A 62500-nucleotide genomic window follows, 5' to 3' on the forward strand; every position below is an offset into this window, starting at 1 on the left:
GCAGTATTCAAGACGGGAGGAGAAGAATGCAAGTATGAGGGTTTCAGCAGCAGGAAAGGAGAAGATGCCTATGTGGTTCAGTTTCATCACTGTTGAGCTTGAAGAGGTTTTGTTGCATCCGTGTTTTTATTTCAGAGAGGCAGGATTTAATGTGGATCAGAGGTGGGTTGAGGAATATAGCAGTGGAAGTCAAGGTTAAAGTGACAGAGGATCTGACCAAGAGGGAGGATGTAGATGATGAAGAGGAAGGGACCCAGCACAGAGCCCTGTGGGACACCCTGTATAACTGCAGCTGAGTCTGAGGTGTGGCCATTGAGGGAGATGTGGTGGGTTTGGTTTGCGAGGTGGAATTGTAGCCAGGAGAGTATGATACCCTCAACACCCAGACCCTGCATCCTGGTGAGGAGGATCTGGTGGCCACTGTGTCAATATCAGCACTCAGGTCAAGGTGAATCAGAATGTTCAGGGCACCAGCATCAGCAGAGGTGAAGAGGTCATTGATTACTTTGAAAAGTGCAATTTCAGTACTGTGGAGGGGGTGGAAACCAGACTGGAGGGGCTCAAACAGGTTGTTGATTAGCAGGTGGGTTTGTAATTGGGAGGCACCAGTACATTCCATAGTCTTGGCAAGGAAGGGGAGGGTGGAAATGGGGCAGAAGTTATTGAGGATGATGGTAGCTAGTCCTGGCTTTTATAAGATGTGGGTGACTGCAGCTGTTTTGTAGTTGGCGGGGAGTTTTCCGTGTGCGAGGTGGAGGTGTGTGATATATGGACAGAAAGCAGGCAGGCAGGCTTTGATGAGAACACTGGGGAGAGGATCCAGGGATGGACAGAGAGCAGGCTCTATACCAAATGAGCATACCCCTAGCATACCCCATACCCCTCTCTTCCTTGTTTCACACCTGGTAGTTTGGTGGATGGCACTACCAGCTCTCTGTAACCTAGAAGGCAACCAGTGAGTCCGTGTCTTTTATACCATGTTTCTTGTAGGATGACAATGTCTGTATTTCTAATTTCTTTGATGAAGTCTGGGTTCCTGTTCTTTAGGCCAAAGGCAGATGACCTCAGACCTAGGATATTCCAGGATGAGGTAGTAAAAGCTTTGTGTGGTTTAGGCCCGGACCATTACTGTCTGTCTGTCTGTCTGTCTGTCTGTCTGTCTGTCTGTCTGTCTGTCTGTCTGTCTGTCTGTCTGTCTGTCTGTCTGTCTGTCTGTCTGTCTGTCTGTCTCTCTCTCTCTCTCTCTCTCTCTCTCTCTCTCTCTGTCTGTATCGCTCTCTCTCTCTGTCTGTATCTCTCTCTGTCTCTCTGTATCGCTCTCTGTCTCTCTCTCTCTCTCTCTCTCTGTCTCTCTGTCTCTCTCTCTGTCTCTCTGTCTCTCTCTCTGTCTCTCTGTCTCTCTCTCTGTCTCTCTGTCTCTCTCTCTGTCTCTCTGTCTCTCTCTCTGTCTCTCTCTCTGTCTCTCTGTCTCTCTCTCTCTCTCTCTCTCTCTCTCTCTCTCTCTCGCTCTCTCTCGCTCTCTCTCTCTCTCGCTCTCTCTCTCGCTCGCTCTCTCTCTCTCACTCTCTCTCTCGCTCTCTCTCTCTCTCTGTCTATCAGTGAGTCTGTTAAATTCCACCTTTCCTGACCCCTGTGTCAGGGACAGAGAGTGTGCAGTTATGAATTCCTCACTGTGGAGTGGACTGTGTGTGTGTGTGTGTTTCTTACATCCTCACCACAGACTGTGTGTGGGGCCTGGCGATGAAGAGGAATAAATCCAATAGAGATTGCAGCGTTGCACGGAACGGCTATTCCCCCACTGGGCCTCACCAGACCTGCAGGTCGGGGCTGTTCCCCCACTGGGCCTCACCAGACCTGCAGGTCGGGGCTGTTCCCCCACTGGGCCTCACCAGACCTGCAGGTCGGGGCTGTTCCTCCACTGGGCCTCACCAGACCTGCAGGTCAGGATAAAATACCTAATGGTACTGCACACACACACACACACACACGCATGCACGCACGCACGCACGCACACACACACACACACACACACACACACACACACACACACACACACACACACACACACACACACACACACACACACACACACACACACACACACACACACACACACACACACACACACAGAGAGAGAGAGAGAGCCCAGACACACACACACAGAGAGCCCAGACACACACACAGAGAGAGCAGACACACACACAGAGCCCAGACACACACACAGAGAGCCCAGACACACACAGAGACCAGACACACACACACAGAGCCCAGACACACACACACACACACACAGAGCCCAGACACACACACACAGAGCCCAGACACACACACAGAGAGCCCAGACACACAGAGAGCCCAGACACACACACACACACAGAGCCCAGACACACACACACAGAGAGCCCAGACACACACACACACACAGAGAGCCCAGACACACACACACACACAGAGCCCAGACACACACACAGAGCCCAGACACACACACACAGAGAGCCCAGACACACACACACACACACAGAGCCCAGACACACACACACAGAGAGAGCCCAAACACACACACACACAGAGAGCCCAGACACACACACACACAGAGAGCCCAGACACACACACACACACACACACACACACACACACACACACACACACACACACACACACACACACACACACACACACACACAGAGAGAGAGCCCAGACACACACACACACACAGAGCCCAGACACACACACACAGAGCCCAGACACACACACAGAGCCCAGACACACACACACACACACACACACACACACAGAGAGCCCAGACACACACACACAGAGAGCCCAGACACACACACACACAGAGAGCCCAGACACAAACACACACACACAGAGCCCAGACACAAACACACACACACAGAGCCCAGACACACACACACAGAGAGCCCACACACACACACACACACAGAGAGCCCAGACACAAACACACACACACAGAGCCCAGACACAAACACACACACACACAGAGCCCAGACACACACACACAGAGAGCCCAGACACACACACACACAGAGCCCAGACACACACACAGAGCCCAGACACACACACACAGAGAGCCCAGACACACACACAGAGAGCCCAGACACACACACAGAGAGCCCAGACACACACACACAGAGAGCCCAGACACACACACAAACAGAGAGCCCAGACACACACACACACAGAGAGCCCAGACACACACACACAGAGAGAGCCCAGACACACACACACACAGAGAGCCCAGACACACACACACACAGAGAGCCCAGACACACACACACACAGAGAGCCCAGACAATGCCATTACGTGTCCCACCCACACCAGCCATTTAGTGGCGGCCCGAGGGGCTAATTCCATTTGAGATGAAGTGTCTGACGAGCCGCAGGGTAGCCACTGTGATCAGGATCCAAAGCGCAGGAGGATGGAGGACGGGCTCGTGGTAATGGCTGGAGTAGAATACGTGGAAAGATATCACCAACATCAAACAAATGCTTTCCATGTATTTGCTCCGTTCCAGCCATTATTATGAGCCTTCCTCCCATCAGCAGCCTCCGCTGATCCAAAGCCAGCGTCACTGAACGCCCCTCAAGAAGACATTGTGGCTCTACACCCTCCATTACCAGCTCACAGGGCTCACTGCGGTGGCCATTTTGTGCCAACTGTGATGTGTCTACTACCCTCTTTCTCTCTGGAGGACAAGATATTATAAGGTTACTGAAGTAAATAGAGACATGAGCCACATAAACGTTTTGAACCTTGTCTCTTTTATCCTAACGGCAGTTTAGAAGACATCCTAGAGCTACAGGCAGAGATTTGATTCATGCTGCTACAAGGCCTCGTACTGCCGGGCTCTAGATTCTCCTTACCATCTATTTCACTTATCTGGCTGACATGGTACCAACCTCGCCCACAAGGTTCCGCGAAATTCACCCAATTCAATCAGGTTCTGAGAGCCTTGAACCCATGCTATATAACTCTAACCTTTTTTGTTGTTGTCATTTAGCAGACACTCTTATCCAGAGCGACTTAAAGTAACAAGTTCATAACAGTACCGACTGGGAATCAAACAGACATCCCTGACGTTGAAAGTACTATGCTCTACCCACTGAGCCACACGGAAAACCCACAGCCTGCTATATAACCCTAATCCACAGCCTGCTATATAACCCTAATCCACGGCCAGCTATATAACCCTAACCCACAGCCAGCTATATAACCCTAACCCACAGCCTGCTATATAACCCTAATCCACAGCCAGCTATGTAACCCTAATCCACAGCCTGCTATATAACCCTAATCCACAGCCAGCTATATAACCCTAACCCACAGCCTGCTATATAACCCTAACCCACAGCCTGCTATATAACCCTAATCCACAGCCTGCTATATAACCCTAACCCACAGCCTGCTATATAACCCTAATCCACGGCCAGCTATATAACCCTAACCCACGGCCTGCTATATAACCCTAATCCACAGCCAGCTATATAACCCTAACCCACAGCCAGCTATATAACCCTAATACACAGCCAGCTATATAACCCTAACCCACAGCCAGCTATATAACCCTAATCCACAGCCAGCTATATAACCCTAACCCACGGCCTGCTATATAACCCTAACCCACGGCCTGCTATATAACCCTAACCCACGTCCAGCTATATAACCCTAATCCACAGCCTGCTATATAACCCTAATCCACAGCCAGCTATATAACCCTAATCCACAGCCTGCTATATAACCCTAACCCACGGCCTGCTATATAACCCTAACCCACAGCCTGCTATATAACCCTATTCCACAGCCAGCTATATAACCCTAATCCACAGCCTGCTATATAACCCTAACCCACGGCCAGCTATATAACCCTAATCCACAGCCTGCTATATAACCCTAACCCACAGCTTGCTATATAACCCTAACCCACAGCCAGCTATATAACCCTAATCCACAGCCAGCTATATAACCCTAACCCACGGCCTGCTATATAACCCTAATCCACAGCCTACTATATAACCCTAATCCACAGCCAGCTATATAACCCTAATCCACAGCCTGCTATATAACCCTAACCCAGGGCCTGCTATCTAACCCTAATCCACAGCCTGCTATATAACCCTAATCCACAGCCAGCTATATAACCCTAATCCACGGCCTGCTATATAACCCTAATCCACAGCCAGCTATATAACCCTAATCCACAGCCTGCTATATAACCCTAACCCACAGCCTGCTATATAACCCTAATCCACAGCCTGCTATATAACCCTAATCCACAGCCTGCTATATAACCCTAACCCACGGCCTGCTATATAACCCTAATCCACAGCCTGCTATATAACCCTAACCCACAGCCAGCTATATAACCCTAATCCACAGCCTGCTATATAACCCTAACCCACGGCCTGCTATATAACCCTAACCCACGGCCTGCTATATAACCCTAACCCACGGCCAGCTATATAACCCTAACCCACGGCCTGCTATATAACCCTAATCCACAGCCAGCTATATAACCCTAATCCACAGCCTGCTATATAACCCTAACCCACGGCCAGCTATATAACCCTAATCCACAGCCTGCTATATAACGCTAACCCACAGCCTGCTATATAACCCTAACCCACAGCCAGCTATATAACCCTAATCCACAGCCAGCTATATAACCCTAACCCACGGCCTGCTATATAACCCTAATCCACAGCCTGCTATATAACCCTAATCCACAGCCAGCTATATAACCCTAATCCACAGCCTGCTATATAACCCTAACCCACGGCCTGCTATATAACCCTAATCCACAGCCTGCTATATAACCCTAATCCACAGCCAGCTATATAACCCTAATCCACGGCCTGCTATATAACCCTAATCCACAGCCAGCTATATAACCCTAATCCACAGCCTGCTATATAACCCTAACCCACAGCCTGCTATATAACCCTAATCCACAGCCTGCTATATAACCCTAATCCACAGCCTGCTATATAACCCTAACCCACGGCCTGCTATATAACCCTAATCCACAGCCTGCTATATAACCCTAATCCACAGCCTGCTATATAACACTCACCCACGGCCTGCTATATAACCCTAACCCACGGCCTGCTATATAACCCTAACCCACGGCCAGCTATATAACCCTAACCCACAGCCAGCTATATAACCCTAACCCACAGCCAGCTATATAACCCTAACCCACGGCCTGCTATATAACCCTAACCCACGGCCTGCTATATAACCCTAACCCACGGCCTGCTATATAACCCTAACCCACGGCCAGCTATATAACCCTAACCCACGGCCAGCTATATAACCCTAATCCACAGCCAGCTATATAACCCTAACCCACGGCCTGCTATATAACACTAACCCACAGCCTGCTATATAACCCTAATCCACAGCCAGCGATATAACCCTAATCCACAGCCTGCTATATAACCCTAACCCACGGCCAACTATATAACCCTAATCCACAGCCTGCTATATAACCCTAACCCACAGCCTGCTATATAACCCTAACCCACAGCCAGCTATATAACCCTAATCCACAGCCAGCTATATAACCCTAACCCACGGCCTGCTATATAACCCTATCCACAGCCTGCTATATAACCCTAATCCACAGCCAGTTATATAACCCTAATCCACAGCCTGTTATATAACCCTAACCCACGGCCTGCTATATAACCCTAATCCACAGCCTGCTATATAACCCTAATCCACAGCCAGCTATATAACCCTAATCCACGGCCTGCTATATAACCCTAATCCACAGCCAGCTATATAACCCTAATCCACAGCCTGCTATACAACCCTAACCCAGAGCCTGCTATATAACCCTAATCCACAGCCTGCTATATAACCCTAATCCACAGCCTGCTATATAACCCTAACCCACGGCCTGCTATATAACCCTAATCCACAGCCAGCTATATAACCCTAACCCACAGCCAGCTATATAACCCTAATCCACAGCCAGCTATATAACCCTAATCCACGGCCTGCTATATAACCCTAATCCACAGCCTGCTATATAACCCTAACCCACGGCCTGCTATATAACCCTAACCCACGGACTGTTATATAACCCTAACCCACGGCCAGCTATATAACCCTAACCCACGGCCTGCTATATAACCCTAACCCACGGCCTGCTATATAACCCTAACCCACGGCCTGCTACATAACCCTAACCCACGGCCTGCTATATAACCCTAATCCACAGCCAGCTATATAACCCTAATCCACAGCCAGCTATATAACCCTAACCCACAGCCTGCTATTTAACCCTAACCCACGGCCAGCTATATAACCCTAACCCACAGCCTGCTATATAACCCTAACCCACAGCCTGCTATATAACCCTAATCCACAGCCTGCTATATAACCCTAACCCACGGCCTGCTATATAACCCTAACCCACGGCCTGCTATATAACCCTAACCCACAGCCTGCAATATAACCCTAACCCACAGCCTGCTATATAACCCTAACCCACAGCCAGCTATGTAACCCTAATCCACGGCCTGCTATATAACCCTAACCCACAGCCAGCTATATAACCCTAACCCACGGCCTGCTATATAACCCTAACCCACGGCCTGCTATATAACCCTAACCCACGGCCTGCTATATAACCCTAATCCACGGCCTGCTATATAACCCTAACCCACGGCCTGCTATATAACCCTAACCCACGGCCAGCTATATAACCCTAACCCACGGCCTGCTATATAACCCTAACCCACGGCCTGCTATATAACCCTAACCCACGGCCTGCTATATAACCCTAATCCACAGCCAGCTATATAACCCTAATCCACAGCCAGCTATATAACCCTAACCCACAGCCTGCTATATAACCTTAACCCACGGCCAGCTATATAACCCTAACCCACAGCCTGCTATATAACCCTAACCCACAGCCTGCTATATAACCCTAATCCACAGCCTGCTATATAACCCTAATCCACAGCCTGCTATATAACCCTAACCCACGGCCTGCTATATAACCCTAACCCACGGCCTGCTATATAACCCTAACCCACGGCCTGCTATATAACCCTAATCCACGGCCTGCTATATAACCCTAACCCACGGCCTGCTATATAACCCTAACCCACGGCCAGCTATATAACCCTAACCCACGGCCTGCTATATAACCCTAACCCACGGCCTGCTATATAACCCTAACCCACGGCCTGCTATATAACCCTAATCCACAGCCAGCTATATAACCCTAATCCACAGCCAGCTATATAACCCTAACCCACAGCCTGCTATATAACCTTAACCCACGGCCAGCTATATAACCCTAACCCACAGCCTGCTATATAACCCTAACCCACAGCCTGCTATATAACCCTAATCCACAGCCAGCTATATAACCCTAATCCACAGCCAGCTATATAACCCTAACCCACAGCCTGCTATATAACCTTAACCCACGGCCAGCTATATAACCCTAACCCACAGCCTGCTATATAACCCTAACCCACAGCCTGCTATATAACCCTAATCCACAGCCTGCTATATAACCCTAATCCACAGCCTGCTATATAACCCTAATCCACAGCCTGCTATATAACCCTAATCCACAGCCTGCTATATAACCCTAACCCACGGCCTGCTATATAACCCTAATCCACAGCCTGCTATATAACCCTAATCCACAGCCTGCTATATAACCCTAATCCACAGCCTGCTATATAACCCTAATCCACAGCCTGCTATATAACCCTAATCCACAGCCTGCTATATAACCCTAATCCACAGCCTGCTATATAACCCTAATCCACAGCCTGCTATATAACCCTAATCCACAGCCTGCTATATAACCCTAATCCACAGCCAGCTATATAACCCTAACCCACAGCCTGCTATATAACCCTAATCCACAGCCTGCTATATAACCCTAATCCACAGCCTGCTATATAACCCTAATCCACAGCCTGCTATATAACCCTAACCCACAGCCTGCTATATAACCCTAACCCACAGCCTGCTATATAACCCTAACCCACAGCCTGCTATATAACCCTAACCCACAGCCTGCTATATAACCCTAACCCACAGCCTGCTATATAACCCTAATCCACAGCCTGCTATATAACCCTAATCCACAGCCTGCTATATAACCCTAATCCACAGCCTGCTATATAACCCTAACCCACAGCCTGCTATATAACCCTAATCCACGGCCAGCTATATAACCCTAACCCACGGCCTGCTATATAACCCTAACCCACAGCCTGCTATATAACCCTAACCCACAGCCTGCTATATAACCCTAATCCACGGCCAGCTATATAACCCTAATCCACAGCCTGCTATATAACCCTAATCCACAGCCTGCTATATAACCCTAACCCACAGCCTGCTATATAACCCTAATCCACAGCCTGCTATATAACCCTAACCCACAGCCTGCTATATAACCCTAATCCACAGCCTGCTATATAACCCTAACCCACGGCCAGCTATATAACCCTAACCCACAGCCTGCTATATAACCCTAATCCACAGCCTGCTATATAACCCTAACCCACAGCCTGCTATATAACCCTAATCCACAGCCTGCTATATAACCCTAATCCACAGCCTGCTATATAACCCTAACCCACAGCCTGCTATATAACCCTAACCCACAGCCTGCTATATAACCCTAACCCACAGCCTGCTATATAACCCTAACCCACAGCCTGCTATATAACCCTAACCCACAGCCTGCTATATAACCCTAATCCACAGCCTGCTATATAACCCTAACCCACGGCCTGCTATATAACCCTAACCCACAGCCTGCTATATAACCCTAACCCACAGCCTGCTATATAACCCTAACCCACGGCCTGCTATATAACCCTAATCCACAGCCTGCTATATAACCCTAACCCACAGCCTGCTATATAACCCTAACCCACGGCCTGCTATATAACCCTAACCCACAGCCTGCTATATAACCCTAACCCACAGCCAGCTATATAACCCTAACCCACAGCCTGCTATATAACCCTAATCCACAGCCTGCTATATAACCCTAACCCACAGCCTGCTATATAACCCTAATCCACAGCCTGCTATATAACCCTAACCCACGGCCTGCTATATAACCCTAACCCACAGCCTGCTATATAACCCTAACCCACAGCCTGCTATATAACCCTAACCCACGGCCTGCTATATAACCCTAATCCACAGCCTGCTATATAACCCTAACCCACAGCCTGCTATATAACCCTAACCCACGGCCTGCTATATAACCCTAACCCACAGCCTGCTATATAACCCTAACCCACAGCCAGCTATATAACCCTAACCCACAGCCTGCTATATAACCCTAATCCACAGCCTGCTATATAACCCTAACCCACAGCCTGCTATATAACCCTAATCCACAGCCTGCTATATAACCCTAATCCACAGCCTGCTATATAACCCTAATCCACAGCCTGCTATATAACCCTAACCCACAGCCTGCTATATAACCCTAATCCACAGCCTGCTATATAACCCTAATCCACAGCCTGCTATATAACCCTAATCCACAGCCTGCTATATAACCCTAACCCACGGCCTGCTATATAACCCTAACCCACAGCCTGCTATATAACCCTAATCCACGGCCTGCTATATAACCCTAACCCACAGCCTGCTATATAACCCTAATCCACAGCCTGCTATATAACCCTAACCCACAGCCTGCTATATAACCCTAACCCACGGCCAGCTATATAACCCTAACCCACAGCCTGCTATATAACCCTAATCCACAGCCTGCTATATAACCCTAACCCACAGCCTGCTATATAACCCTAATCCACAGCCTGCTATATAACCCTAACCCACAGCCTGCTATATAACCCTAATCCACAGCCAGCTATATAACCCTAATCCACAGCCTGCTATATAACCCTAACCCACGGCCTACTATATAACCCTAACCCACGGCCTGCTATATAACCCTAATCCACAGCCAGCTATATAACCCTAATCCACAGCCAGCTATATAACCCTAACCCACAGCCTGCTATATAACCCTAACCCACGGCCAGCTATATAACCCTAACCCACAGCCTGCTATATAACCCTAACCCATGGCTGCGTGAGAACACAAAGCACCCAGGGCCCTTGTGCTACAAATCTGTTAGAGTACAGCCTAACCAGCCCTGAAGGTTTTGTTTGGCCCTGGCCTCAGCTATGGAAAGAGCACAAAAGTCTGAGGCTTTAGGTCAAGCACCAGGCTAACTCATTGTAGTGGAAATTATTTTACTAAGGTAGGCTACATTTCCAGCCACTTTGTTTTTGCAAGCCTACAGAAGTCTACAGGCCTACATACGCCTACATACGCCTACAGAAGCCTACATAATCCTACAGAAGTCTACAGAAGCCTACGTAAACCTACAGAAGCCTACATAATCCTACATAATCCTACAGAAGCCTGCAGTCCTACAGAAGGCTACAGAAGTCTACAGGCCTACAGAAGTCTACATAATACTACAGAATCCTACAAGCCTACAGAAGCCTGCAGTCCTACAGAAGCCTACAGGCCTACAGAATTCTACAGGTCTACAGAAGCCTACAGGTCTACAGAAGCCTACAGAAGCCTACAGGCCTACAGAAGCCTACAGGTCTACAGAAGCCTACAGGTCTACAGAAGGCTACAGAAGCCTACAGAAGCCTACAGGCCTACACAAGTCTACAGAAGCTGACAGGTTTACAGAAGCCTACAGAAGCCTACAGGCCACATAAGCCTACAGAAGCTTACAGGTTTACAGAAGCCTACAGAAGTCTACAGGCCTACAGAAGCCTACAGAAGCCTACAGGCCTACACAAGTCTACAGAAGCTGACAGGCTGACAGGACTACAAAAGCAGCTCACAGATCACTGCACCTGTACATAGCCCATTTGTAAATAGCCCACCCAACTACCTCATCCCCATACTGTATTTATTTATTTATCTTGCTCCTTTGCACACCAGTATCTCTACTTGCACGTTCATCTTCTGCACATCTACCATTCCAGTGTTTATTGCTATAGTGTAATTACTTCACCACCATTGGCCTATTTATTGCCTTACCTCCCTTATCTTACCTCATTTGCACACACTGTATATAGACTTATTCTACTGTATTATTGACTGTATGTTTGTTCATTCCATGTGTAACTCTGTGTGGTTGTATGTGTCAAACTGCTTTGCTTTATCTTGGCCAGGTCGCAATTGGCCAGGTCGCAAATGAGAACTTGTTCTCAACTATTCTACCTGGTTAAATAAAGGTGAAATAAAATAAATAAATAAATAAAATACAGAAGCCTACAGAAGTCTACAAGCCTACAGAACTCTACAGAAGCTACAGGTATACAGAAGTCTACAGAAGTCTACAGAAATCTACAGAAGACTACAGAAGTCTACAGAAGCTACAGGTATACAGAAGTCTACAGAAGTCTACAGAAATCTACAGAAGGCTACAGGCCTACAGAACCCTACAGAACCCTACAGAAGCCTACAGAAATCTACAGAAGTCTACAGAAGCTACAGGTATACAGAAGTCTACAGAAATCTACAGAAATCTACAGAAGGCTACAGGCCTACAGAACCCTACAGAAGCCTACAGAAGTCTACAGAAATCTACAGAAGGCTACAGGTATACAGAAGCCTACAGAAGTCTACAGAAATCTACAGAAGTCTACAGAAGCTACAGGTATACAGAAGTCTACAGAAGTCTACAGAAATCTACAGAAGGCTACAGGCCTACAGAACCCTACAGAACCCTACAGAAGCCTACAGAAATCTACAGAACCCTACAGAACCCTACAGAAGCCTACAGAAATCTACAGAAGCCTACAGAACTCTACAGAAGCTACAGGTATACAGAAGTCTACAGAAGCCTACAGAACCCTACAGAAGCCTACAGAAGGCTACAGAAATCTACAGAAGGCTACAGGCCTACTTTAATCCACACACTCTGCTCAACACAGATTCAAAAGAACCTCACATTTTCATCTTGTGGCATTTGCAGTGCAGACTCTGACAGACCGTTTAACTAGACTCCAAGCAGCTGAAAACCTTGGAAAAATCTCAATCTTCAAAATAGGCATATCGTACACTCTTAGAAGTAAAGATGTCTGGAAATATATTTTGGGTTTCCTTGAGGAATCCCTCTGTAAAGGGTCTTCTTTTTTTGATGAGAGGGGTTCAATTTTGACCCTTTTTAATAATATATTGCAGAGGTGGCAGCCTATCAGATTGGAGGAGTTGCTTATTGGAGTAGTTGCTTTCATATGACTTATTTTTGGTCACCTGTTAGCGTAAATGTAATTCCTGTTCATCATGTTAAGTTTGTACACAGCAAATTAATATTTATGCATATTACATTTTCTAATATAATATTAATAACATTGGTGATTACATATTTAACTAGGCAAGACAGTTCAGAACAAATTATTATTCACAATGACAGCCTACCCCTAACCCAGAAGACACTGGGCCAATTGTTCACCGCCCTATGGGACTCCCAATCACGGCCGGTTGTGATACAGCCTGGAATCAAACCAGGGTCTGTAGTGCCGCCTTTAGCACTGAGATGCAGTGCTTTAGACCGCTGCGCCACTCGGGAGCCCTGGTACATACAGTAGTAAAGTGCTAACTATTCCAACTTCTCATAGGCTCTTGAAGAACTCATACACCTCTGTTAGACTCATTGAAGCTACAAAACTGACAGTGTTCAACCTTAACTTGTGATGACAATACAACAGAACAGAAAAACAGGAACGGGTGTCCCAAAAAAATTAGCAATCTTAAAGCCACTAAGTCACGCCCCCAACTCCAGCAATCCTCCAGGAACCTATTGCTACATTGAACCGTTGAAGGTTCCTCTGAGAACCCTTCACCTAACTGAAGGTTGAAATATGAACCAATGACTAGAAATTATTTCTTGAGGGACTCCAGGGTTCCTGGAGTCTCCACTAATTCCAAGTATGTATGATTAGCCATTTTCTTATAAAAACATTATTTTTTTTATCAGATTATAATGCAATTTATCCTATCACACCAATTGTTTCTATAATTTACATAAAACTCAGACAAGGTCAGATAGCAGTGAGGTACTTAATTTGTCCTAATCAAATCAACCATAATTTGCATCACGCCATCCACATGAGTTGTTGCCGCTAACTGAATAAAAGGACTCCTTCAGACTGGAGAGGGCAGGTACGTTTTGATAAGCTTGTGAGGTAATTCATTTGCATACATTACTTTGATTATCTCATTAAGGGGAGAAGTGATTCTTCAGCTGAATTTTTTGGCACACTTGCTTGCGCGCAGTCAAATTAACCAACGCCCGCAAAGGCGCAATCAAGAAAAGGGCAAATGTGCCCAAACTTGTGAGTTCAGTCACCCCTGCGCCCCCCAATTCGAGCTTGCCTCGTAGTAGAGACACAACAATATCAGCAAACAATGTTTATGGACTGACACTGAATGTACAAAACATTAAGGACACCTGCTCTTTCTCATGACATAGACTGACACGGGAATCCAGATTAAAGCTATGATCCCTTATTGAGGTCACTTGTTAAATCCACTTCAATCAGTGTAGACGAAAGGGAGGAGACAGGTTAAAGAATGATTTTTAAGCCTTGAGACAATTGAGACATGGATTGTGTATTTGTGTCATTCAGAGGGGGAATGGGCAAGACAAAATATTTATGTGCCTTTGAACGGGGTCTGGTAGTAGGTGCCAGGCGCACCGGTTTGTCAAGAACTGCAATGTTGCTGGGTTTTTCACACTCAACAGTTTCCCATGTGTATCAGGAATGGTCGACCACCCAAAGAACACATAGCCAACTTGACACAACTGTGGGAAGCATTAGAGTCAACATGAGCCAGCATCCCTGTAGAAAGCTTTCTGCAGAGTCCATGGCCCAACGAATTGAGCTGTTCTGAGGGCAAAAAAAGGGGGGGGGGCAATTCAATATTAGGAAGATAACCTTAATATTTTGTACACTCAGTGTATTTTGGCAGGTGTCTCGAAACCTCTTGGCCTTGATTTATGCTATCAAAGCAGCAGTCAATGGAATGAAGACAATGGGGCCACAAGAGGAAGGCCCAAAAAATGTTCAAAGACTCCAGCCACCCCGGTCATAGACTGTTCTCTCTGCTACCACACGGCAAGTGGTACCGAAGCGCCAAGTCTAGGTCCAAAAGGCTTCTTATTAACAGCTTCTACCCCCAAGACATTGTCACGATTCCCACTGACGGTGGCGCCCCCTCCTGCTCGGGTGGCGCTCGGCGGTCGTCGTCACCGGCCTATTAGCTGCCACCGATTCCCTTTTGCTTTTCCCTTTTTTTATTTTGTGACACCTGTGGTCAATTAGCCATTAGAAGGGCTATTTAGTTTAGCTGGCCCGCTCCTGTTCGTGCGGGATTAATGATTGTTTATTTGATAGACGGCTTATGTTCGTGTCGACGTTGTTTTGACGCCGTATGTATTTTCTCCCCTGTGTGTGGGAACCTTTGTTTTTTGTGTGAGTGTATATATTAAAAACACCACTACCCTGTGTTCGCTGCTTCCTGCGCCTCATTCCTCCTCCACGATCACCAAGACGTTACAGAATCCCGCACCGTAAGAAAAGGCATGGAATCAGCGGGAGCAGCGGCCACTCCTCTGCCCTCGATGGAGGAACGCGTACTCCACCACACGACAGTCCTCCATCGCATCGGATCGGCAATGGACCAGATGATGGAGAGGATGGACCGATGGGAGAGAAGTGGTATCCTCTCTCCACCTCCACCTCCCCCGATACAGCCATCTTCGCTCCCCATGACGTCTGGCTCTGGCGCGCTTCGTTTGGCGCTCCCGAGGGAGTACGATGGGGCGGCGGCTGGGTGCCAGGGATTTTTGCTCCAGCTTGAGCTGTACCTGGCCACCGTCAGACCTGCTCCCACGGGGGAGGAGAGTGTGAGTGCCCTCGTTTCCTGCCTGACGGGCCGAGCTCTGGAGTGGGCTAATGCGGTCTGGAACGGTCCAGACTCGGCGAGGGACCACTACCCAGAGTTCACCCGCCGCTTTCGGGCCGTGTTCGACCACCCTCCGGAAGGAAGAGCGGCGGGTGAACGGCTGTTCCACCTCAGGCAGGAAACGAGGAGTGCCCAGGACTTCGCGCTGGAGTTCAGGACCTTGGCTGCTGGGGCGGGGTGGAACGACAGGGCCCTCATAGACCACTACCGCTGCAGTCTCCGGGCGGACGTCCGCAGGGAGCTGGCCTGTCGGGACACAGCTCTGTCCCTGGACGAGCTCATAGATATGTCCATACGACTGGACAATTTGCTGGCTGCCCGTGGGCGTTCGGAGAGGGTCCTGCCCGTTCCACCCCCGTGCACCCCCGCCCCTACCCCTATGGAGGTGGGGGGGGGCCGTGCAAAGGGGCACCGGAGGAAGTGGCTCCTCCTGCACCAGCTGTGGTCGGAGAGGACACACGGCCGACCGGTGCTGGAGGAGCCAGTCTGGGAGTCGAGAGGGCAGGCAGAACACTTCTCGGTCACCTCAGGTGAGTCAGCACCAAATTCACCCAGAACCCCCTGTTGGTCACGTGTTTTTACCTGTTTTGTTTACTAAATTTTTTCCCTCTTCCCAGCATAGGGCGCTAGTCGATTCAGGCGCAGCTGGGAATTTTATGGACCGTGGACTTGCCATTAAGCTGGGCATTCCGCGGGTGCCGATAGATTCCCCTTTCCCTGTGCACTCCCTAGATAGCCGGCCATTAGGGTCAGGGTTAGTCAGGGAGTCCACGGTGCCACTGGACATGGTAACGCAGGGGAATCATAAGGAACGCATTAGTTTTTTCCTTATTGATTCGCCTGCGTTTCCGGTGGTGCTGGGGGTCCCCTGGCTGGCTGGTCACAATCCCCGTATTTCGTGGAAACAGGGGGTTCTCCAGGGGTGGTCAGAGGAGTGTTCAGGTAGGTGTCTAGGAGTTTCCATAGGTGCCACGTCGGTGGAGAGTCCAGACCAGGTGTCCACCGTGCGCATTCCCCCTGAATACGCCGATTTGGCGATCGATTTTTTGTAAAAAGAGGGCGACTAAATGACCACCTCATCGACAGGGGGATTGTGCGATAGATCTCCAGGTTGACGCTGCGCTTCCCAGGAGTCACGTGTACCCCTTGTCACAGGAGGAGACTGCGGCTATGGAGACATATGTCACGGAATCCCTGGGACAGGGGTACATTCGGCCCTCCATCTCACCCGCTTCCTCGAGTTTCTTTTTTGTGAAGAAAAAGGAGGGAGGTCTGCGTCCGTGCATTGATTACCGAGGTCTAAACGCTATTACGGTGGGGTTTAGTTACCCACTACCTCTCATCGCTACGGCGGTGGAATCATTTCACGGAGCACAGTTCTTCACAAAACTGGATCTCAGGAGCGCGTATAATCTGGTGCGTATCAAGAAGGGAGACGAGTGGAAAACCGCCTTTAGTACCACATCAGGCCATTATGAGTACCTCGTCATGCCGTATGGGTTGAAAAATGCTCCAGCCGTCTTTCAATCCTTTGTTGACGAGATTCTCAGGGACCTGCATGGGCAGGGCGTGATAGTCTATATCGATGACATTCTGATATATTCCGCCACCCGCTCCGCGCATGTGTCCCTGGTGCGCAAGGTGCTTGGTAGACTGCTGGAGCATGACCTATACGTTAAGGCTGAGAAGTGTGAGTTTTCCAAACGAGCCGTCTCCTTTCTGGGTTATCGCATTTCCACCACGGGGGTGGTGATGGAGTGTGACCGCGTTAAGGCCGTGCGTGATTGGCCGACTCCAACCACGGTGAAGGAGGTGCAGCGGTTTTTAGGCTTTGCCAATTACTACCGGAGGTTTATCCGGGGTTTTGGCCAGGTAGCGTCTCCCATTACCTCACTGCTGAAGGGGGGGCCGGTGCGTTTGCGATGGTCGACGGAGGCGGACGGAGCCTTCAAGAAGTTGAAGACGCTGTTCACCGACGCACCCGTGTTGGCGCACCCGGACCCATCTTTAGCGTTCGTAGTGGAGGTGGACGCGTCCGAGGCTGGGGTGGGTGCCGTGCTATCACAGCGCTCGGGTGTGCCACTGACACTCCGCCCCTGCGCTTTCTTTTCGAAGAAGCTCAGTTCGGCGGAGCGTAACTACGATGTGGGGGACAGGGAGTTGCTAGCAGTGGTCAAAGCTTTGAGGGTGTGGCGGCACTGGCTTGAGGGGGCTAAACACCCCTTTCTCATCTGGACCGACCACCGAAACCTGGAGTACATCCGGGCAGCGAGGAGACTGAATCCGCGTCAGGCGAGGTGGGCCATGTTCTTCGCCCGGTTTAGGTTTACCATCTCCTATAGACCGGGTTCCCTGAATACTAGGGCCGACGCGCTGTCCCGTCTCTATGACACGGAGGACCGGCCCATCGATCCAACTCCCATCATTCCAGCGTCTAGGCTGGTGGCACCTGTGGTATGGGAGGTGGACGCGGACATCGAGCGGGCATTGGTGTTAGAACCTGCGCCTGCGCAGGTGCCCTTGAGGCGCATGTATGTGCCGCTCGGTGTTCGTGATCGTTTGATTCGGTGGGCGCACACGCTACCCACTGCGGGTCATCCTGGTGAGGCGAGGACAGTGCGGAGTCTAAGGGGGAAGTACTGGTGGCCCACCTTAGCTAAGGACGTGAGGTCCTATGTCTCTTCCTGTTCGGTGTGTGCCCAGAGTAAGGCTCCTAGGCATCTACCAAGAGGGAAGTTACAGCCCCTCCCCGTTCCACAACGACCATGGTCGCACCTGTCCATCGACTTCCTGACAGATCTTCCCCCCTCTCAGGGGAACACGGCGATTCTGGTGGTTGTGGATCGGTTCTCTAAGTCCTGCCGTCTCCTCCCATTGCCCGGTCTCCCTACGGCCCTGCAGACTGCGGAGGCCCTATTTACCCACGTCTTCCGGCACTACGGGGTGCCGGAGGACATTGTCTCTGATCGAGGTTCCCAGTTCACATCCAGGGTCTGGAAGGCGTTTATGGAGCGGCTGGGGGTCTCGGTCAGTTTGACCTCCGGTTATCACCCCGAGAGCAATGGGCAGGCGGAGAGGGTGAACCAGGAGGTGGGCAGGTTCCTGAGGTCGTATTGCCAGGACCGGCCAGGGGAGTGGGCGAGGTATATTCCCTGGGCTGAGTTAGCCCAGAACTCACTTCGCCACTCCTCTACTAACATATCACCCTTTCAGTGTGTGTTAGGTTACCAGCCGGTCCTGGCACCATGGCACCGGAGTCAGACCGAGGCTCCTGCGGTGGAGGACTGGGTCCAGCACTCCAAGGAGACCTGGAGAGCCGTCCAGGACTCACTAAAGGAGGCCAGTGCGCGGCAGAAGAGGAGTGCTGACCGCCACCGCAGTGAGGCGCTCGTGTTCACACCGGGAGACAGGGTCTGGCTCTCGACCCGGAACCTGCCCCTCCACGTGCCCTGCCGGAAGCTGGGGCCGCAGTGTGTGGGGCCCTTCAAAGTCCTGAGGAGGATAAACGAGGTGTGTTATCGGTTGCAACTCCCTTCCTATTACCGTATTAACCCCTCGTTTCATGTGTCTCTCCTCAGGCCGGTGGTAGCTGGTCCCCTTCACGAAGATGAGGTGCCGGAGGTCCCTCCGCCCCCTCTGGACATCGGGGGGTCCCCGGCGTACAGCATACGGGCCATACTGGACTCGAGACGCCGGGCGAGGGGCCTACAGTACCTCGTTGACTGGGAGGGGTACGGCCCGGAGGAGAGGTGCTGGGTGCCGGCGGCGGACGTCCTGGACCCATCTATGTTGAGGGAGTTCCACCACCTCCGTCCGGATCGCCCTGCGCCTCGCCCTCCGGGTCGACCTCGAGGCCGGTGTCGGCGCGCTGCGGGAGCCGCGCGTCAGGAGGGGGGTACTGTCACGATTCCCACCGACGGTGGCGCCCCCTCCTGCTCTGGTGGCGCTCGGCGGTCGTCGTCACCGGCCTATTAGCTGCCACCGATTCCCTTTTGCTTTTCCCTTTTTTTATTTTGTGACACCTGTGGTCAATTAGCCATTAGAAGGGCTATTTAGTTTAGCTGGCCCACTCCTGTTCGTGCGGGATTAATGATTGTTTATTTGATAGACGGCTTATGTTCGTGTCGACGTTGTTTTGACGCCGTATGTATTTTCTCCCCTGTGTGTGGGAACCTTTGTTTTTTGTGTGAGTGTATATATTAAAAACACCACTACCCTGTGTTCGCTGCTTCCTGCGCCTCATTCCTCCTCCACGATCACCAAGCCGTTACAGACATAAGACTCCTGAACAGCTAATCAAAGGGCCACCCAGACCCCTCTTTACTCTGCTACTTCTCTCTGTTTATTATCTATGCATAGTAACTTTAACTCTACCTACATGTACATATTACCTCAATTACCTCGACTAACCGGTGCCCCCGCACATTGACGCTGTACCGGTATCCTCTGTATATAGCCTTGCTTGTTGTTTTACTCCTGCTGTTTAATGACTTGCTGGTTTTAAGTATTAAACTTTCAAATGACTCTTTGTTGACTGTTGCTGGGTGTTATCGTCCTCCATCAGCACCGACCCTTACCCTACCTGCCCTAAGCACCGGCCTGTACCCTACCTGTACCCTACCTGCCCTAAGCACCGGCCTGTACCCTACCTGTACCCTACCTGTACCCTACCTGCCCTAAGCACCGGCCTGTACCCTATCTGGACCCTACCTGTACCCTACCTGCCCTAAGCTCTCTCCTGACACCTTACACTAAGTCTGAATTTGTCCTGCGTGGTGACCTAAACTGGGACATGCTAAACCACCTGACCAAGTCCATAAAGCAATGGGACTCCCTAAATCTTTCTCAGATTATCACCAATCCCACAAGGTATGACTCCAAACACTCAGAAAAGGCTACTCTCCTTGATGTTATCCTCACAAATAATCCTGATAGGTATCAGTCTGGTGTTGTCTGTAATGACCTTAGTGATCAGTATTTTACAACCTGTGTTTGTAATGGCTGCTCAGTGAAACGACCTGTCCTGATTTGTCATAGATGCTTGCTAAAAAACTTTAATGAGCCAGCCTTCCTTTATGACCTGGCCTCTGTAAAATGGTATGGAATCAGCTTGATCCCCTCTGTCGAAGACGCTTGGACCTTCTTGTTTGATATTTTCAGTGGTATTGTTAACAAACACGCCCCCATAAAGAAAATGGGAATTAAAAACAGGTTCAGCCCCTGGTTTGACCGTGATCTTGCAGAGTTACTCCACCTCAAGAATTGCATTTGGCGAAAGGCTCGGCACACGCATACTCAGGCTGACTGGCTCTCGTTCAGGCAAATGAGAAATAAGTGCACTCAGGCTATCCGGAAGGTCAAAGTTAGTTACTTTAAGGAGCAGTTCTCTCTCTGTGGGTCTAACCCCAAGAAGTTCTGGAAAACGGTTAAAGACCTGGAGAATAAACCCTTCTCCTCACAGCTGCCCATGTCCCTAAAAGTTGATGATGTGATTGTTACTGACAAGAAGCACAGGGGTGGCAGGTAGCCTAGTGGTTAGAGTGTTGGACTAGTAACCGAAAGGTTGCAAGATTGAATCCCTGAGCTGACAAGGTACAAATCTGTTGTTCTGCCCCTGAACAAGGCAGTTAACCCACTGCTCCTAGGCTGTCATTGAAAATAAGAATTTGTTCTTAACTGACTTGCCTAGTTAAATAAAAAATTCACCACTTCATCAAGTCAGGATTCCTATTTGACTCAGCCTTGCCTCCTTGCCCGTCCAACATTTCCTAATCTCCCACCCCTTCTAATGCGACTATCCCTGATGCTACTCCCTCTTTCCCCCTCCCACGTTACAAAGTTTCTCCCTGCAGGCAGTCACTGAGTCCGAGGTGCTAGAGGAGATCCTGAAACTTGACCCCAGAAAAACATCTGGGTCAGATGGTTTAGACCCTTTCTTCTTTAAGGTTGCTGCCCCTATCATCGCCAAGCCTATCTCCAACCGTTTTAACCTGTCTCTCCTTTCTGGGGAGGTTCCTATTGCTTGGAAGGCAGCCACAGTTCGTCCTTTATTTAAAGGGGGAGATCAAGCTGATCCTAACTGTTATAGGCCTATTTCTATTTTGCCCTGTTTATCAAAAGTGTTGGAAAAACTTGTTAATAATCAACTGACTGGCTTTCTTGATGTCTATAGTATTCTCTCTGGTATGCAATCTGGTTTCAGCTCAGGTTATGTATGTGTCACTGCAACCTTAAAGGTCCTCAATGATGTCACCATTGCCCTTGATTCTAAGCAATGTTGTGGTGCTATTTTTATTGACTTGGCCAAAGCTTTTGATACGGTAGACCATTCCATTCTTGTGGGCCGGCTAAGGAGTATTGATGTCTCTGCGGGGTCTTTGGTCTGGTTAGCTAACTACCTCTCTCAATGAGTGCAGTGTATAAAGTCAGAAAATCTGCTGTCTCAGCCACTGCCTGTCACCAAGGGAGTACCCCAAGGCTCAATCCTAGGCCCCACGCTCTTCTCAATTTACATCAACAACATAGCTCAGGCAGTAGGAAGCTCTCTCATCCATTTATATGCAGATGATACAGTCTTATACTAAGCTGCCGCCAGAGACATCATTACGGAGACATCATTACGGAGACATCCTTTATAGATCAGCAGGTCAGGGTGCTCTCGAGCAGCTAGATGTTCTTTACCATTCGGTCATCATATTTTCCCCCAATGCTCCTTATAGGACACATCACTGCACTCTATACTCCTCTGTAAACTGGTCATCTCTGTATACCCGTCGCAAGACCCACTGGTTGATGCTTATTTATAAAACCCTCTTAGGCCTCATTCCCCCTATCTGAGATATCTACTGCAGCCCTCATCCTCCACATACAACACATGTTCTGCCAGTCACATTCTGTTAAAGGTCCCCAAAGCACACATCCCTGGGTCGCTTGTCTTTTCAGTTCGCTGCAGCTAACGACTGGAACGAGCTGCAACAAACACTCAAACTGGACAGTTTTATCTCAGTCTCTTCATTCAAAGACTCAATCATGGACACTCTTACTGACAGTTGTGGCTGCTTTGCGTGATGTATTGTTGTCTCTACCTTCTTGCCCTTTGTGCTGTTGTCTGTGCCCAATAATTTGTGTACCATGTTTTGTGCTGCTACCATGTTGTTTTTCTACCATGTTGTTGTCATGTTGTGTTGCTACCATGCTGTGTTTTCATGTGTTGCTGCCTTGCTATATTGTTGTCTTAGGTCTGTCTTTATGTAGTGTTGTGCTGTCTCTTTTGTGTGTTTTGTCCTATATTGATAAGTTATATATATATATATATATATATAGAGATTTTTTTTTTTTAATTTTTTTTTAATCCCAGCCCCCCTCCCCGTAGTGAGGTATTTTGCCTTTTGGTAGGCTGTCATTGTAAATAAGAATTTGTTCTTAACTGACTTGCCTCGTTAAATAAAGGTTAAATAAAAAATATATATAATTATTTGTTAGTTTTATTTCTGTTTTCTACTTATCTATGTTTTACTTAACACTTTTTTTTCTTAACTTCTCAAAGCATTGTTGATTAAGTGCTTGTAAGTAAGCATTTCACTGTAACCTGTTGTATTCGGCGCATGTGACAAATAAAATGTGATTTGATTTGATTGCTGCTGCTCAAGTGCCCGACCTATTCATCAGCAGTGGATTTAAGAGCAGAACATTCCACGGCTGTAGACTTTCCTTTTCCATATTATTATTATTATTATTATTATTAAATAGCCTACATAAAATATGTAATGAGTCTTGTTAAACAACGCGGAATTGCAGGAAATGAACATCAACATTTTCCAAATTAAACAAAACCAAACTATTGGTGGTGTATTTAATATAGGCTATCTCAATAAACAATAATGTTTTTAATATAATGACATTTTTTAAATGTGAGCATGGGGGCCTGGCGAACAAAAGGTTTGGAAGCCCTGCCTTCGTGATGTTTCCTTTACAGAAGGAATTCACGGGCTATAGAAACATCACCTCTCATGCAGCAAGGTAAGGTACAAATGATTCCCAACTCATTCCCACGTCTGGATTTTGGTGTCCCCCTTTTTAATGCTCAATGGGTCTTGATATATAATAATAATAAAAGCAATATAATTGTTAAAATCAAGAAACCATGAATAATTGATTTTACACATGCAGGCCAATGTAGACTGTGATCTGAAGCCATTCTTGTGATTATTGTGATTTTGCTATTCATATGGTCGTATGCTTTTTATATGTTCTATCTATATATGTAAATTAACCAATGAAATCGAGCCACACCCGACCATGATTACAGACACCTGTGTGTCCTTTCAAACTATATAAACTAGTGACCCGCAGTGTGTATCATTATACTCTGATGAAGACAGCTTGTCTGTCCAAACGTTAGTTATTAAATTATTGCATCTGAGCTCCTAGAGTGTGCGCCTTTTCTTATTCAAGTGTTTTACTCCGCTAGCCAGCACCTCGCCTAAACAGCTGTACGTTTCTTTCACCTCCAGATACACATGCAGGCCAAAACAGATCTGCAACGAATATAGGCTACCATGTATGGGCACCTCTTTAGGAAATACAGCTAACAGGCTTTACTTTGATGGGCCCTGCGTGTATTTTTACTTAATCATTGAGGAGAATGAAGCCTAATCTTGCGTTTGAAATATTTAAGTCATCAATTATTGGGACAAATTATCCAGTCAGTTGAGTGAAATTAGATCCCTTTGTTGTTTTATCAGACCGCGTTATGGTTGGAAATGTGGCCTACTGATTTGATGATGGCTGCGTGCGCCGCCGCCTTAGCGGTTTCGATCATCGCCTGTAGTTCTGAACCAACAAAGTCATTAAATTGACTCCCTCGCGCTCTCAATACGCGGGGCTGTTAATAACCGCTAATTAACTTTGCTTAGAGCGCCTTTAAAAGCCTCCTCCGTTTCGCTCGCTCTCTTTCTCTACTCCTGCCAGCGTTCCCGTTCCCAAGCATCCAATTATACCAGCGAGAGGATGAAGATAAACCACCGGCAGCGGGGCCACGAGACTGGAACTTCCGTTAACGGCTCATATTCTGTCAGATTAAAACTCAACACAGGTCAATGTCAGGATTTAAACAATCAATTAGGCCTAAGCAGTCAGTGAACTGAGAGAGAGAGATATAAGACCAAACCAAATCATGAGAAAACAAAAAGATACTTGACATATTGGAAAGAATTCACAAAAAAACGGAGCAAACTAGAATGCTATTTGGCCCTAAACAGAGAGTATAGCCTTGCTGCTGTGACTGACCCAAACTTAAGGAAAGCTCTGACTATGTACAGACTCGGTGAGCATAGCCTTGCAATTGAGAAAGGCACCTGGCTCTCAAGAGAAGACAGGCTATGTGCACACTGCCCACAAAATGAGGTGGAAACTGAGCTGCACTTCTTAACCTCCTGCCAAATGTATGACCATAGAGACACATATTCTCCTCAGATTACACAGATCCACAAATAATTCGAAAATAAATCCAAGCTTGATAAACTCCCATATCTACTAGGTGAAATACCACAGTGTGCCATCACAGCAGCAAAATATGTGACCTGTTTCCACAAGAAAAGGTCAACCAGTGAAGAACAAACACATATTTATGTTTATTTTCCCTTCTTTACTTTTAACCATTTGTACATCGTTACAACACTGTATATATAAATAATATGACATTTGAAATGTCTTTATTATTTTGGAACTTCTGTGAGTGGAATGTTTACTGTTCATTTCACTTTTGTATATTATCTACCTCACTTGCTTTGGCAATGTTAACATATGTTTCCCATGTCAATAAAGCCTCTTGAACTGAGAGAGAGAGAGAGAGAGAGAGAGAGAGAGAGAGAGAGAGAGAGAGAGAGAGAGAGAGAGAGAGAGAGAGAGAGAGAGAGAGAGAGAGAGAGAGAGAGAGAGAGAAATGTTGGTTGGTTACAATGGTGCTGTGACCTGATAGAACAGAGACTGTGTTGGCTCCTTGGCTTTAGCCCTTGAAGTCGTCATGGCTGGAAGGAATCCAGCTTTCATCAACTGAAAGTCAGATTAGACTTTTCTCAGCAGGTTAGGATAATTTACTCAGCAGGTTAGGATAATTTACTCAGCAGGTTAGGATAATTTACTCAGCAGGTTAGGATAATTTACTCAGCAGGTTAGGATAATTTACTCAGCAGGTTAGGATCATTTACTCAGCAGGTTAGGATAATTTACTCAGCAGGTTAGGATCATTTACTCAGCAGGTTAGGATAATTTACTCAGCAGGTTAGGATAATTTACTCAGCAGGTTAGGATAATTTACTCAGCAGGTTAGGATAATTTACTCAGCAGGTTAGGATAATTTACTCAGCAGGTTAGGATAATTTACTCAGCAGGTTAGGATCATTTACTCAGCAGGTTAGGATCATTTACTCAGCAGGTTAGGATAATTTACTCAGCAGGTTAGGATCATTTACTCAGCAGGTTAGGATCATTTACTCAGCAGGTTAGGATCATTTACTCAGCAGGTTAGGATCATTTACTCTGCAGGTTAGGATAATTTACTCAGCAGGTTAGGATAATTTACTCAGCAGGTTAGGATAATTTACTCAGCAGGTTAGGATCATTTACTCAGCAGGTTAGGATCATTTACTCAGCAGGTTAGGATCATTTACTCAGCAGGTTAGGATCGTTAACGTAGCAGGTTAGGATAATTAGTTTACGGTTTGGAAAAGGGTTAGGGTTAGCTAAAATGCAAAAAAAATAATATATATATATATATATATATTTACTTTTGGCCTTAATTTGACAAAAGCTGGATCCCTTTTAGCCATGACCCCTGAAGTCAACATGGCTTGCTTGGACATGCAAACAATTTGAGCTTTTAGGTTATACACAAAATATTCATGTAAAACCTGGGCTTATATCTCAGACAGTCACAGTGCATACAATGAACATGAGACTGAATCGCATACATTCTACAATCATTCTTCCCCAACATAACATTCGTAGAAGGCGACATGAATCATCACGTGGTTTGATGGCAGAAAATAACCACATTAACTACCAAGGAAAACACCAGATCGGCTTGTTGATTAATTATGCAATTATGCGTCATTTTCAGCCATAACCAACTGAATAAAATATGTTAATTAATTAAAATCGAGACGTAAACCCTCACATTTCGTAATGAGCACTTGCCAGTTAAATGTTACTCCAGTTCATAGTCTCTGATTATTATTATTAATGGGTTATTATGCTGATCTATTTCTCCCTCTCTCCAGATGCAATAACAGACAGGTTGTTTAGCCCAGAAGATGGCGCCCTTGGAATGGATGGAAATGATACGGAGATGGTTGGTCCAACCTTTTACGGCATCTGTGCGGACGACACAGTATGACTAGGCTATAGACACGGAGAGACAGAGAGGCATGTACCCAACAAACACACACACAAAGCTCACATGGCTGAGCGGTGACCCATGGAAGGAAACGTTCCAACATCTAAGCATTTTGAACGGCACTCCTGGTTAGGCCATGTCCTTAACCACTGCCCCGGGATCTGTTTCTGTTTAACTCATACTAGAGATTGGCTGTGGAAGAACTGGCCCTAAATCAGTAGTCTTCTGAAAGTGACCCGCATAGTCTGCATTATGCCAACAAACAGAGAAATGGTCTTGAAAATGACCCTGTGGCGAAAATGGTTTCTAGTACCTATTGTGTTGCACATTAGGCTACACTTTTACAAATTCCAATTTGGACCATAACTGTACAACAACACAATTCACAAGTGCATGGGGGTGTAGAAATTATTAAATTAGCGTGTTATGAAAATACAACCCACACTGTAGCAAAGTGTGACTGAGTGGGGGAGAGATGGGAACGGAAAGAGCACGAGCCACGGTCGGGCACTGCCTCCACTCCTCCCCCAACTTCTGCAACCCGCATGCGACGCTCTTAATAGAGGGACATTTTAAACGGTGAAAATTGCGCTTATTTCTTCTCCTTGCGAATGTGTATTGGCGTAATTAGTGCGTTTAAACAAATCGCGGATGTCCTGCTGGCTCAAATGGCGACTGACATCTCTCTTTTCACGGGTTAATAACAGAGCGCAGATAAATGAATCAAATTTTGCCCCCCAAATTACATAGCGACGCTAAATACCCGTCTGCATTACGCGCATCTGTTTGTGACGCGCAGGGGGGGGAAAAACAGAACATTTTATATTGTTGTTAAATCTCATTACTGTGTTGATCTGAGAGCAGAACACGAGCCCTGAAGTTTCTGACTCAATAAACGCGGTGAATTGTTGGTAGCCTAATAGTAAGTAAGGGGCATTTGGCTAGAGCCCTTTGGTTACGGCCACGCGTCAGAGGCCTGATTAGAATGAATGAATGATAATATGCTGCCTGCAATTTGCACCAAGATGATTGAATCGTTTTGAAATAGCCCAGGATTATGCCTACAAATAATGCCATCGTGATTTGTATTCACTTCAATGAATTCAATATAGCCTAGTGAATATTGTCTTATGACAGAACGGAGTCTTGGGCAACCTTGCCCATGGATCTACCGCGCGACCTCAACAAGCTCTCACAGTCTCACTGCAGAAATATACTTTTCAACGTGTTTCTGTTGCTCCTACTGCTCTGTATCGTTCAATTTCTCCAAACATCCCATTTCAAAGTGAAGGGTTAAGTTTAGACACTCATTCTGAATGGTTAGGTAAGGGTTAAGGGTTTGGGACAGGGTGAAAAACATGTAAGTTTATACACTCATTCAGCATGGTTAAGGAAGGTAAGGGTTACAGTTTGGGACAGGGTTAAAAACATTAAGTTTGGGCACTCATTCTGAATGGTTAGGTAATGGTTAAAGTTTGGGACAGGGTTAAAACAAGGATTGTCCACCAGGATTGAACACGTAACCTTCTGACCCAGAGACATGTAATTACGCCCATCCCTGTTCACAGCATTCTGGCAAAGACGAATCCTACTTGATGGTAATAGCGCTCATTTCCCGACTTCCGCAGGACATGGATTGATGTCAAATGTCAACGTTAATCTTGATCGATCACCCTGGCGCCCAAATACAGAGAAACATTCATTTTATTTTCACAAAAAATCAATGCCGTTCGTGGAAATCCATGACCGAGAGCTCAAACTATAACCTATCACTTTTAAAACGTTTTAAAACATTTCTAAAGACATGTTTTATTGTTATTTTTCATGTTCTGCTGAGTCTTAGTAACTGGGCAGCTATACAAAGGGAGAGAAGCAGCATCAGAAAAAAGTGTAAATTGCAGCTTGTTGAAGTTTTGGGATTGAATTCTGAAAATGATATTTTTAACAGTGATGGGCTCGCTAGGCGAAGGATGGGGTCACGCTATTCGCAGCGGGTTAAATAGACTTTCATTTAAAATTACATTCTCGAGCCATCTGCCCCTGTCTGGAGCGAGCCTGCACGGCGTCCCGGCTCCCCACGCGCCTTCTCATCATCGCCACCTTCACTTTTTAAATCAATCATCCGGCGCACGGACCATCTGATCGCCTCTGCAATTGCCAGAGTGAGGCCAGGCAATTAGTGTTCCGTGTTCGCCTGTTGCAGTGTGTGTGTGTGTGTGTGTGTGTGTGTGTGTGTGTGTGTGTGTGTGTGTGTGTGTGTGTGTGTGTGTGTGTGGCGCGAGAGAGATGGAAGGTGACAAGGCTTACAGAAGTGTTGGAGAGCGTTTTTGGTAATCAATAGCAATCAAATGATCAAATTGTTATGATAATTCTGGTAGTTATTGCAGGGATCGTCTGGTCCTATTTACAGCTAATCTAAGGCAATTATTAGTTGAAAGGAAGAGTGTTGTCCTATAAAAGCACATACTGTAAAAAGCCTTATTCTATTACAGAACATCTATAGTTTGACATTTGTCCCGTGTTTAAAAAAAAAAAAAAAAAAAAATTGTCATGGGAATAAACAACATCAAACTCTTAGTTCACATTCATCCTAATATGCAGGATAAAATGTGTCCCTATTACTGGGAATAAGATTACATAAACCTAGGTCATTTTTCTCTTCTCTAATTATTAGAGATTGATCCGAGGATGGAGTTTAAGTAGTATAAGATGAGGGTACGGAAGTTTACAGAGGTATGGAAAAAGGCTCACTGAAGTTTACAGAGGTAGGGGAAAAGGCTCACTGAAGTTTACAGAGGTATGGGAAAAGGCTCACTGAAGTTTACAGAGGTATGGGGAAAGGCTCACTGAAGTTTACAGAGGTATGGGAAAAGGCTCACTGAAGTTTACAGAGGTAGGGGAAAAGGCTCACTGAAGTTTACAGAGGTATGGGAAAAGGCTCACTGAAGTTTACAGAGGTATGGGAAAAGGCTCACTGAAGTTTACAGAGGTATGGGGAAAAGGCTCACAGTAAACTATGGACTAGAATTGACATTGCCAAACGGGTTCCACTTAACTGAAGGGCTGAATTGTGATACATGATTATTTAACTCAACAAGATAATATATATTTCAAAAGAAGATATGTATTATTAGGCATATTATTATGACTATTGTTATTAATATTACGATTATTATGACTATTGTTATGAATATTATTATTATATTATTATTATGATCATTATTAGCAGCCTATCATTAATTGTAGTTAAACCGTATAGGCCACACTTGCATAGACTACTATCCTTCTGAAATCCAAAAGGAAACTCAAAATTGAGTTCAGTCCATGGGAGCAGGGTTTCATCGCGAGCTTTGTTTTTCCCCCGTTTCTCCAAAATTACCTTAATAATATACGAAAATATATAAAGCTGCTCTTTCCCCTACACATGAACCAATCAGGGACGCTATAACACGTCAATGTGAGCAAGCAGAAAGCGGAGCCTGAGAGCCAGCCAACGGTGTCTTTAATTAAAGGTAGGGAGAGAGAGAGGGAGGGAGAGAGGGAGAGGGAGAGAGAGAGGAACGATCTCGGAGCGACAGACAGACACAAGAAAAGAGAGAGCGAGAGAGGTTGAGTGAGTGAGTGAATGAGTAAGTGAGAAACACATTTAGGATACTTCCAAATAAGCGTAACACTAAACGGATGAAAAATGACTAGTCAATTGGAAGAAGATATCCACGACCGGGGAGACAGTAAGAGTAAACCGCCCACCCTGCTCTCCTCCTACTGCATCGACAGTATTCTGGGCCGACGGAGCCCCTGTAAAGTCAGGCTGATAGGGGCGCAAAGTTTGACAGCTCTACCCGGGAGACAGGAGGACGACAAGCAGACGGAAGGTAAGACAACCACCGCTAAACGTTCATGAAAACACGCGTGACTTCCCATCTGCGGAAAGGTTTACTAGATGTTCCGGGAAAACGTTTTCGGTGTTCAATATCGGCAATACGGTGTGTGTCTATAACATGTTAATAAACCGTCAACAGCACTGGGCTGACTGCAGGGTGCAGATAAAAGTTAGCAAATAATGGTCAGTCAGAACCGAAAGGGTTGTGTGACTGTGTTGAAAATTGGATATTTGTCACTTTTAAGCACTTTTTCAGAGACCAAAAGTCAACTTTATCGTCGCTACGATATACATACTCTAATGTGCATGAAACTGTAGACAGAAATAATACATTATCAAGTCTATTCGAACATTATCAATGATGCCTTGTGCGAAGCTTTACGTTGAACTATGCGCAGGCTTGTTGACACATGTCGCTTCAACCTCTCCGTACGTCTGTCCCCCTCCCCATAGGCTCAACTAAAGACAACCTATCCACAGACATCCACCTTCCAACAAAGCTGCGCCAACTCTACGGACCAGGCGGGAAGTATCTGGACCACGGACGGGTTTTAGTTCACGACCTCGATGAGAAATTGGATAGGGAAAGGCTTCTGGTGGACCAAGCCTGCGAGAGGCTCAAAATCAACCAGGCTCCACAGGTGAGCATCAGCCGGAGCAAGTCATACCGGGAGAACGCGTCCCTAAGCCGGGGAGAGGGAGGTCAGAGCCCCACTGGTGTGCCGGAGGATGGACCCGGGCTGAGACTAGGGCTGATGAAGTTCGAGGACGCGGGGAAAGAAGAGGAGAGCTGTGGGGAAGCGATGGGTCTCTCCCCGAAGGACGAGGAGAGGGAGAGCATGCACGCCGGGGATGGAGACGTGAGGGACGGCGAGGACAGCGTGTGTCTGTCGGCAGGCAGTGACTCGGACGAAGGGATGCTAAAACGCAAGCAAAGAAGATACAGGACTACATTCACCAGCTATCAGCTGGAGGAACTGGAGAAGGCTTTCCGGAAGACACACTACCCCGACGTCTTCACCAGGTACAGTCACAGTCCATTGTCAAGCCAAACGTGTAGGAGTGGGCAAGAGAACTGTCACACAGGCTACAGCACAAACTCAAACAAACAAAAACATTTATTCAACGTACATACAACAATGTAACCCAACCAATTCTCATAACATTTCGTTAAATACACGATTTGGATAGACGTTTCTATTGCATCTTACAATTTATCGTGTAGGCTACATCAATTGTATGCTACATAAACGAGCAGCAAGTAGCAGTAGGCTGTTATAACAATGATAACAATAGTAATAACGGAATAATTACAGTTGGTAAAAAATAACGTTGTTTTATCTTTACGGGGCCTGAGATACAAATACCAGAGGCAAACATACATCTCCGGAAATTGTGAAAGAATTTCACAAAGCTGGTGTATATTATATTTTTTTTACATATTTGCACGAATTGAGTGTGAGATTGGGTTGGACATGAGATCAATTCATGCATAGGCCTGGCCTGCAAGTTGTAATTTCTGATGCATATTTTAATCTAGATATGTCTGGGGTAACAACATTAAAACCCTTTATCACAATGCCATTTATGTTATTATTATTATTATTATATTTTGGTTTGTTTGTAGAAAACAGTAAATTGTTTATCCACTGATAATGTAATTCAGCCCGTCTATAATTTGACACAGGCGCATTGACAGGTATACGGTCTAACCGAAACCGGGCCAAACCGGGAACACCAAACCGTTTTGTCACAGTTACCTCTTCTCTTTGTTATCGGTGATATGGATATTATTCTCGAAGGGAAAATAAACTGCTTGCAGCTCGATTTACCGTGTTTAATTATGTTCTATTCAACGCTAATTACGTTTCTGGGCATACCCAAGCTCAATGGTATCACACACACACACACACACACACACACACACACACACACACACACACACACACACACACACACACACACACACACACACACACACACACATACACATACACACACATACACATACACATACACACACACACACACACACACACACACACACACACACACACACACACACACACACACACACACACACATTAGCTGGTGCAGGCTACGCATCTGGAGGGAAAATACATACAATTCGACAGCAGTCTACACAAATCCACCTGTTACTGACTTTCACGCAAAGGCAAATCAGTTTTGTGAATGAAGCTTTATGAAGAGCTGTGAGTCACTGCGGCTGGTCTGCATGAGGTTTTTTTGTGTGGACATAAATGAGTTGGTGCTATTGAATGTATAGAGGTGAATTCCAAATATAAGTATTTTTTTCAGCCAAACATGAAAGCCTAATATTGTTCTATAAAACAAATATATTTAGCTAACCCTTGTGTTTTCAGGACCCCATGAACATGTAGCTTTGAATATTTAGATTTGAGATGACATTTTTCTTATTATAATTGTATACTATTACAGAATGTAATATTACTATGCAGTTGTGAATTTACAACAGGATTCAGAATGTCAGACACAATTAATTCCCATCCATATATACCTATATATATATATGTGTGTGTGTGTGTGTGTGTGTGTGTGTGTGTGTGTGTGTGTGTGTGTGTGTGTGTGTGTGTGTGTGTGTGTGTGTATATCAGACAGGCAGGTGGATTCTGTTAGCCAATCGCTTTCAGCAAGGTAAATCATCTATAGGACCAACGACACATTTAAGATGGTGAATAGAACATATGACGTTTTAAACAATTGAGTAATCGATTTTAAAAAGATGATTTAACACTGGCAACATGAAGCAAATAATACATAGGCTATTGTTGATCAATGTTTGTGTATCTATTTGCGTTCAGTCTTTTTATTAAGGCGAAATTGTGGTAATCAATGTGTGTAGCCTATAGACTTCTCTTTCAGCCAAGCACTCGATGGCTTTGTAATAGTTTGGATAGCGTTATTTCCACTGACTCTAAAGAAAAACCGTTGTGTAAGGGAGCTATTATGGCGAAGAAAAGACAGATTACAATAAAATCAACCCGACAATTCCTCTCAAACCTTCGCAGGGAAAACAGCACAAAGGACCTTCATTTCGCTGTGGGTTTTCCATGTCTGAAAAATAACTATTTTCTTGTATTGTTACCAGTGAGGCTAGGACAGAAGAAAAACAGCCTAGCTCCCGGTCACAAAAGGTAACCTATTTCCTGCCTTTTCAGAGAGGAGCTTGCGATGCGGCTGGATCTGACCGAGGCGCGCGTGCAAGTAAGTGGCCTTTTAACGTTTTATTGCTGCAATTATGGCTGTCTGTCGCTTTCAACTAAAACGCCTTAACACTTCTACATTTCACATGGGTAATTGAAATATATAGGCAACCAAATTAGAAACGAATATAAAGGCCAGTACCACTTACAATAAGATGTCATGAAATAATACCCAATTTATTATTAGGCGATTCTAGTTTATGTTATAAAAATTTAAAATAAAACATCCAATGCATATGTATACAATGTTGGCCAATAGTATAATTTCAAAGCATATTCAGATTTACACACCTTCTTAGGCTATGTAATAATAATTTTACAAAGTCTATAATTATTTTTATTTCCAATATGTTTACATTATTATTTATCTATTTTTGTTGACATGATGCATACACCAAACAAAGTATGCTACAATTCAGATTTTTTTTTGTACCTTTATTTAACTAGGCAAGTCAGTTAAGAACAAATTATTTTCAGTGACGGCCTAGGAACAGTGGGTTAACTGCCTTGTTCAGAGGCAGAACGACAGATTTTTACCTTGTCAGCTCTTGCAACAAGTCCAACGCTCCAACGCACTAACCACTAGGCTACCTGCTGCCCCACCTTACCAGACAGTAGCCGGAGAAAAGTCTTTATGAGAGTCTGAGTGATATATTAACCCAAAATGTGTTAAATGACCCCAATCGCTGCGTAGCGAAGCTCCTTCCTGTTATTGGAAGTTATCACATGCGCCAAGGGACGTTTTAACGGCAATTAAGCGGAAACGGACGATTTATACAAGCGCACTTAGCGTGAGAGCAAACATGGGCTATTCTCAGGGAGAAAATGGTGTTTGAATTCCCATTGCCGGAATGAGATAGGGGAGAGGGAGAGTGACAGAGAGTGAGAGAGAGACTATTTGCACATCAGTTCAACACTGTATATAGACATAATATGACATTTGAAATGTCTTTATTCCTTTGGAACTTTTGTGAGTGTAATATTTACTGTTCATTTTTATTGTTTATTTAACTTTTGTTTTTTTTATCTATTTCACTTGCTTTGCCTATAAAGCACCTTAAATTGAATTGAGAGCGAGAGAGAGCGAGAGAGAGAGAGTGACAGAGAGCGAGAGAGAGATGGAGAGAGACAGAGAGAGAGAGAGAGAGAGATGGAGAGAAACAGAGAGAGAGAGAGAGAGAGAGTGACAGAGAGCGAGAGAGAGAGAGAGAGAGATGGAGAGAGAGAGAGAGATGGAGATAGAGAGAGAGAAGGGCAGAAGGGTGGCTGGGATAATGCTATTTGATTTCCCATTTTGTGATTGCAATAGAGACGCATTGAACCGATGCTTTGCACTTGGAGCCAATGAGAGAGACCATTAAAGGTGTTTGTTCCCCCCCTCTTTTCTCTCTCCCCCTCCTATCCCATCTCTCCATTGAGAGCGTGGCTTGCATATCTTAGCCCGGGGCTCATAACCAAAGAGACAGTTCAAACACGGCGATGCTCCGTCTGGGGTTATAGCCGGTATAAAACAACAGATGTCCCCTCGCAGAACTGTAGGTGAACAAGGCACTTAACGGGCGCATCGGGAGGTGATAAAAACTAATAAATTCCCGAGGGGCCATGTAATGCTAAACACTTTCAACGGGAATGGCGTGTGTGCTTGTGTGAGTGTGTGTGTGTGTGTGTGTGTGTGTGTGCAGGGCTAATATCGTTCACTTTCTCTTACTGTTGACATTTGTAGACCTCCTGTCTCAAACTAGGAAAGGGGGGAGGGCGTGGGAAAGTTAAATATTCTTTGGAAATGACTTGTTCCACATTTTGAAGAATTTAATTTAAAGCGCATTAGTCTAATTGCTATTGGACTCTGTTCAGCCGTTATTCTCCCCACCTTTTGTGAACACAATTCTTAATTACCGTGTGCCACACCGATCTCAGTCTCTCAGTTAGACTGCAGGGGGAACTGATTTTAATTAGTTAACTTTAAACTAACTGACCGAGAGGGTGCGCGGGTTTTAGTGCACGTGTAATTACCGCTGACTTTCAGCCCGTCTGTCACCTCATCAACTGGTAGATGGGATCTTCCGTTGGTTGACACAGGAAGTTGCGACGGATAAGGCTCAACGTGTCAGAGGGTTTCCCTGGATTCCAAACAACCTTATGTCACCACGTACACTACATGGCCAAACTATGTGGACACGTGCTCGTCAAACATCTCATTCCGAAATCATGGGCATTAATAGGGAGTTGATCTCGCCTTTGCTGCTATAACAGCCTCCACTCTTCTGGGAAGGCTTTCCTCTAGATGTTGGAACATTGCTGCTGGGACTTTCTTCATTTCAACCACAAGAGCATTAGTGAGGTCAGGCACTGATGCTGGGTGATTAGGTCAGGGCTCTGGGCTCTGTGCAGGCCAGTCAAGTTCTCGACAATATCGACAAACCGGAAAGGCCCTTCCCCAAACTGTTGCCACAAAAGTTGGAAGCACAGAATCGTCTAGAATGTAGCATTAAGATGTCCCTTCACTGGAACTAAGGGGCCCGAACAGTTCTTGTGCTGATGTTGCTTTCAGAAGCAGTATGAAACTCAGTAGTGAGTGTTGTAACTGAGGACAAACGATTTGTACTCACTACTCGCTATAGCACTTGGCAGTCCTGTTCTGTGAGATTGTGTGGCCTACCACTTTGCAGCTGAGTCATTGTTGCTCCTAGATGTTTCCACTTCACAATAACAGCATTTACAGTTGACCGGGGCAGCTCTAGCAGGGCATACATACATTTGACGGACTGACTTGTTGGAAAGGTAGCATCCTATGATGGCGCCACGTTAAAGGTCACTGAGATCTTCAGTCCGGGCCATTCTACTGGCAATGTTTGTCTATGGAGATTGCATGGTTGTGTCCTTGATTTTATACACCTGTCGACAACGGGTGTGGCTGAAATAGCCAAATCCCCTAATTTGAAGGGGGGTCCACATACTACCTAGCTAGCTAGCTAATGTTAGCTAGCTAACGTTACCTAGCTGAAGTTGACACAAGCCATTTCAGTCTGCTCTAAATTGCTTGCAGTGAGACAGAAAAACATCACCCAGATAATAATTGACAGGTATGTTTTCACCATTACTACAGATAAATGTCTTGATTCTATCAGTTCAAAAGATATGACCCATATATTAACATATATCACACTTTACACATACCTGTAAATCAAATTGTGGGCCATACTCATGAGCCACTAAACCTAATGAGAATGCCAGTGTTGTATCAAACAGCCCGTTCCATCTCATCCCATGATGCTCTATTGGATTGAGGTCTGGGGACTGACCAGGTCTGGGGACTGACCAGGTCTGGGGACTGACCAGGTCTGGGGACTGACCAGGTTTGGGGACTGACCAGGTCTGGGGACTGACCAGGTTTGGGGACTGACCAGGTCTGGGGACTGACCAGGTCTGGGGACTGACCAGGTTTGGGGACTGACCAGGTCTGGGGACTGACCAGGTCTGGGGACTGACCAGGTTTGGGGACTGACCAGGTTTGGGGACTGACCAGGTCTGGGGACTGACCAGGTCTGGGGACTGACCAGGTTTGGGGACTGACCAGGTTTGGGGACTGACCAGGTCTGGGGACTGACCAGGACACTCAAGTAAACTGATTTCACTGTAATGTTCCAGGTGATGTTTTTCCACTCCTCGGGTTCCACAGTGTTGGTGATGGCGTTCCCACTGGAGCCGCTTCTTCTTGTTTTTAGCTGATAGGAGTGGAACCCGGTGTGGTCGTCTGCTGTAATAACCCATCCATGACTAGGATTGAGGAGTTGTGCTCACCGTGATGGCGTTCTGCACACCACTGTTGTACTGTACCGTTATTTGTCTGTTTGTGACGCGCCTGTTAACTTGCACGATTCTTGCCATTCTCCTTCGACCTCTCTCATCAACAAGCTGTTCTCGCCCACAGGACTGCCGCTGACTTGATGTTTTGTGTTTGTCGCACCGTTCTCAGTAAACCCTAGACACTGTTGTGCGTGAAAAGCCCAGGAAGCCGGCCGTTTCTGAGATAGTGGATCCAGCGTGCCTGGCAACGACGATCATACCACTCTCAGTCACCTTGGTCACTTGTTTTACCCATTCTAATGGTCAATGGAACAGTAACTGAAGGCCTCGATGCCTGTCTGTCTGCTTAAAATAACAAGCCACAGCCAAGTGACTCACTGTCTGTAGGAGTGATCCATTCTAGTGAACAGGGTGGTGTACCTAATAAATACAAATACAAATATCCAATAATCTGCACGGTGAGTGTATGTTACAGCGTCTCTGCTGTAAAGAAACATTACAGTATTAAGCTGGCAACTCTGGTGGTGGTATAATGCTGTACATTAACAGGGAAAAGTTTTACAGAGTATTCTATGCTCTTCACTCAATCTACAGAAACTAAACCTACATAATTACATGTAGCCTATATGTTCTAGCTAACCTCTGACCTCACTCCCGCTGTCTTTCCACAGGTGTGGTTTCAGAATCGTCGTGCTAAGTGGCGTAAGCGTGAGAAGGCTGGTGTCCAGACACACCCCTCTGGCCTCCCTTTCCCCGGTCCCCTTTCTGCCACGCACCCCCTCAGCCACTACCTGGACGGGGTTCCCTTCTCCACACATCCCCACCCCGCCATGGAGTCTGCCTGGACCGTCGCATTTCCTGGTCTAGCTCCTCACCATAGCAACCACTCGGCCCAGCACCAAGGGACACCGCTGGGCCTTGGAACATTCCTAGGTGCAACTGCCATGTTCCGTCACCCCACCTTCATCGGGCCCACCTTCGGCAGGTGAGATAATAGGTACCTCTACCTACGTAACCCTGTAAACCCATAGATGTAGACAGAGGAGCTCAAAAACCAATAAAATCATGGGCAGCGTCATTGAGGAATTTAACCATTTACAATAATAATAATTGGGTGAGGCTTCCCAAGGGTTAAGGAAGGATCACATAATTAAATCCGGGTCACCAAGAGGAATCAGCCAATGAATTATATTCTAACCAATATCATCACCTCACACCCGTACTGTCCACTACAACACCAATACGTCTGTACTGTCGTCTACCTATAAAAACACCACAAACCTGTACTGTCCTCTATAACACCACCTCACACCTGTACTGTCCTCTACCTATAACACCACCTCACACCTGTACTGTCCTCTACCTATAACACCACCTCACACCTGTACTGTCCTCTACCTATAATACCACCTCACACCTGTACTGTCCTCTACCTATAATACCACCTCACACCTGTACTGTCCTCTATAACACCACCTCACACCTGTACTGTCCTCTATAACACCACCTCACACCTGTACTGTCCTCTACCTATAACACCACCTCACACCTGTACTGTCCTCTATAACACCACCTCACACCTGTACTGTCCTCTACCTATAACACCACCTCACACCTGTACTGTCCTCTATAACACCACCTCACACCTGTACTGTCCTCTATAACACCACCTCACACCTGTACTGTCGTCTACCTATAAAAACACCACAAACCTGTACTGTCCTCTATAACACCACCTCACACCTGTACTGTCCTCTACCTATAACACCACCTCACACCTGTACTGTCCTCTATAACACCACCTCACACCTGTACTGTCCTCTACCTATAATACCACATCACACCTGTACTGTCCTCTATAACACCACCTCACACCTGTACTGTCCTCTATAACATCACCTCACACCTGTACTGTTCTCTACCTATAACACCACCTCACACCTGTACTGTCCTCTATAACACCACCTCACACCTGTACTGTCCTCTACCTATAATACCACATCACACCTGTACTGTCCTCTATAACACCACCTCACACCTGTACTGTCCTCTACCTATAATACCACCTCACACCTGTACTGTCCTCTATAACACCACCTCACACCTGTACTGTTCTCTACCTATAACACCACCTCACACCTGTACTGTCCTCTACCTATAATACCACCTCACACCTGTACTGTCCTCTATAACACCACCTCACACCTGTACTGTTCTCTACCTATAACACCACCTCACACCTGTACTGTCCTCTATAACACCACCTCACACCTGTACTGTTCTCTACCTATAACACCACCTCACACCTGTACTGTCCTCTACCTATAATACCACCTCACACCTGTACAGTCCTCTATAACACCACCTCACACCTGTACTGTCCTCTATAACACCACCTCACACCTGTACTGTCCTCTACCTATAATACCACCTCACACCTGTACTGTCCTCTACCTATAATACCACCTCACACCTGTACAGTCCTCTATAACACCACCTCACACCTGTACTGTCCTCTATAACACCACCTCACACCTGTACTGTCCTCTATAACACCACCTCACACCTGTACTGTCCTCTACCTATAATACCACCTCACACCTGTACTGTCCTCTATAACACCACCTCACACCTGTACTGTCCTCTACCTATAATACCACCTCACACCTGTACTGTCCTCTACCTATAATACCACCTCACACCTGTACTGTCCTCTACCTATAATACCACCTCACACCTGTACTGTCCTCTATAACATCACATCACACCTGTTCTGTCCTCTATAACATCACTTCACACCTGTACTGTCCTCTATAACATCACCTCACACCTGTACTGTCCTCTACCTATAATACCACCTCACACCTGTACTGTCCTCTATAACACCGCCTCACACCTGTACTGTCCTCTATAACACCACCTCACACCTGTACTGTCCTCTATAACACAACCTCACACCTGTACTGTCATCTATAACACCACCTCACACCTGTACTGTCCTCTATAACACCACTTCACACCTGTACTGTCCTCTACCTATAATACCACCTCACACCTGTACTGTCCTCTATAATACCACCTCACACCTGTACTGTCCTCTATAACACCACCTCACACCTGTACTGTCCTCTATAACACCACCTCACACCTGTACTGTCCTCTACCTATAATATCACCTCACACCTGTACTGTCCTCTATAACACCACATCACACCTGTACTGTCCTCTACCTATAATACCATCTCACACCTGTACCGTCCTCTATAATACCGCCTCACACCTGTACTGTCCTCTATAACACCACCTCACACCTGTACTGTCCTCTACCTATAATATCACCTCACACCTGTACTGTCCTCTACCTATAATACCACCTCACACCTGTACTGTCCTCTATAACATCACCTCACACCTGTACTGTCATCTATAATACCATCTCACACCTGTACTGTCCTCTATAATACCACCTCACACCTGTACTGTCCTCTACCTATAATATCACCTCACACCTGTACTGTCCTCTACCTATAATACCGCCTCACACCTGTACTGTCCTCTATAACACCACCTCACACCTGTACTGTCCTCTACCTATAATATCACCTCACACCTGTACTGTCCTCTACCTATAATACCACCTCACACCTGTATTGTCCTCTACCTATAATACCACCTCACACCTGTACTGTCCTCTACCTATAATACCACCTCACACCTGTACTGTCCTCTATAATACCACCTCACACCTGTACTGTCCTCTATAACACCACCTCACACCTGTACTGTCCTCTATAACACCACCTCACACCTGTACTGTCCTCTACCTATAATACCACCTCACACCTGTACTGTCCTCTATAACACCACCTCACACCTGTACTGTCCTCTACCTATAATACCACCTCACACCTGTACTGTCCTCTACCTATAATACCACCTCACACCTGTATTGTCCTCTACCTATAATACCACCTCACACCTGTACTGTTCACTACCTATAATACCACCTCACACCTGTATTGTCCTCTATAACACCACCTCACACCTGTACTGTCCTCTACCTATAATACCATCTCACACCTGTACTGTCCTCTATAATACCACCTCACACCTGTACTGTCCTCTATAACATCACCTCACACCTGTACTGTCCTCTATAACATCACCTCACACCTGTACTGTCCTCTATAACACCACCTCACACCTGTACCGTCCTCTACCTATAATACCACCTCACACCTGTACTGTCCTCTACCTATAATACCACCTCACACCTGTACCGTCCTCTACCTATAATACCACCTCACACCTGTACTGTCCTCTATAACATCACCTCACACCTGTACTGTCCTCTACCTATAATACCACCTCACACCTGTACTGTCCTCTATAACACCACCTCACACCTGTACTGTCCTCTACCTATAATACCACCTCACACCTGTACTGTACTCTACCTATAATACCACCTCACACCTGTACTGTCCTCTATAACACCAACTCACACCTGTACTGTCCTCTATAACACCACCTCACACCTGTACTGTCCTCCACCTATAATACCACCTCACACCTGTACTGTCCTCTATAACACCACCTCACACCTGTACTGTCATCTATAATACCATCTCACACCTGTACTGTCCTCTATAATACCACCTCACACCTGTACTGTCCTCTATAACATCACCTCACACCTGTACTGTCCTCTACCTATAATACCACCTTACACCTGTACTGTCCTCTACCTATAATACCATCTCACACCTGTACTGTCATCTATAACACCACCTCACACCTGTATTGTCCTCTATAACACCACCTCACACCTGTATTGTCCTCTATAACATCACTTCACACCTGTACTGTCCTCTATAACATCACCTCACACCTGTACTGTCCTCTACCTATAATACCACCTCACACCTGTACTGTACTCTACCTATAATACCACCTCACACCTGTACTGTCCTCTATAACACCACCTCACACCTGTACTGTCCTCTACCTATAATACCACCTCACACCTGTACTGTCCTCTACCTATAATACCACCTCACACCTGTACTGTCCTCTACCTATAATACCACCTCACACCTGTACTGTCCTCTACCTATAATACCACCTCACACCTGTACTGTCCTCTATAACAACACCTCACACCTGTACTGTCCTCTATAACATCACCTCACACCTGTACTGTCCTCTATAACATCACCTCACACCTGTACTGTCCTCTACCTATAATACCACCTCACACCTGTACTGTCCTATATAACACCACCTCACACCCGTATTGTCCTCTACCTATAATACCACCTCACACCTGTACTGTCCTCTACCTATAATACCACCTCACACCTGTACTGTTCACTACCTATAATACCACCTCACACCTGTACTGTCCTCTATAATACCACCTCACACCTGTACTGTCCTCTATAACACCACCTCACACCTGTACTGTCCTCTACCTATAATACCACCTCACACCTGTATTGTCCTCTACCTATAATACCACCTCACACCTGTACTGTTCACTACCTATAATACCACCTCACACCTGTATTGTCCTCTATAACACCACCTCACACCTGTACTGTCCTCTACCTATAATACCACCTCACACCTGTACTGTCCTCTATAACACCACCTCACACCTGTACTGTCCTCTATAACATCACCTCACACCTGTACTGTCCTCTATAATACCACCTCACACCTGTACTGTCCTCTATAACATCACCTCACACCTGTACTGTCCTCTATAACATCACCTCACACCTGTACTGTCCTCTATAACACCACCTCACACCTGTACCGTCCTCTACCTATAATACCACCTCACACCTGTACTGTCCTCTATAACATCACCTCACACCTGTACTGTCCTCTACCTATAATACCACCTCACAACTGTACTGTCCTCTACCTATAATACCACCTCACACCTGTACTGTCCTCTATAACACCAACTCACACCTGTACTGTCCTCTATAACACCACCTCACACCTGTACTGTCCTCCACCTATAATACCACCTCACACCTGTACTGTCCTCTATAACACCACCTCACACCTGTACTGTCCTCTACCTATAATACCACCTCACACCTGTACTGTCCTCTACCTATAATACCATCTCACACCTGTACTGTCATCTATAACACCACCTCACACCTGTACTGTCCTCTATAACAACACCTCACACCTGTACTGTCCTCTATAACATCACCTCACACCTGTACTGTCCTCTATAACATCACCTCACACCTGTACTGTCCTCTACCTATAATACCACCTCACACCTGTACTGTCCTCTATAACACCACCTCACACCTGTATTGTCCTCTACCTATAATACCACCTCACACCTGTACTGTCCTCTACCTATAATACCACCTCACACCTGTACTGTCATCTATAACACCACCTCACACCTGTACTGTCCTCTATAACACCACCTCACACCTGTACTGTCCTCTATAACACCACCTCACACCTGTACTGTCTTCTATGATACCACCTCACACCTGTACAGTCCTCTACCTATAACACCACCTCACACCTGTACTGTCCTCTACCTATAACACCACCTCACACCTGTACTGTCCTCTATAATACCACCTCACACCTGTACTGTCCTCTACCTATAACACCACCTCACACCTGTACTGTCCTCTACCTATAACACCACCTCACACCTGTACTGTCCTCTATAACACCACCTCACACCTGTACTGTCCTCTACCTATAATACCACCTCACACCTGTACTGTCCTCTACCTATAACACCACCTCACACCTGTACTGTTCACTACCTATAATACCACCTCACACCTGTATTGTCCTCTATAACACCACCTCACACCTGTACTGTCCTCTACCTATAATACCACCTCACACCTGTACTGTCCTCTATAACACCACCTCACACCTGTACTGTCCTCTATAACACCACCTCACACCTGTACTGTCCTCTACCTATAACACCACCTCACACCTGTACTATCCTCTATAACACCACCTCACACCTGTACTGTCCTCTACCTATAATACCACCTCACACCTGTACTGTCCTCTATAATACCACCTCACACCTGTACTGTCCTCTACCTATAATACCACCTCACACCTGTACTGTCCTCTATAACACCACCTCACACCTGTACTGTCCTCTACCTATAATACCACCTCACACCTGTACTGTCCTCTACCTATAATACCACCTCACACCTGTACTGTCCTCTATAATACCACCTCACACCTGTACTGTCCTCTACCTATAATACCACCTCACACCTGTACTGTCCTCTATAACACCACCTCACACCTGTACTGTGTCGTGTCTTTGGCTATGCCGGATTAAGTGATATGACATGCTAACTTATAAAATTATTTCTCTGTAATTAATATTACCTGATTAAGCTAATCATGTAAATGTAATTAACTAGAAAGTCGGGGCACCACAGAAGAACGTTTATAGAGCTGTTATCTTCTGAATAAACTCTTAAAATACGTAGTAATATTTTACATCGATAGCAGTCAATCTTATCTTATTTTCAATCTCATCATGAAAGTTATAAATTCTTGGTTATCTTCACGAACCCTGGCTAACAAGTTGAATCAGCAATACAAAATTGGGTTTAATTATTTATTTACTAAATACCTAACTAATCACACAGAATTACAAATACACAGAATTCATATGATGTCATACAGAAAACGTCCTGGTGGACTGAGCCTGTATCATGGCTGGTTACACAAAGGAAAAGGGGGTTGGGCTTGAATGAAAGAGCGGGAAGATTTAGGAACACAGAAACAGCAGCTATGCTATCGTAAATACATTATCTTATGCATTCTAAATTACCGCCCATTTGGAAAAGGAAAATGCAATAAATATTTACTCTGAGCTGCGCTTCGGTAGATTGGTCGTAGATGCTGGCCGTGGTTGGCCAACAGATCTTCCTGTTGTGTAGTGGAAGAATGTCAATGGTGGTGGTATCTTCGTCTTGTTGTTAGACTGGATCCGTCGTCCGTCCTTTCCTAGCCCACGTTAGCAGCGGCTAACTCAACGGCTAGGAAGTATCACTTCTGTAGTGAATAAGCTCAAAGTTCATACCAGTTCATACCATAGCTCACGCCGAGGTTGGCTTAGTTCTGTTCTTGATATGTGTCTGTCCTTATAACGTAGAGGCTGCAGTCCTCACGTACTGGAACCCGGAATGTCTTTTCGTCAAAGACTAATATAGTGGAGAGGGGAAAGGAGGGGTTTCATCGTTTATAACCCCATGTCTCTTCACAGGGTTGGCCACTGATCGGCAGGGCACTTTCCCTATGAAAACCCAATTCTCTCATTTGGAAGCTAAAATTACATTTAATCTCCTAACAAACAATTTCAATATCAAACATTTCAATTGCATAACAATTCCATGTGACTCTGATAACTAGAGGGTGTATACTTTCTCCGGTACAGTTTATGTTGTCCTGCCATCAATCATAATGTCTCAGATAACAATGAACTGACATACATACTCATTACGTTATCAAGCATATTTCCAACTGGTTTTATTAACAAAAGATGGTTCCTTTCCCCATTTGTTTGATGTTCCCAGACTCTCTATATTTAACACAGGCTATTCCAGTCCTTCAGTAGGGTCAGAGAGAGAGGGGAAGGGAGAAGGTATTTATGGGGGGGTCATAAACCTTACCCACAGGCCAACGTCATGACAACTGTCCTCTATAACACCACCTCACACCTGTACTGTCCTCTATAACATCACCTCACACCTGTACTGTTCTCTACCTATAACACCACCTCACACCTGTACTGTACTCTACCTATAATACCACCTCACACCTGTATTGTCCTCTATAACACCACCTCACACCTGTACTGTCCTCTACCTATAATACCACCTACATTTACATTTACATTTACATTTTAGTCATTTAGCAGACGCTCTTATCCAGAGCGACTTACAGTAGTGAATGCATACATTTCATACAATTTCATACATATCATACATGTTTTTTTTCTGTGCTGGCCCCCCGTGGGAATCGAACCCACAACCCTGGTGTTGCAAACACCATGCTCTACCAACTAAGCTACAGGGAAGGCCACCTCACACCTGTACTGTCCTCTATAACATCACCTCACACCTGTACTGTCCTCTATAATACCACCTCACACCTGTACTGTCCTCTACCTATAATACCACCTCACACCTGTACTGTCCTCTATAACACCACCTCACACCTGTACTGTCCTCTATAACATCACCTCACACCTGTACTGTCCTCTATAACACCACCTCACACCTGTACTGTCCTCTACCTATAACACCACCTCACACCTGTACTGTCCTCTATAACACCACCTCACACCTGTACTGTCCTCTACCTATAATACCACCTCACACCTGTACTGTCCTCTATAACACCACCTCACACCTGTACTGTCCTCTATAATACCACCTCACACCTGTACTGTCCTCTATAACATCACCTCACACCTGTACTGTCCTCTATAATACCACCTCACACCTGTACTGTCCTCTACCTATAATACCACCTCACACCTGTACTGTCCTCTATAACATCACCTGACACCTGTACTGTCCTCTATAATACCACCTCACACCTGTACTGTCCTCTACCTATAATACCACCTCACACCTGTACTGTCCTCTATAACACCACCTCACACCTGTACTGTCCTCTATAACATCACCTCACACCTGTACTGTCCTCTATAACACCACCTCACACCTGTACTGTCCTCTACCTATAACACCACCACAAACCTGTACTGTCCTCTATAACACCACCTCACACCTGTACTGTCCTCTACCTATAATATCACCTCACACCTGTACTGTCCTCTACCTATAATACCACCTCACACCTGTACTGTCCTCTACCTATAATACCACCTCACACCTGTACTGTCCTCTACCTATAATACCACCTCACACCTGTACTGTCCTCTATAACATCACCACAAACCTGTACTGTCCTCTATAACACCACCTCACACCTGTACTGTCCTCTATAACACCACCTCACACCTGTACTGTCCTCTATAACACCACCTCACACCTGTACTGTCCTCTACCTATAATACCACCTCACACCTGTACTGTCCTCTACCTATAATACCACCTCACACCTGTACTGTCCTCTATAACATCACCTCACACCTGTACTGTCCTCTACCTATAATACCACCTCACACCTGTACTGTCCTCTATAATACCACCTCACACCTGTACTGTCCTCTACCTATAATACCACCTCACACCTGTACTGTCCTCTATAAAATCACCTCACACCTGTACTGTCCTCTATAACACCGCCTCACACCTGTATTGTCCTCTACCTATAATACCACCTCACACCTGTACTGTCCTCTATAACACCACCTCACACCTGTACTGTCCTCTACCTATAATATCACCTCACACCTGTACTGTCCTCTACCTATAATACCACCTCACACCTGTACTGTCCTCTACCTATAATACCACCTCACACCTGTACTGTCCTCTACCTATAATACCACCTCACACCTGTACTGTCCTCTATAATACCACCTCACACCTGTACTGTCCTCTACCTATAATACCACCTCACACCTGTACTGTCCTCTATAATACCACCTCACACCTGTACTGTCTTCTATAACACCACCTCACACCTGTACTGTCCTCTACCTATAACACCACCTCACACCTGTACTGTCCTCTACCTATAATACCACCTCACACCTGTACTGTCCTCTACCTATAATACCACCTCACACCTGTACTGTCCTCTATAACATCACCTCACACCTGTACTGTCCTCTACCTATAACACCACCTCACACCTGTACTGTCCTCTACCTATAATACCACCTCACACCTGTACTGTCCTCTATAACACCACCTCACACCTGTACTGTCCTCTATAACACCACCTCACACCTGTACTGTCCTCTATAACATCACCTCACACCTGTACTGTCCTCTACCTATAATACCACCTCACACCTGTACTGTCCTCTATAACACCACCTCACACCTGTACTGTCCTCTACCTATAATACCACCTCACACCTGTACTGTACTCTACCTATAATACCACCTCACACCTGTACTGTCCTCTATAACACCACCTCACACCTGTACTGTCCTCTATAACATCACCTCACACCTGTACTGTCCTCTATAACATCACCTCACACCTGTACTGTCCTCTACCTATAACACCGCCTCACACCTGTACTGTCCTCTACCTATAACACCGCCTCACACCTGTATTGTCCTCTACCTATAATACCACCTCACACCTGTACTGTCCTCTATAACACCACCTCACACCTGTACTGTACTCTACCTATAATACCACCTCACACCTGTACTGTCCTCTACCTATAATACCACCTCACACCTGTACTGTCCTCTACCTATAATACCACCTCACACCTGTACTGTCCTCTATAACACCACCTCACACCTGTACTGTCCTCTACCTATAATACCACCTCACACCTGTACTGTCCTCTATAACACCACCTCACACCTGTACTGTCCTCTATAACACCACCTCACACCTGTACTGTCCTCTACCTATAACACCACCTCACACCTGTACTGTCCTCTATAACACCACTTCACACTAGTGACCGTCAACATCCTTAATCATCCTTACTATTCCACTTCGAGGAAAATAACATTGAGTCACTGACGTGGCCCCCCGCTGCTCACAAGGACTGTCTACCTGTGTAAGAACACTTTTCATCGACTACAGCTCAGCCTTCAACACCAGAGTGCCATCCAAGCTCATCACTAAGCTCAGGGCCCTGGGTCTGATCCCCGCCCTGTGCACCTTGGTCCTTGACTTCCTGATGTTCCAATCCCAGATGGTGAAGTTAGGCAACAACACGTCCGCCATTGCTGATCCTCAACACAGGTGCCCAACAAGGGTCCGTGCTCACCCCCGCACGTCACCAACTCAATCATTAAGTTTGCTGTTGACAGAACAGTGGTAGGCCTGATTACCAACAACGACGAGACAGCCTTCACGGAGGATGTGAAAGCGCTGGAGGAGTGGTGCAAGGAAAATAACCTCTCAATGTCAACAATATAAAGGAGCTGATCGTGGACTACAGGAGACAGCAGAGGGAGCATCGACGTGGATGGGGCTGACAGTCGCAACTCAACAATTATATATGTGGTATTTGACACGCGCACTGCGGGCCCTTCTGACTGTAGGCAATGCGACTTAAAACAATCCAAAGTTTATCCTCTGTCACCAAATCATTCTGATGTAGTAGTCTATTTTTATTGACTTTATTTATTTCTCTATGGACAAGAGCGTCATCATTATCATTAGCATCATCATTAGCATCATCCTTAGCATTATCATTAGCATCATCATTATCATCAGCATCATCATTAGCATTAGTGGCGCTAACGGCTACATAAAGACATATAGGTCAAATAGGTTTTTTCCTCTTCAGAAAGTTTGTTCATTTTTGGTCAATTGCACATTACTGTTTGAATAAATTATGATAGGAATAAATGTGAAGAAAAAAGTGAAACGAACGTCACCAGGTAAAAAATGTCATTGGTAACCTTGGCAACCAATTAAAAATGCCATTGGTAACCTTGCAACCAATTAAAAATGTCATTGGTAACCTTGGCAACCAATTAAAAATGCAAATCCAAGTCAAACAGTCGCAAGAAAAAAAAAGTACCCTGTCCTGAACCTTAGTCACTGTTACTAGCCTCCACCCAGTACCCTGTCCTGAACCTTAGTCACTGTTACTAGCCTCCCTCCACCCAGTACCCTGCCCTGAACCTTAGTCACTGATACTAGCCTCCACCCAGTACCCTGCCCTGAACCTTAGTCACTGTTACTAGCCTCCACCCAGTACCCTGTCCTGAACCTCAGTCACTGTTACTAGCCTCCACCCAGTACCCTGTCCTGAACCTTAGATACTGTTACTAGCCTCCACCCAGTACCCTGTCCTGAACCTTCGTCACTGTTACTAGCCTCCACCCAGTACCCTGCCCTGAACCTTAGATACTGTTACTAGCCTCCACCCAGTACCCTGTCCTAAACCTTAGATACTGTTACTAGCCTCCGCCCAGTACCCTGTCCTGAACCTTAGTCACTGTTACTAGCCTCCACCCAGTACCCTGCACTGAACCTTAGTCACTGTTACTAGCCTCCACCCAGTACCCTGTCCTGAACCTTAGTCACTGTTACTAGCCTCCACCCAGTACCCTGCCCTGAACCTTAGTCACTGTTACTAGGCTCCACCCAGTACCCTGCCCTGAACCTTAGTCACTGTTACTAGCCTCCACCCAGTACCCTGCCCTGAACCTTAGTCACTGTTACTAGCCTCCACCCAGTACCCTGCCCTGAACCTTAGTCACTGTTACTAGCCTCCCTCCACCCAGTACCCTGCCCTGAACCTTAGTCACTGATACTAGCCTCCACCCAGTACCCTGCCCTGAACCTTAGTCACTGTTACTAGCCTCCACCCAGTACCCTGCCCTGAACCTTAGTCACTGTTACTAGCCTCCACCCAGTACCCTGCCCTGAACCTTAGTCACTGTTACTAGCCTCCACCCAGTACCCTGACCTGAACCGTAGTCACTGATACTAGCCAGCTACCACCCGGTACGCTACCCTGCACCTTAGAGTCTGCTGCCCTATGTACATAGAGTAATTGAACACTGGTCACTTTAATAATGTTTACATACTGTTTTACCCACTTTATATGTACCGTGCCTTCAAGAAAGTATTCATACTCCTTGATATTTTGTTGTTATAGCTTGAATTCAAAATGGATAAAAAAAATAAAATTCTCACCCATCTACACCCAATACCCCATAATGACAAAGTGAAAACATGTTTTTTAAAATTTTGCAAATGTATGGAAGCTTAAATACAGAAATATCTCATTGACATAAATATTCACACCCGATACTTTGTAGAAGCATCTTTGGCAGTGATTGCAGCTGTGAGTCTTTCTGGGTAAATCTCTAAAAGCTTTCCCCACCCGGATTGTGCAACATTTGCCCCTTATTCTTTTCAAAATTGTTAAAATTCTGTCAAATTGGTTGATGATCATTGCTAGACAACCATTTTCATGTACAAGTAGATTTGAGTCAAAACTGTAACTCGGCCACTCAGGAACATTCACTGCCTTTTTGGTAAGCAACTCCAGTGTAGATTTGGCTTAGTGTTTTAGGTTATTGCCCTGCTGAAAGGTGAATTTATCTCACAGTGTATGGTGGAAAGAGGACTAAACCAGGTTTTCCTCTAGGTTTTTGCCTGTGCTTAGCTCCATTCTGTTTCTTTTTATCCTGAAAAAGTCCTTAACGATTACAAGCATACCCATAACATGATGCAGTCACCACTATGCTTGAAGTGGTACTCAGTAATGTGTTGCATTGGATTTGCCTCAAACATAATACTTTGTATTCAGGACAAAAAGTGAATTGCTTTGCCACATTTTTTGCAATATTACTTTTGTGCCTTGTTGCAAACAGTATGCATGTTTTGAAATAAGTTGATCTGTACAGGCTTCCTTCTTTTCACTCTGTCAGTTAGGTTAGTATTGTGGAGTAACTACACAGTTTTCTCCTATCACAGCCATTAAACACTGTAAATGTTTTAAATTCACCATTGGCCTCATGGTGAAATCCCTAAGTGGTTTCCTTCCTCTCCGGCAACTGAGTTAGGAAGGATGCCTGTATTGATACACCATCCATTAATTTAGAATTTAAGGCCCACTTAACCAGCATGGTTATCACAGCCTTCTGCAGCGATACGTCATCCCATCTGGTTTGCACTTAGTGGGACTATCATTTGTTTTTCAACAGGACAATGACCCAAAACACCTCCAGGCTGTGTAAGGGCTATTTGACCAGGGAGAGTGATGGAGTGCTGCATCAGATGACTTGGCCTCCACAATCACCCGACCTCAACTCAATTGAGATGGTTTGGGATGAGTTGGACCGCAGAGTGAAGGAAAAGAAGCCAACAAGTGCTCAGCATATGTGGGAACTCATTCAAGACCATTGGAAAAGCATTCCAGGTGAAGCTGGTTGAAAGAATGTCAAGAGTGTGCAAAGCTGTCATCAAGGCAAAGGGTGGCTACTTTGAAGAATCTCAAATATAAAATATATTTTCATTTGTTTGACACTTTTTCGGTTACTACATGATTCCGTATGTGTTATTTCATAGTTTTGATGTCTTCACTATTATTCTACAATGTAGAAAATAGTAAAAATAAATAAAATCCATTGAATGAGTAGGTGTGTCCAGACTTCTGACTGGTAATGTATATATACAGTATATATTCCGGACTCTGACATAGCTCGTTCTGATATTTCTTAATTTCGTAAATGTTTTACTTTTTTATTATGTGTGTATTGTTTTGTATTGCTAGGTATTACTACACTGTTGGAGCTAGAAACACGAGCATTTCCCTGCACCTGTGATAACATCTGCAAATCTGTGTACAAGACCAATAAACTTTGATTTGATTTGACAGAGCAGGCTCCCCCGACGTCTACCTTTGTTGGTTTCAGTAAGATGGAAGTGTGCTAGTTTACAGCCCTTAACGTTGCTCATGAGACTGTGTGTGTGTGTGTGTGTGTGTGTACATGGCATCAGAAACATTATCACTCTGCCTTGTCAGTGTTGACAGTAATTAGCTGAGTGTGATGTTGATACACAAGCTGTTACCTGAAGTGCCAAACAGACATACACACTCCAAACACGTGTACCTGAAGTGCCAAAACAGACATACACACTCCAAACACGAGAATCTCAATAGTTTAAGGCGCTTCCTCTCCTTATCGCCTTTTTTGTTTATTTGCGCTGGTTTGAAAATGCTGGTGATCACAATCTGGTCTAACAGTCTCTCCTCTCTCATCCCCCCTCACTCTTTCTTGCTGTCTCTCTCAGGCTCTTCTCCAGTATGGGCCCTCTGACCAGTGCTTCCACTGCTGCCGCACTCCTCCACCAGCCTGGCCCGTCCATCAAGACTCCCTCCATCCCTCCCCCGGTCCTCTCTGACCCTTCCTCCTCCCCATCGCCCTCCTCCTCGGCTGCAGCAGACCGCAGGGCCTCCAGTATTGCAGCTCTAAGGATGAAGGCTAAAGAGCACTCTGCTCAGATCACCCAGATCCACATCCTGCCCAGCGGAGCTCCAGGGAAGGAGGTGTGCTGAACAGCTGTTATCCCAAGCCTTTCTCTTTCTCCTGGACTTTTGTCCCTCACCTGTCCCCCTCTTACCTCTCATACCTCTGGAGTGGTGGGTGGATCCAAACCTAACCTCTGACACCATGAACTCTGATCTTCTGACTGCCCCTCCCCCTCCCCCACCCCCTCCCCTTCCCCACACCTCTTAGCCCCAAACAAAAAGCACAACCAAATTCAAAGAGCACTGGCAAACCGGAGCACTGTTTATGCATGTGTGTGTGTGTGTGTGTGTTTTTTGGTTTGTGTGTGTGTGCGTGTGTGTGTGTGTGTGTGCGTGTGTGTGTGTGTGCGCGCGTGTGTGTGTGTGCGCGCGCGCGCGCGTGTGTGTCTGTGTGTGTGTGTGTGTGTGTGTGTGTGTGTGTGTGTGTGTGTGTGTGTGTGTGTGTGTGTGTGTGTGTGTGTGTGTGTGTGTGTGTGTGTGTGTGTGTATGTGTGTGTGAGAGCATCATTATCATCACCTCTCCAGGTCTCCTGATTGAACTTAATCCTTAGCTATAGATCCATTTCATCAAGAATCCCTCTGACACACACACACACACACACACACACACACACCAACGAACCTCCATATTGTTTTAACCCCTTCTCTAGCTCATGCTTCCTGTTTCACTAAGTCCACTTTTTTTGTGACAGATTAAAAACTACGAACTCAGGGGGGGTCAACTCAAATGACACTTGCTGCTTGGACACACACACACACACACACACACTTTCTCGAGTCCAGAGAGAGAGCAAGAACCAGAACTAAAAACAGTTGATTCAGTGGACCACGTGAACCCAGTGCCAAAGCAGAGTCTGAGGTCTCCATCCAAGCCAAAGCAACCTGTCCACAAACCTTCCTGTCCTACCCTGCAACCCAACCTGAACCTACTGGCTCAATCTAACCTGCATCACGTTTCTTCTCCTGTCTTCATTTTCACTTCCTCACTAAGCAGCACATGATTGATCCTTTTGGAGTAAACAAAATATCATTTTCAGGCTTTCAGCAAATTGAGTTTTAATTTAAGGACAAATGACATACATTTTTGATTCTGTCCGGTGACTTATGGCTGAAGTGAGAAAGTAAACTGGTGTAAATATTATTGTAAAAAATTAGGGGGAAAACTAACAAAAAAATGATCATTTTCAAAAAACATAGCCTTGCATATTTGAAAAGAGACCATGCGTGAGAAGTTGCACTCGGTGTTACGTTGTATGGATTGAGATGTGGCCCTGAGACTTCCCCCATGGTTATGAGCTATCATAGGTTTTTACATTACAATTCATGTGGAAACTGTTCCCCAACAGATTGAGTGCAGGGTGTCATGTAAAAATGTTCCCCACAGGGCAGGATTTTTTATTATTGTTAAAGTGATTGTACATTTCCTGGTTTAATAATAGATAGAAAAAAAACATAATTTAATAAATGAGTGGTGAAATTAAATATTGCTTAGATTATTATTTCAATCCATTATAGAACTGACAGAAGCCAGGAATTGTAAACATGTGAAATAGAATTATAGAATTATAGAACTATTAATAAAATTGTTATAATTAAACTGATGTTTTAAGTCTTGCTTAAAAAATTGCTTAGAAATGATATAGATAGACCTAGGCTTATGACTGCTTCAAATCCAAATAATTGTACAGTTATACCATAAAGAGTGATTCTAATGCAGTTTTAATGACGATTTAACGTGGAATTGCAATTTTTATAACATTTCATTTTTCGATTCTGACCCACTAGCATTTCATATCGAATTAACCTTTATTATAAGTAATTCACGAATGTTCATATTATTTAACATTCATGTGAAATTTCAAAAGTCGTTTGGAATTAGGTCCAAAATGCATCTTAATTGTTTTCCAAATGAATTTAAAAAAGAGAGGCTCACCAGAGGATAAAATAATGAAGTTGTGAGTGTGAGGAACTGAGAACGGGAGAATAGCGCTACCGGTCTAATTTGTATGGTGGCTGGCCACACTGGACAGGCCAACTGAAAGAGAAAATAGATTAGCTGCAGTAATGACAGATAGAATTCAAGGTCGCTGTGTGCGTCTGGTCTCTCCAGCCGAGTTGACAAAATACAGACCCATATATTCATGAGCAGAATCCCCACATGTGAAACGGGCGACAAAGGCGAGGGGTTTTCAATTAGATCGCCCACTTTATCCGGGACCCTCTTTACAAAACGCGCTTTAAAAGCTTTTAAAGGCGCTAAATTGGTGTTAACATCTGTAATGCCATGTCGATGGAAGCGAGTCCCTTTGTCATTAATGAAGTAACAAATCACTTAATAATAAAGACTTGCTCTAAAGTCCCCCCCTCCCTCCCTGCTTCCATCCATCCCTCTATCCACGACTTAATTCCCCAAATCCCTATAAAGGGTTCTATTAGGGACCATCAATGCGCTTCCTTTCACCGAAATAATTCTCAACCGTTTTACCCGTCCATGGTTTCGGACCAAAGCGCGTGAAATTACCTCTCGGATTAATTTAGTCCTCTTTTATAGTCTCGCTCTACACCTGCTAATCCGAGACAGAATGACATCAGATCACATGAGCGGGAATAATAAAGCAATCAAATATGGAGATGGTGTGTGTGGGAGAGAGAGAGAGAGAGGGAGAGGGAGGGAGGGAGAGAGGGAGAGGGGGAGAGTGGGAGTGAGAGAGGGAGAGGGAGAGGGGGGAGAGTGGGAGTGAGAGAGGGAGAGGGGGGAGAGAGGGAAAGAGAAAGAGAGAGAGGGAGGGAGAGTGCGAGTGAGGGAAAGAGAGAAAGAGCTAGAGAGGGAAAGAGAGAGCGAGAGAGAGGGAGAGAGAGAAATGATCTCAACTTTCTCCAGCTGGATCAGTCCTAATTCGACACTTAATATTCCCATACAGCGCGCTAAGGACACCCCTTGGCACCCGCCTCGAGCCCGCATTACGCGCCGTCTCACTTGCCAAACACGCATGACAACCTCACACTCGTTCTCTGCGTTCAAAGGGGCATTATGCAAAAGAAAGACTGAAATAAACGAATAAACCAATTTTCTCCTGTGTGCCCAAAACCCTCCCCTTCTACGTGAACTCTGAGTGTTTTGAAATTCTCCTGAAATAGGATGTTATATGAGATTGTCCGGGGCGCTTTAATCTTATTGTGCACATTACTAATGAATGGCAAACCAATTTGCCCCTAATATCTGGGGAATGCCTGGGGCTTCGCAGGAGGCGGGTGACCCGCTGCGCTCGAGGCTTTCACTTTCTTTTCAGAGTGACAAGACTGAAATGAGTTGTCGTAGCCGCGGGCGCGCGCCTTCTGGGTCCTATGAATTCTCACTTGTTGTTGGGTGCGCGCACAATAGTCTGTAGCCTTGGCATAGCCTGATGGCCTGCAGATTGGACATAGGGCATAGGCTATAGGCTCTGAGATTCAAACGACTTTGAATTGGCCAAAGGCTAGGTCTTTAAATCGAATAATGAAAATTCTCTTTTAAGATAGGTCTATGAATAGTGTCTGAATACAATCAAATTACATTTTCAAATAGAAAAAAGAGACTATGGGCACGACCACAATCTTCTTATAAAGGTTGCCTATTAGATGTCTAAAATTGCTTTCCACAATGACCCACCCATTTTCATCATCTCCATCCCTGCTCTCTCTGCAGGACTGATTTGACCGCTGATTTCCGCTTCTCCAGGACCCCCATCTCCCAGCGAGCCTTTCCGAGAGAATAGCTCCAATCAGTCCTCTCCTCACCCATCTCACTCCTCACCCCGTCCCCGGGAGAGGCTCTCTTAAAGCCCCTTTGATGAAGCCACCTCGCCTCCCCCTAGGACTAGCGACGCAGGCTGATGAGAGGAGTTTGGGAGAGAGATGAGATGGAGGGGAATAAAGGAGTGAACAGCTGATGAGAGGAGTTTGGGAGAGAGATGAGATGGAGGTGAATAAAGGAGTGAACAGCTGATGAGAGGAGTCTGGGAGAGAGATGAGATGGAGGTGAATAAAGGAGTGAACAGCTGATGAGAGGAGTCTGGGAGAGAGATGAGATGGAGGTGAATAAAGGAGTGAACAGCTGATGAGAGGAGTCTGGGAGAGAGATGAGATGGAGGTGAATAAAAGGAGTGAACAGCTGATGAGAGGAGTCTGGGAGAGAGATGAGATGGAGGTGAATAAAGGAGTGAACAGCTGATGAGAGGAGTCTGGGAGAGAGATGAGATGGAGGTGAATAAAAGGAGTGAACAGCTGATGAGAGGAGTCTGGGAGAGAGATGAGATGGAGGTGAATAAAGGAGTGAACAGCTGATGAGAGGAGTCTGGGAGAGAGATGAGATGGAGGTGAATAAAGGAGTGAATAGCTGATGAGAGGAGTCTGGGAGAGAGATGAGATGGAGGTGAATAAAGGAGTGAACAGCTGATGAGAGGAGTCTGGGAGAGAGATGAGATGGAGGTGAATAAAAGGAGTGAACAGCTGATGAGAGGAGTCTGGGAGAGAGATGAGATGGAGGTGAATAAAGGAGTGAACAGCTGATGAGAGGAGTCTGGGAGAGAGATGAGATGGAGGGGAATAAAGGAGTGAACAGCTGATGAGAGGAGTCTGGGAGAGAGATGAGATGGAGGGGAATAAAGGAGTGAACAGCTGATGAGAGGAGTCTGGGAGAGAGATGAGATGGAGGGGAATAAAGGAGTGAACAGCTGATGAGAGGAGTCTGGGAGAGAGATGAGATGGAGGTGAATAAAAGGAGTGAACAGCTGATGAGAGGAGTCTGGGAGAGAGATGAGATGGAGGTGAATAAAAGGAGTGAACAGCTGATGAGAGGAGTCTGGGAGAGAGATGAGATGGAGGGGAATAAAGGAGTGAACAGCTGATGAGAGGAGTCTGGGAGAGAGATGAGATGGAGGTGAATAAAAGGAGTGAACAGCTGATGAGAGGAGTTTGGGAGAGAGATGAGATGGAGGTGAATAAAGGAGTGAACAGCTGATGAGAGGAGTCTGGGAGAGAGATGAGATGGAGGTGAATAAAGGAGTGAACAGCTGATGAGAGGAGTCTGGGAGAGAGATGAGATGGAGGGGAATAAAGGAGTGAACAGCTGATGAGAGGAGTCTGGGAGAGAGATGAGATGGAGGTGAATAAAGGAGTGAACAGCTGATGAGAGGAGTCTGGGAGAGAGATGAGATGGAGGGGAATAAAGGAGTGAACAGCTGATGAGAGGAGTCTGGGAGAGAGATGAGATGGAGGTGAATAAAAGGAGTGAACAGCTGATGAGAGGAGTCTGGGAGAGAGATGAGATGGAGGTGAATAAAAGGAGTGAACAGCTGATGAGAGGAGTCTGGGAGAGAGATGAGATGGAGGTGAATAAAGGAGTGAATAGCTGATGAGAGGAGTCTGGGAGAGAGATGAGATGGAGGTGAATAAAGGAGTGAACAGCTGATGAGAGGAGTCTGGGAGAGAGATGAGATGGAGGGGAATAAAGGAGTGAACAGCTGATGAGAGGAGTCTGGGAGAGAGATGAGATGGAGGGGAATAAAGGAGTGAACAGCTGATGAGGGGAGTCTGGGAGAGAGATGAGATGGAGGGGAATAAAGGAGTGAACAGCTGATGAGAGGAGTCTGGGAGAGAGATGAGATGGAGGTGAATAAAGGAGTGAACAGCTGATGAGAGGAGTCTGGGAGAGAGATGAGATGGAGGGGAATAAAGGAGTGAACAGCTGATGAGAGGAGTCTGGGAGAGAGATGAGATGGAGGTGAATAAAAGGAGTGAATAGGAGCCCTTTGGCACTGGTTCTTTTCCCCTTAATTCCCTCCGCTCTCCTTCGCTCTCATCCAATTAGCTGGCTGTATTAAGCGGTTTATCATCTCATAGTGGACCTTTCAGGCCGAACAAGGGGGACACTCTGCAATAGGACCGGCTCTCCTTTTGACACCCTTCCTGGTACTTACATGTTCCACCGCGCTATGAATAATAGGGACAGAATAGGCCGCTAATTCCCTCATCAAAGACGGCCTTGTGCGACGCTTTGCTCAACGCCGCCAATAAAGCTTAACATCACACACACAATGGCCTGCAACGTCTCGTTCGCTCTTTATTAGCTTATGACGAGGTCGAATTAAAACGCAGCCTCGTTCGGGATGTGATTTGGGAATCAAGGCCTTATTGAAAAACCCAGGTCTTTTCTCACGAACAGACCCAGATAGACGTGCACGTCGCTGCCGCTGCAGACGCGGGGATGCTTTGAGCCCCCCCAGGGTTTCCTGGAATGGAATGTATAAATAAAAAAGCCAAACCACATCAGACTCTCGCAATGGTAAAAGTAGAATAAAACAAGTCCTGTTAAACTGCCTCCATTATGTGATTTATTACATATACACATGTGATTTAATACATATACACATGTGATTTAATACATATACACATGTGATTTAATACATATACACATGTGATTTATTACATATACACATGTGATTTAATACATATACACATGTGATTTAATACATATACACATGTAATGGTGATTTATTACATATACACATGTAATGGTGATTTATTACATATACACATGTAATGGTGATTTAATACATATACACATGTAATGGTGATTTATTACATATACACATGTAATGGTGATTTATTACATATACACATGTAATGGTGATTTATTACATATACACATGTAATGGTGATTTAATACATATACACATGTAATGGTGATTTAATACATATACACATGTAATGGTGATTTATTACATATACACATGTAATGGTGATTTATTACATATACACATGTGATTTAATACATATACACATGTAATGGTGATCTATTACATATACACATGTGATTTATTACATATACACATGTAATGGTGATTTAATACATATACACATGTAATGGTGATTTATTACATATACACATGTGATTTAATACATATACACATGTAATGGTGATCTATTACATATACACATGTGATTTATTACATATACACATGTAATGGTGATTTAATACATATACACATGTAATGGTGATTTATTACATATACACATGTGATTTAATACATATACACATGTAATGGTGATCTATTACATATACACATGTGATTTATTACATATACACATGTAATGGTGATTTATTACATATACACATGTAATGGTGATTTATTACATATACACATGTGATTTATTACATGTACACATGTAATGGTGATTTAATACATATACACATGTAATGGTGATTTATTTGGGAATCAAGGCCTTATTGAAAAACCCAGGTCTTTTCTCACGAACAGACCCAGATAGACGTGCACGTCGCTGCCGCTGCAGACGCGGGGATGCTTTGAGCCCCCCCAGGGTTTCCTGGAATGGAATGTATAAATAAAAAAGCCAAACCACATCAGACTCTCGCAATGGTAAAAGTAGAATAAAACAAGTCCTGTTAAACTGCCTCCATTATGTGATTTATTACATATACACATGTGATTTAATACATATACACATGTGATTTAATACATATACACATGTGATTTAATACATATACACATGTGATTTATTACATATACACATGTGATTTAATACATATACACATGTGATTTAATACATATACACATGTAATGGTGATTTATTACATATACACATGTAATGGTGATTTATTACATATACACATGTAATGGTGATTTAATACATATACACATGTAATGGTGATTTATTACATATACACATGTAATGGTGATTTATTACATATACACATGTAATGGTGATTTATTACATATACACATGTAATGGTGATTTAATACATATACACATGTAATGGTGATTTAATACATATACACATGTAATGGTGATTTATTACATATACACATGTAATGGTGATTTATTACATATACACATGTGATTTAATACATATACACATGT

At 45.5% G+C, this 62500-nt stretch overlaps 1 protein-coding gene across 3 annotated transcripts; it reads left to right on the forward strand.

Annotated features, from left to right (window-relative positions):
- The first annotated feature begins 31006 nt into the window (after positions 1-31006).
- On the forward strand, positions 31007-58537 carry LOC115195386 (aristaless-related homeobox protein). Of its 3 annotated transcripts, XM_029755191.1 has the most exons (6): positions 31007-31310; positions 31772-32342; positions 34519-34564; positions 39042-39355; positions 54343-54598; positions 58266-58537. In XM_029755191.1, exons 1-6 carry the CDS (start codon positions 31124-31126, stop codon positions 58269-58271), a joined length of 1380 nt encoding a protein of 459 aa, XP_029611051.1. In that variant the 5' UTR covers positions 31007-31123; the 3' UTR covers positions 58272-58537. The 3 variants fall into 3 exon arrangements, with proteins under 3 accessions (XP_029611051.1, XP_029611050.1, XP_029611052.1); XM_029755190.1 differs by lacking the exon at positions 58266-58537 and having other exon boundaries at positions 54343-54702; XM_029755192.1 differs by lacking the exon at positions 58266-58537 and having other exon boundaries at positions 39042-39367; positions 54343-54402.
- Positions 58538-62500: the final 3963 nt, after the last annotated feature.

The sequence above is a fragment of the Salmo trutta genome, chromosome 6 (assembly GCF_901001165.1).
Source record: "Salmo trutta chromosome 6, fSalTru1.1, whole genome shotgun sequence".
NCBI classification, from domain to species: Eukaryota; Metazoa; Chordata; class Actinopteri; order Salmoniformes; family Salmonidae; genus Salmo; species Salmo trutta.

Bases quoted from the DNA above. Each gene is read 5' to 3' on its own strand.
- LOC115195386 (XM_029755190.1), top strand. From the start codon at position 31,124: ATGACTAGTCAATTGGAAGAAGATATCCACGACCGGGGAGACAGTAAG. The intron at 34,565-39,041 runs GTAAGTGGCCTT...GTCTTTCCACAG, and splicing joins TGACCGAGGCGCGCGTGCAA to GTGTGGTTTCAGAATCGTCG. The intron at 39,356-54,342 runs GTGAGATAATAG...TGTCTCTCTCAG, and splicing joins ATCGGGCCCACCTTCGGCAG to GCTCTTCTCCAGTATGGGCC.